Here is a 60948-nt window from a genome sequence, read left to right on the forward strand (position 1 = left end):
TGAGGAGCTGGGTCAGAGGGGAGGGCGTGGGGACACAGTGACATACCCCTGTGATGGCCTGGAGGAAGGAGCACGGAGCACTTGGAGCTCCACAGCTGTGAATTTGGTGATTCTGCAAATACCACAATGGGGAGGACAGGAGGGCCAGCAGGGAGGGAGAGATTGGTGCAGCAGAGGCACAGGATCCTTCCAAAGCCACTTTGGGAAGCAGGAACAGGGAGATGTCTGGGGCTCGTGCTGGGGTGCTGCAGGGTACGTGGGAGAGGGGATGAGCCCACTCTGAGGCTCCAGGCCAGAGCAGAGTGCTGGGCTGTGCTGGAAAATCCCTCCATGGGAAAGTAGGTCCAGCCCAGGCCAGCAAGGAGCAGAGGGAGACTTGTGCCAATGCACAACCCCTCAACAGAGAGGTCCCCACGGCCTTCTCCTGACTGTGAGACTGGACCCTGTCAGGCTTCCCACCATGGCACAGCTTGGTGACCTTCAAGCCAGCCTGTCCCCTCAGCAGGGCTGGGACCCGCCTTCAGAGCCTTCTCAAAACGCCTGGCTTTGTACCTCAGCTGCTTCAGATCAGGGTAAAAAAATCTGCAGAGTGCAACACTTGGAAATTTTCATTTGTACTGTGCTAATTGCCCTCATTATTATGGTTCCTGGAGGCACCTCAGATCCTTGTTAAGGCAGTTGCAGTCATGGAGGGGCGAGATGTGGTTTGTGCTCCCTCTGCTCTCCTGCATCCTCGCTGAGTGACAGGGCTCTGCCACTTGCCCTGTAGGAAGGTCTGGTGAGCTGCTGGCACACACAGGCAGCCTCCCAGCTGCCTTCTTGCTGCCTCAGGTTACTTTCCAGTTTATGTTGTGATGCTCTCCAGGCTGATGCTTGTTGCCAGCCCAACTGGGACCATGGGGGTGAAACCAGGGAAGCTTGGAAGGATGCTGGGGGGTGACCAGCTCTGTGCTGCATGCCCATCCCAAATCCTCATGTTCCTGCTGTGGTTCTTCTGAGATGATTACTTAGCCAAGCATCTGACTGATCCTTCACTGCACCACTGGAGCAATTAAATACCTGAGTCAAACACCTCCATTCCTCCCACCCCTGCAGAGGATTTATTTCTGCCTTCTGCCCCTTCCCACTGCTCCTGTCCTTTGCACCCCTCTCCCCCAGCCAGCCCTCAGTGAGTCTGGAGGATAACCCTGGATCCCAAGGCTGCTCTCCCCTCCTGCACACACAGCCTGTGGGGCAGTGTGATTCAGCCTGACTCAGGGTGCTGCCTCATGTCATGCTGTGTTTGATCCATCACTGCTTTTCCCATTTCCTTCCACCCAGCGAGCAGGAAAGCAGCTGAAGTGTGGCTGTTTTGGCAGCTGCCTCAACAAGCCTTTTCACACTTGGTCACCTGAAGCCAGGCCAGCATCACTCAGGATAACTTCAGTGCATGTGGGGCCAGAAAACGACATCCTTCTGAGAGAGATGCCTGCAGGACTGACAAATGCACCCCAGTGGTTGGAGGCTCTGTAGGAGTTACAGCCCCTCTGTGCTCCTACAAATGCTCTGCCTCTGATCCCTGTGGGAGCAGGGATGGGACATCCCTGTGGGGCTCTGCCTTTGCACCTGCCCAGGGCTGTCCTGCTGCAAGAGCAGCCTCTCCAGGGCTTCAAAGCATCCTCCTGTCTGGCAGCACTTCATGGGGAGGAAATTCCTTGGGTTGCCACAGGGCCAGGCCTGTGTCACCATGCCTGTGTCGCCGTGCCCGTGTCGCCGTGCCCGTGTCGCCGTGCCCGTGCCATGCTGCAGGCAGGGGCTGCCTGGTCCTTCCTGTGGATTGTCCAAGAGGGATCACATGGCCTCGGCCTCCCTGCCAGATCTGCCCTATCCCCAGGAAGGCCCAAGGGCAGGGAAGTGCAGCTCAGGAGCTGATCCTGCCCACTGCAGTGCTCTGGCTCACCCGAAGGCAGCGAGTGGCAGCTTTGGGGCTCTTGCCGGGCTGCTGGGGCTGTGAGCCCACAGCCACCAAGGGCTGTGGCCCGGTGCTTTGCCAGCACTGTGGCCTGTGGAGCTCAGTTTGGGAGCAGAGGGGACACAAGGCAGGCCCCTCCTGAGGGATCAGTGTGTGTGGGAAGAGGGGGCAGAGTGCAGGGGCACAGGACACTGCAAGTGGGGCAGCTGAAAGCAACACCTGAGGGCAGCCTGAAGCCCAAAGAGAGCAGGAGAACTTGTTGCACTTGAGGAGTGCAGGCTGAAGGTGTGTGCTGGCTTTTGCTGGGGGCTCAGAGGGACCTGGAACATGGACATGCTTCAGGCACTGACACCCCAAGACACCAGACCCCAACATGCTGTGTCCAGGGCTGCTGCAGGTCACATCTCACTTAGAAGCAGTCACAGGGGGATTTGGTGACCTTCAGAGCAGAATTTCCTTTTACTCCTCTTTTTAGCTCCTCTCTAGACCACTGAAACATTTGCCTGTTGATCCGTGGGCCGCTGCACGAGCCGCTCCCGTCACAGCCAGGGGCTCTGAGGGCACAGCAGCCCTGCTCCCTCGGAGGGGAAGGACAGCAGAGCTCCCCGAGGTGCTTCCAGACACCCCATCACTGCCGTGCCAAGAGCTGGGAGTTGCCAGTGCTGGCAGTGGAGCTGTCACTGTGCCGGCTGTGACAGGATGCGAGCAGCGCTAGTACGGCCGGCTGCTGCCCCTGCCTGGCGAGCGCAGAGGCTGGCACGGGCACCCTCTTGCCAGACTGGAGGTGGCCCATGCAGGACTCGGCTTTACACCAGCAGGGATGGCCGAGGGATGGGGTCAGGCTGTTGTGAGCTGTGGGGAACACTCTGGTGATCCTGCGGGAGCACTAAACCTGCCCAGACACAGCAGCTGGGACTGACTGGCCCCACATGGATCCTGACCCTGCAGGATGAACCTGGATCAGGAATTAGAGTGCTGGTGTCCCCAACATCAGGACATGGATGCGTTGCAGCAAGTCCAGAGGAGGCCACCAGGTTGCTCATGGGAGCAGCTCTCCTGTGCAGACAGGTTGAGAGAGTCAGAACTGCTCAGCCTGGAGAAAGCTGTGGGGAGACCTCCCAGTGCTTTCCAGTGTTTGAAAGTGACACAGTGTCCGGTCTCTGGGAGAAGCCTCTGTCACTCTGGCTCGCTTTTCCCCCCAAACTGCGCCACCAAGCAGCCACTCCCTGCCTGGTCACCGACCAGCACGGGTCACCCCTGGTGCAGCCAGGGTGCAGATCCCGACAGCAGACGGATGGTTAGTGTTGGATGGTTAGTGGTGTCGAAGGTTTGGACAAAGGAGCGAGAGGTGTCCTTTGTGTGAGTCTCCAAGAGGGTGTATTCTCTGAGTAAAGGGGACAACGACAAAAAACCACCTTTGGTACTTGTGCAACAACTTATAAAGCGAGAAGGGTCTTAGGGGAGGATACATCAACCAATCAAGGGCAGTTGGGGAGGAGTACAGGGCAGGGATACACAATCTCACAACCAATGAGGGGTATGAAGGGAGGAGAGCATCCTCCTACAACTAATGGGAACTTAGGGATCACATAAATGACACAGAGGGTTCTGGAAGGCAAGGCCGGGTTTACATTAACTGACTGGGGAGAGGGGTAGGGTTACAATGAAGGATCGGGAATAAGGGGAAGGTACCTGAACTGACAGGGAAAGGGGAGGAAACAACAATGGACTAAACTGACTGCAAGGGGGTAGGTAGGATAGAACCCAATAAAACAAACTGAATAATACACAACAACAACTGAACTAAGTGTTACAACTAAAATGCACCATCACATCTCCCCTTTTTTGTTTAGTTTTTTGAGAGGGGGGAGAGTGGGGAAGTGATAGATTTCAGACTAGTGTCTCTTCCCACTGCGGTTGTGGTTGGGAGGACCTCTGGTGGACTGTTTTCTTTAATAGAACTCTTTTAGTGATGCTTATAACAATAGAAAGAAGAACTAAAACAACCCATAAAATGTCTTTGGTAATTGAAGACATCCACCCAGTCAGGCCCCAGTTCTTAAACATATTCTGGAACCATTCCTCACTTTCTTCTTTGATTGAATGGACAATATCCTTCATCTTGCTGATGGAGGTGTGGATATTTTGGCTCCTGTCCAATAGATTGAAACAGCAGAATCCTTTAAATTCCTCACAGCCATGCCCGTGCACCAAAAGGAGGAAGTCTATGGCTGCCTGATTTTGCAGAGTGGCCTGCCTGGTCGCTTCCTCATCTTCAAGGAGCTCGCTAAGAGCAGCTGATACTAAATTCACCTGTTTCGCCACCCAGCACTCTAGGTGGCCCAATTCACTTAGGGCTTTCGCTGCTGCCACCCACAATAAAAAAGCAGAGACAGCAGCTCTTTTTGAAAGACACCAATGTACAATTTCAGAGTCACAGTGTTCATCAAAGTCTTTGATACTACATTTTTGGATGGCTGAATTGCTAGATTTGGACTGCCAATTCAAAATTTGGGTTCAGTTTGGCAAAAAGAGAGACAGCTATCCAAAGGTACACGGGCCTCCTAAAAGACAAGCCCAAGCCCTTTCCCCACAAATCCAAAAGGTACCCTTTGGCAGCTTGAGCCGCTGTTGGTTCTTGCTCGATGGAATGTTTAAATGGGTGATGGTTTTACACCATTTGACTGCCTGAAATTCTTTTTTGGGGACTTTGACAGAAATATAAGATTCAGGGTAGTAGAGAGGCTTATAAATAACGGAATGCAAAAGGGTGCAATGGACAAACCAAAGGAGTTCAAACTCAGTGGGGTCTTTTTCTAACTCAGGCAACTCAGAGGTCCATTTACACCATAAAAGTAAGGGGTTTGTAATGGGAACATAACGTTTGAAAATGAGGGGAGAGTTTTTATTAACTTCTGAAGTGATGAATTTGAGATGGACTGGGTATTGATCTAAAGAAGAGGGAATTCGTTGGCCAGCCAGCTGCAGCAAGCAGCCAGGGCATCAGCTCTCTGATTCCCTTCTGCGATGAATCCAGGCAGGTCTGTGTGCAATCTTATGTGCATTACGAGAATGGTTGCTCTCAGTGGGAAACCAGATGTACGAGTTTTGAGAGCAACCTGTAAATCACTGGGTTAGAGAACTCTTTCAGTACTGCATGTTCTGCCCTAGATACTACCCCTGCCACATCAGCTGAATCAGTGACAATGCTGATTGGTTCTGAAAATCTTTCAAAGACCCTGACGACTGCATCCAACTCAGCTACTTGAGGGGAGCCCTCAATGATCTTAACATTGGCTTCCCACTGCTGAGTTTGGGGGTCTTTCCAAGCCATTACTGACTTGTGAGAACTTCCGGATGCACTGGTGAAAACTGTCAGGGCCTTGAGAGGCTTAGGACTTTGTTTGTCTTTTGGGACCAGATTAAATTAGATGTTAAATAATTTGTGGCCTGAATGGTGGATTGACAATTTTCTGGGGTAACTATCTAGAGCAAATTGTAGATTTTCATTTTCTCTTAATAGTTGTTCCAGGGTCTCATTGGTTAACTTCCCAGTGGACAGCTTGATGGGTACATGAATGTATGCAAAATCACACCCTGCCAACAATCAATGCATGCCCTGGCCTTGCTGATTAGCTGGGCCATCAGCTCCTGTGGCCGTGTGATACTCTTGGACAGTTGGTGGCCAAGGAACACCCACTCTGTGATTAAGAGGGGGTCCCTCTGACCTTTGTCCACTGAAATATCAACCCATACAGGTGTGGCAGTTTCCCCAAGATGATGAAGTTAAATGGAAGCTCTGGCTGGCAGCGGTGGACCTGATGGTTTTACAGTGCCGGCTCGACCTTGTCCAATGCAGCCTTTGCTTCCTGGGTCAAAGGCCTCAGGGCATCTATCTCCTCCCTCCCTTTTAATAACTTGAAAAGAGAAGATAAATATCCGGTGGTGAGCCCCAGCCAGGGCATGACCCAGTTCAAGGACCCACACAATTGGTGGAGATGCCTTAAGATTTTGTGCTTATCATTGATCACCAACCTCTGAGGTGTTATTGTCCAGTTGGTGATCACAAGGCCTAGATACCTCCATGGCATCAGCCTCTGCACCTTTTCTTGCTGCAACTCAAATCCTGCCACCAACAAAGCAATAATGGCATCATCAAGAACCCTGGTAGGCACATTCTCATTGGGGGCACACACCAGGACATCATCCATATAGTGACAGATGATGCACTCCCCCACTCTGGCATGCACTGGGGACAGGATTTTGGTGACGTACCATTGGCAGATGGTGGAGGAGTTCTTCATTCCTTGTAGAAGAACATGCCAGTGATAGTGCTTCATGGGAGCTTCTTGGTTGATGGAGGGCACCCAGAATGTAAAACATGGGACATTGGCCAGGTGTAGGGGAATTTGAAAAAAGCAGTCCTTAATATCAGTTACAGCCAATTGCCAAATTTGGGGGACCATTGAAGGGGATGGCATCCCTGGTTGGAGAGACCCCATGTCCTTGATGACTTCATTTATTTTTCTCAGATTGTGGAGGAGAGACCAATTGTCCTTCCCTGGCTTCTTGATGACAAACACTGGGGAATTCCAAGGGCTGTTTGTCTCAACGATGTTACCTTCGGCCAATTGTTCCTCCACTAGCTGAGTGAGTGCACTTGATTTTTGTTTACTTAGCATCCACTGATCTACCCAGACATGTGTTTCTGTGAGCCAATTTAATTTCTGGGTGGAGTGCTCTTCTTCAGTGACTGCACCTAAAAAAGCTGGGGAGTCTTTGGGATTTCGAGCCTGACTCCCCACTGGGACATGGCATCTCTCCTCTAAAGGGTGAACTTCGAATTCAAAACAAAAGGGCGTACAGCAGCCAATTGCCCACGGGGTCCCTCAATTTGTACAATGTTCTTTGATTGTTTTGCCAATTGGATCCCCCCTACACCTTGTACTTTACTCACCACATCTTGCGGCTCCCAGTGTGACGGCCATTTGTGCAGAGGAATGACCATCACGTTCCCCCCTGTGTCCATCATCCCTTGGAGCTGGATTGAGTGCCCCCCTTTCTTAAGGCCCCCCCGCTAAATGAGGGGCTTGTCCTCTCCTACCACCTCAGTGTAATAAACTGAAAGCTCCAGGTCATTGAACAGCTGCTGTGGCAGTGGAATGGACTGAGCGATGACCTGGCCGTTCAGCAGGAAGAGGGGGGACTGCTGGTTGCTTTGCTTTGCAGTGACTCACTTGCCTTCTTGTATTGACTTGTATGTTTCTCTTTGTAGCGCCTGATTGATAAGTGAGTGGGGAGATGCTCTATTCTTCGGGATCTCAGGGGTTTAGATCTGTAATGAGAAATACCAGAAATTTTACAATGTTGTCTAATAAATATTTAAATAACAATTTATAAATGACACCACAACTCACAAATAACTTTTAACTTTGACACTTCATAAAGGGTTAAAAATTCTACCTCTTTTTACTCTACTTCTCCTGGAGCTTCTTTTTCAGGGTTAGTTTTGTGTCTGTTGCATTGATCACTGCCCGTTCGGTAGGGGACCTTTAACTCTGGTGATGTGAGTCCATCCTCTCTCTCGTGTCCTTACTGCAGTTTATGTGGTTAGGAGGACCTGGAAGGGACCCTCCCACTTTAGGGTTGTTCTTTCCACACCTTTATTAAAATCCAATCCCCTGGCTGGAACAAATGAATTTTAAAGTCAATTGGTGTGCTTTGGGGAAGGTATCTGTTCTTCTTTAATTCTTCCAGGGTGTTTGTAATAATCTGTATATACTTCTTCGTACTCTGTTCTCCTTCCTCATAAATCCCTACACAATCTGAGGTGGTTAGGAATGGTAATCCAAACATTGTTTTGTAAGGGGAAACACCTATGTCAGCTCTTGGTTTTGTTCTTATCCTCATTAATGCTAATGGGAGACACTTTAACCAGTTCATCTTAGTTTCTTCTAGTAATTTTGTGAGTGTTTCTTTTGAAGTTTGGTTCATTCTTTCTACTCTCCCAGAGCTTTGGGGTCTCCATGGGGTGTGCAGTTTCCATGTGATTTCCAATGCTTTAGCCACCTGGTGTAGAACTTTGGCTGTGAAGTGTGGCCCCCTATCTGAATCAACAGTATTCACAGTTCTATATCTCAGTATTATTTACTCAAGTAGAGTCTTACAATTACTTCTCCTGTAGCCCTTGTAGTTGGAAATGCTTCAACCCAATGGGTTAAATGATCTATTACCACTAGTAAATACTTAAACTTTTAGACTGGGGGAAGTTCAGTAAAATCTACCTCAACATTTTGGAAGGGCCTCCAAGCTAGCTCCCTTCCACCCAGCAGTGTTTTTCTCATCACTTTTCTATTTACCCTTTGACAAATTACACATTGTCTCGTGACCATTTTAGCAATTTCCAGTATTCCAATACATACATACATATGTTCACATGAAATGGTTGCAAAGTGCCGAAGTGCCGTGGCAGCAGGGGGTGGTGGTAAGGGCACTGTGACCTTCCTGAAGAAATGTCCTGAGAAGGATGGCTCAGGGGCACAGACACATCCTTCTCCCAGCCCAGCGAGTGATGTTCAGCTTGGCTTCAGCTCTCAGGCAATGCGGAGAGAAGAGACTCAAGCTCTGTATAGCATTCGACAGAGTAACAGCCTTTATTAAGAGCAGGACTCTCTGTGAAGGAAGCCAGGAACAGAAGCTCCCCAAACAGGGGAAAACCAGGGGTTTATATAGGGAAGGCAAGGGCCGGGGTTAAACTGGCAACAAATGGGATACAGGCTCAAGGGTGGAGCATGGGGAAAGGGACCAATGGGTAACAAACAATCAGCATAGAACTGCAAAGGCTTCTGGGGGTGAAATTTGCTCACCCTAACAAGTTTGTGGCCTTGGCTGGCTCTTCAGCCCCCACAGCAAAGGGCCTGTGTTCCCCAATGTGTCAAAGCGCATAAGTTTTCTAAAATTTTTCTGGTTAAAGCTTTATTTAACACTTGTCTTCCATCTGGCATTGTCCACTTCCCTTTTCCATCTTTGGTTCCTCCATGTTTTTGTAACTATTTCTCTTCCTGTTCACTAAAGGTTGGGATCTCCTCATTATCTTTGTCCCCCAAGTCCACTAACTGTAGGATCTCCTCATCCTTTTCCGAGGCAGCTTGTTTAGCTATCTGATCTGCTAAGTTGTTTCCCTGTGCTTCCATAGAGGTCCCTCTCTGATGTCCTTTCGTGTGCACTATTGCACTCTCTAAATGGTCTTTCAAAGCCTCTACTATTTCTTTTTTTAATTTCTCATGGATCAATGTTTTGCCTTTTAAATTTATGAATCCTCTTTCTTTCCAGATTTTACCAAATGTATGTACTAACCCATAGGCATATTTCGAGTTAGTGTAAATAGTTCCTTTCTTATATTCTAGCCACTGCAGTCCTTTTAATAAAGCATGAATCTCAATAAAGCATTGTGCAGACCATTTTGTCGGGAATTTCCCTTTATCTATAATCTCCATGTTCTTGCCATCTATTACTGCATACCCCAACATTCTCTTTCCCCCAGTCACCATGGAACAACCATCAACTATGGGGAAACAACATTTCCCCTTCTGGTAATGGCTGTTCTTGTAAATCCTCTCTCGCTTTGGTCTGCAAATTGATCATCTCTGTGCAACAATGTTACAGATTCTCATCGGGTTCTCCATATAAGAATTGTGCTGGATTCTGAATTTTTGTTGTGGCTAGTTCTAAGTTTTCAATATTAGTTAATATCAATTCATATTTAATTTGTAACTCTCTTTCACTAAGGACATGGTTGCAGCTACTGATTGTAAACACATTGGCCAGCCCCTAACTACTGAGTCTAATAATTTTGACACATATGCAACCAGTTTTCTATACCCACAACACTTTTGCACCAGTACTCCACACAATTCCTTCCTCCACATTTATAAACAACTTGAAATGTTTATTTAAGTCAGGTAAACTTAAAAACAGGGCCGTTACTAATTTTTCCTTTAACTCTTTCAATTTCTGTCCATCTTCTTCATTCCAATTTAAAGGTTCTTGTTCTGCTAATTTGTCATAGAGGAATTTAACTAATTTGGTCTGTCCATCTATCCATAACTTACAATACCCAACCAGCCCTAGCAATCTCTGTACATCTCTTTTTGGTTTTGGTGCCAGTAGTGAGAGGATTCCTCGGATTTGTTCTGCTTATAGTTTCTTGTACCCTTTCCCAATCAGATGGCCTAAATATTTTACTTCTGGTTCTACAAATTGGAGTTTCTTCTTTGACACCTTTAAACCCTTCTCCCCCAGGAAGTTTAATAGTTTTCCTGTTGTTTTCTGATCTTGTCCCTTCTGTTCTCCTGACACTAATAAATCATCAATATACTGTAGGATCTGGATATCTCCTACTGGTTGGAACTGTCTTAATAGTTCTTCTAGAGCTTGCCCAAATAAATTTGGGGATTCTGTGAACCCTCGGGGTAACTGGGTCCATTGGAGCTGTTGTTTTCTCCTTGTTTCTTCATCCTGACACTCAAAGGCAAACCAACTCCTACTCTCCTTAGCTAGGGGGCAAGCCTAGAAAGCATCTTCTAGGTGTACAACACTGAACCATGCATGGTTCTGTTTATTAATTTCTCTCAGGTCCTGAACCAGTTGGTAAGCACCATCTGATTTCTTTACTGGTAATATTGGGGTGTTATGGAAAGACATGCACGATTCCAGTATCCCGTCTTTCATCGACTCTTTTATCACGGGAGCCAATCCCTGCTTCCCTTCTGCCAAAATGGGATACTGTTTTACCTGGATAGGTGAAATTCCCAGTTTCATTTTCACTTCTACGGGGGGTATGTTTAGTAGGCTATGGCCTCCCTCTTCTGCCCAGACTTTGCAATCAATCTCACTATCATCGTCCAACTTGAGCATCATCATCTTCACTACCATCTGTCCTTCTTTAGGGATTACTCCTACCCCCAGGCCTAATAAATTACATTCTATATCCTTCTCTCGAATTTCCCTTAACAGCAACTTGCACTATAGCCGGCACTTCATCGGGTATTGTAAGGGTGACCCCCTGAAACTGCAGCTTCTTCCTTTGTCTCACCACGATTGTACAATCACAAGAATGAATTACACCTTCACTCAGGGAAGTCTCTTGATTTATAATCTCCTGCTCATTCTCTTTACTAGTCAGTGACACTCCTGAGGAAACTTGGAGTGTTAGGGAGATATTGGGGGGGCGGGAAATGAAGTATAGAAGGAGCAGGAGGAGGTACAGGGGAAACTTGAGGTATCTGAGGAGGATTAAGGGGGGAGGCTGGGGGGCAGTGGGAGTAGTGAGTGGCATAGGGAGAGTAATAGGAGAGGGGGCTATTGGGGGTACTGGAGGGGCAGGGAGGGGTATGGGTTGAACAGGAAGAGGTAATTGAGGGGCAGGGAGGAGTATGGGTTGGAGAGAGAGGTAATGGAGGAGTAGGAGGACGGGCTGCTGGGAGCGCAGGAGAAGGAGCGGGTGGGAGACAATCCAGTGGGTTCCATTTCTTTTCAAATTCCTCTTTTTCCTTTTTAGTCTCTTTGGATACTTTATATACTCTAATCTTCTCATCCCAAATTTTATTTTTTACCCAACAGGTTGCATATTGTATCTCTTCTTTGTTTGGAACCTCTCTTAGATGGATATGCCTATATACGGCTAGGCATAACCACTTCTCTTGATAAGGCCAAGGACAGCCAGGAAGCAGAAAGGAGAGCCCGGCTGGAGCCACAGAGGCATTGCCAGGAGCAGGTGGCAGAGCCACGGGTGTCCTGCAGCCCCCAGTGTCCACCCCAGGGCTCCCAGGACCTGTGCCTCAGCCAGCTGGGACAGGCGGTGTCCAGGAGGCCATGGAGGTTCTGTGCTCTCCAGAGCCTCATCCGAGACCCCTGGGCCTGGGGCTGGCCTGGGGAAGGAGAGCCCTTCTGGGATGGGTGTTAAATAAACTGGGATTGCCCCAAAGCGCTGTCAGAGTGTTCCTGCTGCTCTGGATTTGACTGGGAGAGGGCTCCTTTCATCCCAGGAACTGCCTCGGTGCTGACTTTGGGTTCAGGCTGGGAATGCTGGGGAATTGTGAACTACTTGATTTGATTTAAAGTGTCTCCTCTGGGGCTGAGGAAGTATCAGTTTCATCCCTCACAGTTATTTTCCCAGGTGCAGACGGTGGCACAGCCGTTTCTGGTGCTTGTGGGGCAGTAGGGCCGCGGCTCGCAGGGTTTAGGGGCTGTTCTCTGCAGGGTTTAGGGGCTGTGCTCTGCAGGGTTCAGGGGCCGTGCTCAGCAGGGTTCAGAGGCTGTGCTCGGCAGGGTTCAGGAGCTGTGCTCGGCAGGTTTTAGGGGCTGTGTTCTGCAGGTTCCGTTCCTGCTCTCGGGATCGCGGCCTTCCTGCGCTCAGCGGCCGGGGGTGAATTACGCATGCGCGGGAAGGGGCGGTACGGCCCCGGGCTCCCGGCGCATGCGCAGCACGAGGCCTGACGCAAGGGCGCTGCAATCGCCGTGCGCTTTATCCTGTCCGACCTTGAGTGCGCGGCCGCTACAGGACCCGGGCTGTCACAGCCGCGCCGGTGTGCACCGCTCCGCTTCTTTGCCCGTGTCCTGCCTCGGTCCTCGCCAGCCTGTGCACCGAGCTGAGTATCCGTGCCGGGAAGCCGCCGTGCACCCGCGCCTCCGGTACCGGAGTCCGACCGGCGCGCCGAAAGCGAGCGGTGGGATCAGGCATTATTGGAGCCACCCCCCGGCGGGGGTCCTGCGGCGCGTCTCGGCCCCCCCGCGGCCCACGTGGGTGGAGGTTTCCAGAAGAGCCGCGGCCCCGCGCGCCCCGTCCTCCACCGCCGCCATGCTGAGCGCGAGCCGCCTGCCCCTGCTGCTGCCGCGCGCCGCGCCCGCGCCGCCCGCGCGCCCCGCGCAGGTCAGCGCCGTGAGGGGCCGGGGAGAGAGCGCGGGCCGGGAGGGACCGAGGAGAGAGAGCGGGCCGGGAGGGACCGGGGAGAGAGCGCGGGCCGGGAGGGACCGAGGAGAGAGAGCGGGCCGGGAGGGACCCGGGAGAGAGAGCGGGCCGGGAGGGACCGAGGAGAGAGAGCGGGCCGGGAGGGGCCGGGGGGACAGAGCGGGCCGGGAGGGACCGGGGAGAGAGAGCGGGCCGGGAGGGGCCGGGGGGACAGAGCGGGCCGGGAGGGGCCGGGGAGAGAGCGCGGGCCGGGAGGGACCGAGGAGAGAGAGCGGGCCGGGAGGGACCGGGGAGAGAGCGCGGGCCGGGAGGGACCGAGGAGAGAGAGCGGGCCGGGAGGGACCGAGGAGAGAGAGCGGGCCGGGAGGGGCCGGGGGGACAGAGCGGGCCGGGAGGGACCGGGGAGAGAGAGCGGGCCGGGAGGGACTGGGGGGATAGAGCGGGCCGGGAGGGGCCGGGGAGAGAGAGCGGGCCGGGGGGACAGAGCGGGCTGTGAGGGGCCGGGCACTGCGGGGCACAGACCCGGGGGGCATCGCTGCGCTGGGAGAGCAGCAAAGGGCGCTGCCTCCGGGCGGTTCGGGCCCGGGCCGCGGCTCCTCAGTGCTCAGGTTTTATTAAGAGCCATCTCGTGTTTTTGCGGGGCGATGCGGACCTGGGGGCCGTAGAGGAGCCTGTTTTACGTGTTGGAGTCTGTTTTGCGTTAAGGAGGTTTGTAGTAAGGCCGCTCGGTTCCTCACCATGCCGGTGACAGCGGCGATCGGGCTGCGCGGGGCACATTGAGGCGATTTAGGGACAAGCGGGGTCCGCAAATCCCCCCGCGCTGTGCTGGCCCTGCTCTGTCACAGCCTGAGCCACCCATGCAGTGTGCCTGGGCCTTACGTCTTTAAATTACAGCAAAGTAGTCATGGCTCGGTTCCGTTCGCATTAAAATATCTTCTTAGACGTTCGTTCTTTATCAGAAAGGGGACCAGTGCTTCCCCAGATCTCCAGGATGTGCTTTACACGTGCACAGGGGCGGCCAAGCTGGGGGCGGAGCTGGATTTGAGCAGCAAAATCTCGGCTGCAGGTTCCTCAAGGGATGCAGTGGGGCTTTTGTTGCTGACTAGGCACAAAAATCTCTGAGAAATGGGGTTAATGTTTATCTGCTGCTGTTCGTGGAATGCTGAAGGTTCAGTGTTGACTTACTGAGATGTATTTTGCCTGGTAACATGCTCACAGATTATTCTGTATGAGGGAAATACCTCGGTTCTGGTCATAGAAATTAGGGTTGTGGCAGATTGATTAGTGCAGTAATTGGGGGGGCTGCTTATGTCAGCCTGAGTCTTGCTCAAGTTATTCATTCCTTTGCAGTTGAGTGTTTGAAGAGGGTACACTGTAGTAGGATGGTGTTGCTTCAGACCTTGTCTGCCTCTGAAAGCCTTGATTTGAAGATCTCTTGATGTTTTAAACTACATTCTCATTTGAATGTCTCTGTTTTACAGACATTTTGGAATGGCCTCAGCCAAAATGTTCTCAGAGCAGCATCCAGCAGGAAATATGCGTAAGTGCTCCTTGGGGTGGTTGTGTTTGGCTGTTGGTGTTTATATTTACTCTCTTTCTGATATCAGAACTGATTATTGGAGCCAGGGATTGGGTAACAGAGCCAAACCAGCAGAATAAAGCTGGAGCCTCCTCCCTTAACTTTTCTTAGGTTGTTTTTTAATATCTTATTTCTGTCCAGGGGAGCTTTGAGAATTGGTGTTCCCTGTTGCTCCTCTCACCAGCAGTGCCCACAAACATGGATTGCTGAGATTTGTTTGATCAAAACCAACCAAAAAGTAATCCAAACACTGTTGGGACAAATTGTTTTACCCTGGCATAATATGGGTGATGTCTGGATCCATTTCCCTGCAGATAAAACATTTCAAACATGCATTTGAATCACTCATTTTCCCTGTTGCAGGATAATGGGAGAAGGGAGCAGTTGCTTGTGTGACTTACTCAGATATTTGTGGCTGATGCTGATTCAGGCCATGGGCTGGGAAATCTGTTTGTGTTGGGAAAGCTGGGTCTGTCTGCTACAGCTGAATGTTCCAAGCTCACTGCTTTGTTACTGGAACTGGAGTTAGAGCCCTGGCAGCTTGGGCACTGAGAAGGTGACATTCCTGGAAATAAACAGTCCTGCTGTGCTGCAGAATGCCTTCTCCATCCCAGACTGTGCCTTTGTCTGGAAGCAAAGCTACAGTTCAGGGATTCCCTGAGCTTCAGGGGGAGTGATGCCCTCTTCCCACAGAGGAGGAGGGGGTTCACATTTGTCTTGTGTGAGAGCCACCCCCATTTTTCAGGACTAAATTCTCCTGTTGCTCCTGAGAGTCAGGAAGGTGGTTTGCTTTGGCTCTGGCCCAGAGCACCCTGCATGGACCAAGTGATTTATCACTGTGGATTCTTCTCCCCATGCTAAGCAGTGGTTACACAAATAAATTGTATTTGTTTATTTTCCACTCCAGGTGAATGTTTTCAAATAAGTTTGAACACCAGGGTTGCCCAGAGCAGCTGTGGCTGGCCCTGGATCTCTGGATGTGCCCAAGGCCAGGCTGGACAGGGCTTGGAGCAGCCTGGGACAGTGGAAGGTGTCCCTGCCATGGCAGAGGGTGGCAATGGATGGGCTTTAGGGTCCCTTCCAACCCAAACCAGTCTGGGATTCTGCGATCAAAAGTAACCCAAAACAGTTTCTGTCTTTAAGGACAAAGTTAGTTGTGACTTTTTTATACTAAACTCTTAAGGGTTGTCGAGAAGATATAAATATGTATATGAAGTAAAAATATTCTGGGGAATAATAATATTTTGTATGCTTATTTTAACAAGCAAGGGTTTACCTGTAAGTCATCTGGCTCAGAACAGAGGCACAAGCTTGAATTTCGGTGTAAGAGTTAGAGAACACCTTAGGTTAGGATGCAGCCTAGTTTTGCTTCAACACTGAGTGGAAAATCACTTTGTCCTGTCTTTGGGACTGGTCATTTGTTTGCAGTTAATTATTTTCCTTTAATGGTGATTTTTCTCTGCCCTGATGTGCCATCCAGCTCAGAAGCAATCAAAGGCGCCGTTATTGGGATTGACCTGGGCACCACCAACTCCTGCGTGGCCGTTATGGAAGGGAAGCAAGCCAAGGTGAGTAAAGAGAGTGACAGTGGGGTGTCCCCAGCGTGTCCCCAAGGTGAGTGTGTGGCTGTCACTCCTGCCTTTGTGCCCAGGTGCTGGAGAACTCGGAGGGTGCCCGCACCACGCCGTCGGTGGTGGCGTTCACGGCCGAGGGCGAGCGCCTGGTGGGGATGCCGGCCAAGCGCCAGGCGGTCACCAACCCCCACAACACCTTCTACGCCACCAAGCGCCTCATCGGCCGCCGCTTCGACGACGCCGAGGTGAAGAAGGACATGTGAGTGAGGGGACAGGGACACTGCCAACACCACGGGGGCAGCACGACCTGCTCTGCTTCCAGACCCCACCCCGCTCTGCTTCCAGACACCACCCTGCTCTGGGGAAGTTGTGCCCTCTGCTCTCGAGATTGCAGTGCTTCTGTGTGAGGGCCAGGCTGTGGTTAGCTGCATTCATTGCTGATCACATTAAAGCTTCCAGAGAAGAAGAACAAAGGCTTGCTGGTGCTTGCAGTGCAGACTTTTCTAATTCTTGAGGGTGCTTGCAATCAAAGCTCTGTGATCATACCTCAGGCCTGTGATAAATGAGGTGTCTGATTAAAGCAACAGGGAACAATGCAGTGTGTATGCTCTCTGCAGGGCTGCTGCATAGGCATGAGTCCTGTCTATGCATTTGATGACTTAATTCTCTTTCTTTGAGACCTTAAATAGGGTGTAATACATATTTTTCTGACCTGTCTCAAACGCTTATAAAGTTGGTATATGTATATTATTTGTATTGTGTAAGTGTTGGCAGCAGCAATCTGTAATTGATACTTCTGGGGCTCTGCTGGCAAGTTCAGTGCTCTTTGTTTAGAGCTACACATGTTCTGTATGTGCTGATACTGATGGTGGGGGGTTTGTGCTGCTGCAGGAACTGAGTGTGAGTTCTGTTGGTTTCAGTAAGAACGTCCCGTTTAAGATTGTCCGTGCCTCCAACGGGGATGCCTGGGTGGAGGCTCATGGGAAGCTCTATTCTCCCAGCCAGATCGGTGCCTTTGTCCTCATGAAGATGAAGGAGACTGCAGGTTGGTACAGCTTGCTCTTTGCTGTCTGTGCTTTGAACGTGGAAGTGCTGCAGCCAAAACAGCACTTTCTTGGTACCAAACCCTTGTAGAGCAGGGCTGCAGATGGGGGAAGGGAACAGGGTGGGCTCCTAGGAAGCCTCAAGGAAGATCAGTGCCTGTCTCAATCTTGGATCTATGGCAAAATATCAGTGTTTTACTTAAAAGATGCTCCTACCAGAATTGTTTGCTGATTGAGTTGACTCTGATTGAATTCACACTTTCTCAGAAGGGGGAGCTCCATTTCCTTGGAAGCTGCAGTCCCTGTGCCTCCCTGGCTGCTGCTGGGCACAGGCTGGGGCAGCCAGGCTTGAAGTGGCTTTGTTCCTACTCAGCTGCTGGGTATGTGGCAGGTAGGGAGAGAGGGAGTGTTCAAGGGACCACATTGTTGGGCCCTAATAGCTAATTAGCCAGTGGTGAGTTTAAGTCTTCACTAGGGGAAAATACCTGTTGTCCTGGAGGAATATTCCTCTCTTTCTTAATTTCTTAAGTGTTTTCTGGGGAAACTAAGTGTAGTACAGAGAGGGAACAATCAGTAGTGCCTTCTGCACCCTCACACTCACTGCACTCACTGTGTCCAGTGAGTGTCAGGACAGGACTGAAGCTTCATCAGTTATTGTATTTTCTCTGTTAGGTTCTGGGCACTTGCTAGAGCTCCACCAGTAGTAAGATACAAGCATGTGGTGTGTGAGCATCTGGAGGTGATAGATCTGACTTTGATCTGCCTTCAGCAGGGATCTGCTTCCTGGAGAGGTGTTGTCTTTTGGCCTGGCTGCTGCCTGGTTTCAGCAGTGGCTTTGCAGGCAGCAGAGAGCAGTGCAGTGTGTAAGCTCTGTGCTGGAGTGCTGCACAGCCATGAGTCTTGTCTGTGCATCCACACTGCATCGTGCACATTTGTATTTTTTAGCAGATCTCACTGTGCATTTGGTGACTTCCCTTTTTTGAGACTTTAAAATAGGGTGTGATAGATATTTTTCTGACTTGCTGTCTCAAACATTTATAAAGTTGGTATGTGTACATTGCTTGTGCTAAGTGTTGGCAACAGCAGATTCTATAAATGGGATGAAAATAGGTAACTTTTAAGTGCAGGAAAATGGAGTACAGCTTCAGTCTCACACAAAAAAAAAGACAAGCTCTCAGATAATTCGTTACAGTGGCATCCACTCACTGATGGAATTGCAGAGGTGCATTGCTGTGCTGCCAGAACTGTACAAGCTATTCTGTTTTGTGGAAGGACTGGAATTCTGCACAGCTCCCTCTGCATTTTCCCAGAAAACAGCAAGCCTGTCTTCTGTTGGTTGGGAGAAATAATTTCAAACTAGGTGCTAGTGGAGAGAGATTATTTACAAAAGCTTGTAGTGGGATGGGGGCAGTAGGTTTAAATTAGGAGAGTGAGTTTCAGTTAGACAGTAAGAGGAAGTTTCTCCTGTGAGGGTGGGCAGGCACTGGCACAGGGTGCCCAGAGCAGCTGTGGCTGCCCCTGGATCCCTGGCAGTGCCAGGCTGGACACTGGGGCTGGAGCAGCCTGGGATAGTGGAAGGTGTCCCTGCCCCTGGCAGGGTGTGCAGTGGGATGGAGTTTAAGGTCCCTTTCCCACCCATTCTGTGAGTGATGACTTGGTGTTTTCACAAGGGTAACTTGTGTTTTGTCTCCTTTTTCTTCCAGAGAATTATCTGGGACATGCAGCAAAGAACGCCGTGATCACAGTCCCTGCTTACTTCAACGATTCTCAGAGACAGGTACTCATCAGGCTGGGGTTGTTGGGGCTCAGAAATTGCCTCAGTTTCTCTCAGCAGTCAGCTGTGTCTCCTCTCCTCCTCAGGCTACCAAAGACGCCGGGCAGATCGCTGGCTTGAACGTGCTGAGGGTGATTAATGAGCCCACAGCAGCTGCACTTGCCTATGGGCTGGACAAGTCTGAAGACAAAGTGTGAGTGCATAACACCAACCCTCTGAAATAAACCTGCTGGGATTTGCCTCCTCTGTTTGCTGGGTTTTAGAGCACTGCTTGGAGTTCTGCCAAGGTGGACTCAGCTTTTAGTGAGAGCTCTGTAATGTCATCTCTGTTCTGTGCCAACCAGCCTTGTTAAAGAGAGTTCATAATTTGCAGCTACAACTTAATTATCCAACCTGAGTGTCAGTTTGGTTTCCTTACCTGCCGGTGGCAGCGGTGGGTGTGGCTGAGGACAGCTGGGTGACAGGCTGTCACTAGAGGTGCTGATGGGCAGCACAGGAGCTGTGCCGAGCTGTGCCAGCTGTCCATGGCCTGCAGCTCCCCTGCCTGCATTCAGTCCTCTGTTGCTGTCAGGGGTGGTTACAGAAGTGCAGGCTTTTGTTAGACATTCTGTGTTTCTGTGCTAGTGATAGTGCTGCAAAAGCCTCATTACATTTGAAACATTTTGGGGAAAAAAAATTCATAATAGTTCTGATGTCCCTGCTCTTGTCACTGAATGTGGCAGTGTCTTATTTTGTAGAGGCAGGAGCTGCCCTCTCTGAAAAAATGGACGAGGTCAGGCTTTGTGCAGCACATTTCCAGGGACCCCCACGTGGACTCCGAGTGCTCAGGGGGTATATGGCTGTTTTGGGATGATTCACTGCTGTCTTTAGAGAAGCTTTGAACTTGTGTGGGCACCAGTGTGCGTTCTGCATGTCATCTCTTGAGGAGAGGGAGTTCTGAGCCACTCACCTTTGTTGAGAAAGTAACATTGTCCTGCCTCTCTCCCTGCAGCATCGCAGTCTATGACCTGGGTGGTGGCACTTTTGATATCTCTGTGTTGGAAATCCAGAAGGGAGTCTTTGAGGTGAAGTCTACCAATGGTGACACTTTCTTGGGTGGAGAAGATTTTGACCAGGCTTTGCTACAGTATATTGTGAAAGAGTTCAAGAGAGAGGTAAGGTGTCTCTTGAGAGTACAGTCCTGTATTACACTGCTTTTCAACCTCACTTCTTTAGAAGAATGAGCATTCTCTTAAATTCTGAGGACTTGTCACCTCTGGCACTGCTGGAATTTAAGAGGATTAGACACTCTTTAGCCTGGCTTCCACTTCTTCCACTTCTTTTCTTGAAGTGGAATGTTCCTTTCCAGAATAGCAGAGCTTCTGCCTTCTTTCTCATTGGTGTAGCAGGACTGTCCTGTACACAGTCTGCTTACTTTTAAAAGTAAACATCTGTGGTGCAATTGAATGTGACAGGACAGATGCAAATGGGTTGCTGGGAGGAAACTGCCAGGTAATTCCAACTCCTTTGCTAATTCAGTCCTGTCTTACTATTCTGTGCTGCAGCAGCCTGTGCAAGGTTCAGTCTGTAATTCAGTGTATGATCACTTGCAGAGCAGAGAGGGCTGGCAGATTGGAAATGCTGAGTGCCCCTGGCAGCAGGGAGAGAGCAGCACAGTGCACATGGCACTGCTCTAGAAATAGCTCTTCAGTCAAGAGCCCTGAGTGGTGAACTGCAGGGATGTGACTCCTGAGCAGGTGCTGAGAGTCTGTTAACCCTGTTTTTTCACTCAGACGGGAGTTGACCTGACTAAAGACAACATGGCTCTTCAGAGGGTGAGAGAAGCATCAGAGAAAGCCAAGTGTGAGCTTTCATCATCTGTGCAGGTACGTGCCTGGATCCAGAGCATCCACTACAGCACTAGGAGATGTGGAGTTCTGCACTGGCTTTGTTTACTGAGCTCTCTGACACTGTTTTTTTTTCTGTGTAACCCAGTGGCATCACTGGCACAGGAGGTCAGTCAGCAGGGTGGGCTTTCAGACCACAGAGAGCTACTGGAAGCTGAGTTGTTGGGTGCTGGGTTTTGCCCTTTTTCTGGCACCACACCTGATCTTGCAGGGAACGTGACCTTCCCAACCTGTTCTGTACCTCAGAACTGTGATGGGCATCAGGGAATTCAGCCAGTGCTGCTGGGTTACTGGAACCACTTCCAGCTCTGTGCAAGCACTTCCAAACCCTTGGTGCTGCTCATTCCACTGCAACAGCTAATTTGTGTAGTAATTCTTATACAGAACCTTGACTTACTTGCCTATGGACGAGTTGGCTGCACAATGGGCAGCAGCCACCCTCCCTCCTTTTTTCCATCAGCTTTATATATTAATGCAGTCAAGTGTGTCTTTTATGAATTCATTACTGAATAAGGAACTGGAAAAGCAGAAAGTTGGGAGTGTAATAGTCCTGGCTAAGTGAAATTAAGGTCAATTATATAGTAATTGAAACGGGCAGTCTGCCAAGTTCTAGCTTCTGAATAAGCATCTTGAATTTTATCTGATGGTGGTCTTTTTTGCTGGCCAGTGGGGAGCTCATAGCAAGGAGCTGAGGGCAGTCACAATGGCTGCATAGTTCTGCCAGAGACATAGCAAGCTCTGTTTTATGAGCCCAAGAGCTGGCAAATGCAGTTTGTTCATACCAGGAAAGACTGAATTCTTTAACTCCTTAGCAGTGAAGTGAAAACAACTTGCTTTTGGTCCCATTTTCCCCTAATACTTTTGACCATGCTGTGTATAAAGTGAGTGCACACCTCTAGTCAGCAGCATGGTTTTAATTCTTGTATGAACTTAATCTCTAGAGCTTAAAGCACTAATGTTTTAATTGCTTTGCATTGTAGTGTCTTTTGAGGTCAGCATGACTCAGCACTTGAATCAGATTATTTCAGTATAAGATTTGCTTTATAAATCCAGCATGTGACAAACAGCCATTAAAATGAGGATTATGGTTCCTTGCTCTAATTAACTTTGTGTTAAATGGCAGCAGAGTGGCTGTTGAGCATGAGCTGTTGGCATTGAGAGAATAGCCAGGAGGGAGGGAAATACCTTCAAGGAGTTTACCTGGTGTGGAGCGTCAGTCAGTTGGCAGAATCTTTGCAGGAGCTCTGCAGATGGGCATTCTTCTGTGTTGTGCTGAAGGAACAGCATTAAGGTTGTCACTTCCAGTATTTCTGCTCTTACCTCCTGGCTGTGACAAATTGTTCTGCTCAACAATAAAAGACCTTGAAGTAACACAGTATTAAAATTGGGATTTAACAATTGTAACCATGAGGTGTTGGACAAAATAATTGTCTTATTTCTGAAATGTCAAACATAAAAGTGTGCCTGCTGCCACTTAAACTGGGCTAGAGGGTGAAGAGCCACACAGATACCTCAGTACAGCCAAACAGAACCTGTAAGCTGGTATGAAGCCCATTGCTGGTTTTTCCTGAGCCTGTTTCCGTGCCACAGACCGACATCAACCTGCCCTACCTGACCATGGACGCCTCCGGACCAAAGCACTTGAACATGAAGCTGAGCCGGGCGCAGTTCGAGGGCATCGTGGCTGACCTGATCAAGAGGACAGTGGCCCCCTGCCAGAAAGCCATGCAGGATGCTGAAGTCAGCAAGAGTGACATTGGGGAAGTCATCCTCGTCGGTGGCATGACCAGAATGCCAAAGGTATGAGCTCAGGCCCTGTTCAGGCAGGGCTGGCACAGCTGCCCTGTGCTTCTGTTTGGGATCAGGACAGAGAAGCTGGGAGTGCTCAGGGCAGGCTCAGTGCTGAGAGTCCCACAGGAGCTCTGCCCAGGATCTCCTGTTCTGTTTGCTCAGCCCAGCTGGGCCCTGGGGGCTGGAGCTGAGTTGCACTGTGCAGAGCCAAGGGGACGTGCTGGGAGGTGAAAGTCCAGCTGCAGCCTGACAGCCTGGGGTGCACTGGACACCAGCAGCATTGCTGAGGAGTGCAGGGCATTTCCTCTTGTTGTGGGCTCAGTGTGGTAAAGGTGCATTTCAGTGGCAGCCACTTGTAAGCAGTCTGCCTCCCAAAGGATTTCCAGCACTTCCAGCTATGAAGAACCTGCACAAGCAGAACCCCTCTGGTACCTGCTGGTTGTGTGTAATCACAGCTACCTGTTGGAGGCTGCTGTTGGCAGGCCCATTTACCTGGCTTTTGCAGACACTCCTTATCTAAAGCCTGGCCTTTAGTTCTGTGGAGATAAGCTCAGCAGGTAGCTTTAAAGCCTGCTGTGCTGACATGCACAGTTGTGCAGATAAGTGCTGTCTGCAGGTGATTTACTGCTCCTGTTCCAGCCATGCCCTGCTGCTGCTCCTCCATGCCAGAGCTGAGCAGGGATGTTCACTGCTCCCTCCAGGGGTACAGCCTGGCCTCTACTGCAGAGAGCACCAAAATCTCACTCCAGAGGGATCACTCAGGCTTGCACTATTTGTTGCTTTGTGATTTGCAGGTCCTCTCTAGGACAGTAGGTGTGTACATGGTCCTGCTTGGGGTTGATTTGGGGTTTGGTGGGAGGGTTTTCCCTCCCTGCATTAATGAGCCTGGTGGCTGGAGATGATACTGGTATAAGAAGGTCACCCAGGCAGGGGAGCCAGAGCACCAAGATAAACAGAAGCTCCTGTTCTGGCCAAAGCTCACGTGGAGTAACTCTGCTGTATGTTCCCAAAGTCCTTGTTGTTCCAGCTGGATAAAGGAATGGTGTGATTACCTATGTATAAAGTGATGACAAAGAAACATTATGTATCCTTCAGGGGTGGAAGACAGAACTTAAATTGATTTTTTTTTTTCCTTTCTTCCCCTCTTAATCCCCAGCCATGTGTAGCTTTGGACTGGCAGAATGCTTTCCCAAGAGCCAGTAGTTACTGCTCTGCCTCTGAAATTGGTGCCAGTGTGTTGCACACAGCCAGGCCTTCTCTTGAGTACCTTGTTGTTCTCTCCTCCCCCTGCTAGGAGGGAGTGTGGCTTCTCTGGAGCTGTCCCATGGCCAGTACTCTGGGAGATGGACTGTGGGTGGTTGCAAGCATTGTTTTGTACTGTAAAATACACCTCCAGAGGGAAAGACTTGCATTTAATTACATGTTCACACATAGTCTCCTCTGTAATGGGTGCTTGGGGCAGATGTCTCCTGGCTGCAGTGTAGAGTTGGGTGTTTGCTTCCAGCAATTTTCCAGGCACATCCCACTCACCTGGGCTGGTGTGCCCAACACCTGTACTGGGAGATGAGGCCCAGCCCCACAGCCTTCCCTTGTAGGGCAGAGGAGGGCAATTCTGAGCTGTGCTCTGGGGCAGACCCTCAGTGCATTCCTGTCTGGATTCTTCAGCAGGAAATCTGTTGGGATCCTGAGCACAGTCCTGGGGAGTGGGCTGAGCAGGGCAGAGCTGACAGCACAGCTCAGACTGTTGACAAAACACATCTCTGCTGAAACAGCCCATGAAATAAAGACTTGGAAAATACTGTTCTTTATACAATTCCCTTTTTATTCCCCCTTTACTGCACACAAACAACATGAACTGTGCTGCTGGATTTTTTACCTCCCCTGTGCTCCTCCACAGCTGTATTGTCCTTGGCAGTTGTGTCCTGCTCAGTGCTGGCTTGCACAGTTCCCAGGGAGCAGTCCTTGACTCCCAGATAAGCCTGGAAGGATCCCCTGGGGATGTGGCTGGGCTGTGTCAGGGCACTGAGGGGGCTGCCTTGCAGCTGGCGCACAGAGCCTCTGGAGAAGGGGCTGCCTTGCAGCTGGCGCACAGAGCCTCTGGAGAAGGGGCTGGCTGGGCTGCAGTGAGGGCATGCAGTGCTGTGCAGGAGGGTGGGCAGTGAGGCAGTAGGCACAGAGCTGAGGCTCAGTGTCTCTGTCTCAGGCTTCCATGGCAGCTTAAGGACACAGAGCTGAACCATGGTGGTTCCCCTGTGGATGAGCTGTGCTGTGTCTCCACTCAGGTGCAGCAGACCGTGCAGGATTTGTTTGGCCGCGCTCCGAGCAAAGCAGTCAATCCTGACGAGGCTGTGGCCATTGGAGCAGCTATCCAGGGCGGGGTGTTGGCTGGTGATGTGACAGATGTGCTGCTGCTGGATGTAACTCCCCTGTCCCTGGGCATTGAGACCCTGGGAGGTGTCTTCACAAAGCTCATCAACAGGAATACCACCATCCCCACCAAGAAGAGCCAGGTAAGAGCTGACTCAGGATGGGTGGCACTTTGGTGCTGTCACACAGCTTGGGAAGGGCCACCCAGAGCGTGCCAGTAGATGGATTTGCCTCCTTATCTGACAAGAGAACCTGAGAAATCAGGTTTTATGTCAGCCACTGAGTATCTCTGGGGGCAGTTGAGTTAATGATGACAAGATATGCCAGGGTGTTTGTGGCCTGCTGAGGGTTGTTACAGTGTGTGTGTCGTGATGTCAGTTGTCAACACATCATTCTGAAGGATTGTGTGGAGCCCTTGTGGGACTGAGCACCACGCCCATGGGAGAGCCCTTCTTGGCTGAGTGCCTGGGAAGGGGTTATCTTTGCATTGTAATGTCCTGGTGCCTTGGGTGTGATCCCTTCCTTCCCTTGGCTCTGTCTGGGCCTGCTGCTGTGTGCTCTCTGATAGCACCTGAGCTGCCTGGGGTGTGGGCTGGAGCCTGCTGCTTCAGGGGAGATTTTCTGCAGTGTGGTGGCTGCCCTGGAACCTGCTCCTGCCATGGCTGGCCAGTTTTTGTGTCCCCAGGAGCATACAGGACAAGACAACATTGGCTTGGCTCTTGCTAGCCTTGGTGCCATGGAGTTTTGTCAGAGGAACATGGGAACAAGTGTTTCATGGTTTTCCCTTCCAAGCAGCTTCCTTTTATTCCTTGTTCAGTCAGCTTGTAACTGCAGATGTCTGTGTTCTAATTAGCTGTATAGTAACTTCCAGTTCCTTTTCTATAGGTGTTTTCTACAGCTGCTGATGGGCAAACACAAGTGGAGATCAAAGTGTGCCAGGGAGAGAGAGAGATGGCCAGTGACAACAAGCTGCTTGGCCAGTTCACGTTGGTACGTTGGCTTCTCTACTCCTGACCTTAGACCTGACCTTCTGGGTGATGTTCAGAGCCTTCTCCATTTCAGCTGCCCCCTGAAGGCAGTGTTGAGGGGGAGTCGTCTTACAGAAGACATTTGACCCCTTTCTAGTACAAAGCAGCCTCTAGAGGCACAGCCTGGCCCTGGGACGGCCTTTCTGTGGCTGAGGACCAGCTGGCATTGAAGATGGAGCTCAGAGTTTCTGAGCACTCCCATGGAGCACTGGGGCTGCTGCAGCTTTAGGGCCTGGTCACCAGGAAGGGCTCTCTGGATGTAAAAGCCTGTGCAGTACCAGTACCAGGAGATAATCTGAATGCTGGCCTCTCTTCTGGTGTAGCAAAGATGGGACCTGGAGCAGCTCCAGGATTCCTGCAGTCCCCAGGGAAGCCCATTTCAGGCTGGTGAGGCCCTGGGAGCAGAGTCAGTGTGAGCTGAGGTACTCCAGGGTGTGTTTGTGGGATTGCAGTGTGTGTGCCATGATGTTAAACTCTCAACACATCATTCTGAAGAATTGTGTGGAGACTTTGTGAACTGAGCCCACGCCCTGCTCCCTGGGGAATAGATGTGTTCTGGGAGTAGAGGGGGGCTGCCCAACCAACTCCCTCAGCAAAATAGGTTTGGTCAATGCTGGCAAAGTTTGGCACTGTTAGACTGTCCAAGTTTGTGTGAACTTCCTAGGAAGAACCCTGCAGAAAGGAAGGACTTTGCCCTTCTGTGCTTTTGAAGGAAGCTGTGCTGCCTCTCGCTGTCTTAAAATGGTTCCCCAGAGGTGGCCAGTGAAGTCTGTGTCCAGAACTGAGGAAATAGAGCATCCTGCCACATCTAGGGAGGACAGGCTTGTGTAGCAATAAAGCAGAGCCTGTCCCACCTTGGAACCAGCCCTGGGGGTTCTCTCTTGGGGTTTCTGTGCACTTTTCCAGGGCAGAAACCGGATCCCAGTGCACAGCATGGTGCCAACAGGTACTGAGCTCTGAGGGTTGGTTAGTGGCTCATTCAGTGTCAGATCCCCAGGGTGATGTGCCCAGCCCTTGTCCCCTGAGCTGTGTGCCTGTGGGAGCTGATGCCACCCCTTGTCCTTGTCCTTGTCCCTGCCCAGGTGGGGATCCCTCCGGCGCCGCGGGGAGTGCCCCAGATCGAGGTCACCTTCGACATCGACGCCAACGGCATCGTGCACGTGTCAGCCAAGGACAAGGGCACCGGGCGGGAGCAGCAGAGTGAGTGTCTGGGCATGGCAGGGACTGAGCAGGGGGTGCTGGGGGTGACACTGCCTCCAGGGGGAATGGAGTGTGCTGTCCCACAGTCCAGGCTGGGGATGGGGCATGGGACTCCATGCTTGGGTCACCCCCACTCTTCAGGGTGTTGCCAGTGCAGCGCAGATGCAGCTGAAGTCATCTGAACCTGTTCTCTGCCCTGGAAAGGAGGGTGGGCAAAGGGATGAGTGAGAGCTGAGCTGTGGGTTTGTTGTAGGGCAGTGAAGCTCTGTAGGCACACAGCCTCTGCCCTCTCCAGTACCAGCTGCCAGGGGATGCTGTCCTTGCACATTAGGCAGAGATGAGGCACCTGCCTGTGCCAATGTCTAGGCAGCCCTCACTGGCAGGGTTTCACCACATTCCAAGTGGTTTTGCCCTGTGTGACAGTCCTGCCTTGGTGTTGCCATCTGGAATAATTGCAGCACATGTGAGCAGAGTGCAGCTGTTTCCTGGGTTTGCTGCATGGATCAGCTGTGTCCCAGTGCCAGGTGTGGGCACACAGGGTGGCTCTCTGAGGGCTCCCTGGTGTTGGTGGGCCGTGCTCTGTCACAGAGGTGTTTGGGGCAGTCACGTGTGCCCTGTGTACCCTGAGGGGACAGAAGTTGGGGTTTGGGAATGCAGCTCTGTGTGTGAGTTGTCCTTGGGCTGTGTGGGGGTGCTGTGTCTTTGGGAACACACAGGGCTTGCTGTCTGTGAGCCTGGCTGCATGAAGGTGCCAGCTTTTAAGGCAGAGTCAGATCAGGAGGATCTCTGACTCCAGGGTGTGTCATGTACAGCTGAGCAGAGCAGCCCTGTGCCAAGACCTGTTTGTTATATTCCAATATAAAGGTCTGCTGAGTGGGATATTTTTGGGATGTTTTGAAGCAGCAGCTTTTACCTGCAACCACCTTGTCCGTTTCTTGTGTTGAAGCTGGAAGTGACTCCAGCTGGCAGGAGGCTCAGGGAATTCAAGTTGCCAGTGTATTCTGCTCTGTGGTACAGTGAAATGCTTTGCCCCATGTACTGGGGTAATTAATGTCACAGTTGACAGTTTCAAAAGCTCTGTGGTGGGTTCAGGAGATTAATTTTAAGCATTTACAGATTCCCCCGATGATACAAAATAAAACTCTCTTCTCCCTTATAACTGGAAGCCTCTGTACTGCCCTTCAGCTGTTTCTTGGAGAGAACCCTTGAGCAGTGAAATGCTCCAGTTAGCAGAAGCATTAGCTATGCACAACTGGAGGGTTTAATCACACTGCTTGGCTTTTTGGCAGCAGGTTGACACCAGAACCACCCTACACTTGTTACTTGGATTTCCTTGGAGATCTTGCACATGTGGCAGCCTTCTACTGCTGAGTAAAAGGCTCCTAGTGACAGGCAACCAGAATGACTTAGCTGCCTACCTGTTGGTAGATGTGGTTCTAATTACAAAGCTGAATTACTCATCCCACATCTGTATCCAAAGGACACCTCTGTGTGTGTGTCTTTGTTCAAGGTTCTGTACCATAGACAAAGAATTCCTTAGAAAAGCTCCTTTAAATAGTGATTGTAGCATCCACTTCTATGGACATTGAGATATTCTGGATATTGGTCCTCTTTCAATGAAATTTGACTCATTCCCACAGTAAAACTTGAATCTGGGCTGTGCTTTTTGACACTAATAGAGGGAAAAGACCAAGGAAGGGATGTGTAAGAGCCTGCCCATAGAATCATGATCCATTCCTTATTAAGGGCAATGCTAGGAGCTGGGTGGGAAATGTTGTCTTACCCTGCCACCAAGCCTGGGCTGTTTCGCAGCAGGGAGAGGAGTCTTTAGTGAAACCATTCCTTCTCTTTGGATTTTTTTTTTTTTGGTTGGGTTTTTGTTGGAGGGTTTATTTGTTTGAGGGGTTTTAGTTTTGTTTATTTTTTTTAGTTCTGTGGTTCTAATCTGGGATGCACCTTTGGTTTGAGGGCTTTGCACCCTCACTTTGCAGTAGGATTAAGTGAGGACTGGCCAGAGTGGCTTGCAGAGCAGCAGGCAGGGTGTGTGTGGCAGAGCTGGGGCGTTGCAGACCCAGGAGATGAGGCTTTCACCTTGCCAGCAGCACCAGTGACTCTTTAAAGAGTCACAGTGTGTCCTGCCCATGGGGCCTCTCTGGGTGCAGAGTCTCTGAGCCAGGCTGCTGCTGTTAGGCTGGGGAATAATCCTCTCCTCAAAGGGGAGAGCAGATCCTTCATTCCTGTTCTTCTGTGCTGCAGTTGTTATCCAGTCCTCTGGCGGCCTCAGCAAGGATGAGATTGAGAACATGGTGAAGAACGCAGAGAAGTACGCGGAGGAGGACAGGCGGAGAAAGGTAACGGGGAGCAGAGGAGCTGCTGCCTTCAGCACTCTGCTCTGAGCTCTGCCCACCCCTGGAGGGCTCTGCTCTCTGAGCTCTTGCCAAGCCTCTGCTCCTTGCCCTACGCTCATTTTATACCCCAGGGTTGCGTGAAGGTGTTTGCAGAGGCATTTGAGTCTTGGGGTTGGATACTTTGCCCTGTGTGACTGCACTTTACTGCTCCCTGAGGAATTCCTGGGATGTGGAGGCAGCAGTGAGCAAAGCCACCTGCCTGCTGCTCATGGCAAACAGCTTTGCAGCTCTGGTGAGGGTTTCTGTCATCACTGCTCTGCACTGTCCCCCTTGGCTGTGCATTTGGCACCTGGAATGCTGCGTCCATGTGAGCAGTGCTGGTGAGGCCAGGAGGAGGTGATGGAAATCCTCACTGGCCTCGTTGAGTAAAGACTGGTGCTTGCCATGGACTGAACCTGTAATACACACAAGATTAATGGTTGGAACTAATTGGTTTAATGAGGGTAGTAATAATGAATTATGCAACTAAATATAGACCATTGATTTTTAAGCAGACATAGCACAGGCTGACTCTAGGATGTGGCACCAGCATGTGTTTAGTGATTGCTGAAACTGGCACATGGAGTTGATCCACTTTGTGTCCTTCAGCCTGTCTCAGGTGTCCAGGCAGTGCTGTAAATCTTGCCCCCAGTGGGGAAGGGATCAGAAGAGAGCTGAAGGGGAGAAGGCATGGAATAAATCCCCAGGAAGCATCACTGCCTGGCCTCAGAACCTCCAAAGCCACAGAGCAGTGGCTGATGGGCATTTGTAGGTTAGCTGGGGAACCTTCAAAGACCTTGCTCCGAAAGTCCCACTGTTTGAACAACCTCATCACCGCTGTGGAGCATAGGGGAGGCTGCACTGAAAATTGTTCTGCTGCCTTACCTTGTCTCTTAAATTGCTAGATATGTTCCTCTCTGTTGTAATCCTGAAGTGGGACTCACCCCTGTCCAGTGAGCTCACAGAACGAGGTGATCACTTGTATAACTATAGTTTTCAAAAATTGCCTTCTTACACTTTTCTGCTCCTAGTTTTGCTACCATAATGGAATGCATAAATGGGAGTTTTTGTAATAAGGGACCATGAGTAAAAGCACCCAACATTTGAGTTGTCTCTAGTGCCCTTGTTGCTGAAGAAGCTTCAGGATGTTCTCCAAAAGCTCTGCTGCTTTCCCATGGGGCAGAGTGTGCTGTGCTGTCCCTGAGGTGTCTTGTCCTTTCCCATGTGCCAGCAGCGGTGGTGCATTGGTCACTTATAGTTCATGGGAGTGACTGTGAGTGAAAGGGTTGGCTGGCTGGCACAGGCTCCTCTTGGGGCCCTGTGAGGCCACAGTGCACCTAGGAATGGTTTGCTTGCATTTCTTCTTGTCCTGGTGCCATTGAGAAGGACCCTGGGTGGGAGCTATTGTGGGGCTTGGCAGTCTGGGCATGAAATGTCACCATGTGTGTCACTGGGGTGTGGGCAGCAGCCCTGACGAGCTCTCTTCCCCCAGGAACGCGTGGAGGCCGTGAACATGGCCGAGGGCATCATCCACGACACCGAGTCCAAGATGGAAGAGTTCAAGGATCAGCTGCCAGCAGATGAGGTGGGTGGTTCCTGATCCTGGAGTGTTACAGCGCGTGAAATTCCTCACAGAATCATTGCTCACATTCTCACTCAACTCCCAGCTGGCTCTGGCCGTGGTTCTGTGCTGGGTGAAGGTGGCACAGCCCTGCACCTCTGCCTGTGGCACTCCTTGGGAGGGCTGAGTGTGGCTGAGGGGGGGATGGACAGACATCCTTAGGGGAACAGGGTTTGGGTGCTGGCAAATAACCTATTGCAGAGTGCTGGGTGGTGTCACTGAGGCTCTGTGGGTTCATCAGCCTGGGAAGCTGCTCAGAGGTTTCTGTCAGAGCTGTGGCCTTGTGTGCAGTGATAAGGGCTGTGCTGTGGCTGGCTCCTCACAGGGGGTTTGCTCCAAGGCTGGGGATTGAGGACAGTGCCTGCCCTTGTTAGCACAGGGACAGAGGCACAGCTGCTGTGCTCTCCTGCAGTGTGTGCACAGCATCCAGGAACCTGGGGGCAGTAAAAAGCAGCCCCCCACTCCAGTTTTTCTCTCTCAGAAATAAAATGGGTATTTGGTATCCAAGAGTGCTTTTCACAGCATTCTGAGGCGGTGCATTGTGAATTTCAAAAGTCAAGTTTAGAAGAGTGCACCCAATTACCAATTTAACAGCTCTGGGAAGCAGAATTAAAGGGCTCCTGGGGGCTCTGAGGTGTCTGAAGGAGCACAGTTACAGTTTGTTGGTAGCAGCCTCTGGTCAGTGAAAGGCTGTTTCTCTGCCAGCAGATGGGAACAGGACGAGGGGCAGTGGTTTTAAACTGCCAGAGGGCAGGAATGGATGGGATATTGGGAAGGAATCCTTCCCTGGCAGGGTGCTGAGGCCCTGGCACAGGGTGCCCAGAGCAGCTGTGGCTGCCCCTGGATCCCTGGCAGTGCTCAAGGGCAGGTTGGGTGGGGCTTGGAACAACTTGGTTGAGTGACCATGGCAGGGGTTGGAATGAGATGTTCTTTAAGGTCCCTTCCCACCCAAACTATTCTGTGATTCCATGATAATAGCTGCCTCTTTGTTTGGAATTATGTGAGAGTTTCCTCTCACTGGAGCACGGAGCCTAAATCCCTATTCCCTGCAGGGACTGTGCCCTGTGCCTTCCCTGGGGAGGTGGGGGCAGCCTGTGCTGGCTGGTGCTGATGGTGGCTGGCACTCTGTGTCCCTGTCCCCTGGTGTGCTGCAGAGCTGTGCCCGTGAGCCCCCTCCAGCAGCCTGCCAGGGAAGGAGGCAGTGCCAGCCTGTGTAGGGACTGGCAGATGGCTCTGGGCCAGCCTGAGCCCACTCTGCTGCTTTGCTCTGAGCTCCTGCTCCACGAGCAGCACAGGGACTGAGCAGGGCAGGAGCAGCTCCCCAGCAGGGCTTCAATATCCATGGAAGCCAGCTTGCTGTCCCCTGCCCTGGCATGGCTGTGCCAGGTGAGCTGTGCCAGGCACAGAACACAGCCTTGGCCAGTGGCCAGGCCTTGCAGAGCTCTGTTCTTGGCACCTCTGCCCAGACAGCAAACAGGGCCCCTTTAATGCCAACTGGGACACTGTTGGTGAAGTGGACAGGTGCCCACTGGGAGCTGGGCACAGTCCTAGGCCCTGCACACTCACTTGGAGGCTCCACTCCGTGGCTTCTGGCACAGAAAGGGGGCCAGCTGGTGGTGGCATGACAGGGTGGAGATTAACGATGAACCAAGTGCAGCATTTCACCTTCGTGTCTTCTTTGCAGTGCAACAAGTTAAAGGAAGAAATTGCTAAAATGAGAGAACTTCTGGCTCGTAAAGATAGTGAAACAGGAGAGAACATCAGGCAGGCAGCAACCAGCCTGCAGCAGGCTTCCCTGAAACTCTTTGAAATGGCATACAAGAAGGTAGGTGCATGGGCAGCTCTCAGTCAGGGCCTTCAGATGGGAAGGGGGGAGTCAGGACACTGAACCCTTGGGTGGGAGGTGGTGCTGAGCCTCTGCAGCTCCCTCTGAGTGACACTGGCTGAAGGGAGAGCGCTGGAATGGCGGGGAGAGCTGAAAGCTTGAAATCCTGACCGTGCTTCAGGCTGGGTGGGAAGCTCCTAGTAAGGAGCATTCAGAAGAGTAAGGAGAGGGCTTTCCCCTCAGTGCAGTGAAGGAGTAAAGTAACTCCTGAGCTTTAAAACACGATTGCTGTTCAGTCTGCCTAAAGCCACAGTGAAGGCCATTGGGATTTCTTCTCCACCCCATTCCCAGTGGAAGGCCCTCCCAGCCCCTGGCACCTTGCCAGGCTGTGCTTGCCTGTGCAGGGAGGAGTCCCAGCATGGCAGGGGCACAGTGCCCAGGTGACCTTGGTGCTGAGCTGTCCTTTCTGGGGACAGCTGCTTCCCTGATGTCAAACCAAACCTTCAGTGCTGCAGTGTCAGCCTGTTACATCCTCTGGGAAAGGGAATCATGGGGAGATTGTTTCTTGCTCTCAGAGCTCAGGCAGAGATGAAGATTTCCCTTCTCAGTGGACATTGCTGGTTGCACTCAAGGGAGGGTTCTGCAGGCCGGAGCTGACCTGAGCAGCCAGCCAGGGGAAGCAGTTTGTTCTATAATAAACCTGTTTGTTCACAGATGGCCTCGGAGCGAGAGGGGTCTGGAAGTGCAGGAGATCAGAAAGAGGAGAAGCAATAAGGAGGAGTCTCTGTCTTGCCTTGACAAGAGAATGATGAAGAGGTCGATTTTCTTGATGCTTGGGAGAGAAGGGACCTTCCTGAGCAGCAAGGGGCAGAATTCAGACTTACTGTGTTTTTGCAGTATTCTATATATAAAATTCTTCAATGTATAAATTTAGTGATGTGTCTGCTAGATAAATTGTCACTTGATGAAAGTTAATTCATGCCAGACATAGTTACGAGTTTGGCCCTGGCGTGTTCCCTGAGCACCTGGGGACTGGCTGATCATTTAATACTTGACACAATGGTGTAGTAAATCCGAGATCCAAGCTTGGAAACCATGTCATGAAATTGGAGGGTGGAGATGGAAGCTGTCCGGGCATGGGGAGGAGAGTTCAGCCTGCATGGCTCCTCCTCGTGGGTCTGAGGAGCTGGGAGCAGCAGGGGCAAGGCTGGGGACATTGCTGGAGACCATTTAGCCCTGAGCTAGGCTGGTACCCTTGTTCTGAAGGAAAGGGGCTACTTCAAACTCAGCTGTAACATTATTTCTTACAAAAGAGGCAGCGTGGAAGTTCAATACTTTGCTTGTCTAAGCCTTCTGCTCCATCCTGTGTCTGTTCTCTGCTTATGGTAAAACAATTTCCTTGATAATAAAACTGTTACTGGATCCATTCTGGATTTTTTTAAAATAAAAGCAGAAAAGTGTCCAACGTGGAGTTCCTGGTCTCCTGGCCTTTGATGGAGAGCACAAGCACTTTACTGCCTGTGACAGCTGCAGAGGGAACAGCCAGGCAGCTGTAACTTTCTGAACTTGTGCTTCATTCACAGGCACAAAGGGAGGTTTCTGGTGTCAGGTTGGGGCTGGGCTCTGCTGAGCGTGGCAGTGCTGCTCTCACGAGTTGCCCCAGGTCCTGTGACTGCAGTAGCGTTGGGACTTCACCATCAGGCACCTTGTGCTCGGGCTTAGCCTTACAGAGCAGGCTCCAGCCTGGAGCAGCGCTTGCCCACTGTGCTTCCAGCGGCCCAGCCTTGCAGGGAGATGCAGAAATGTGGCTGTGTCTCCTTTTTCCCCATCTGTTACTCTGTGTCTCTTGAGCTGGAGCAGAACCCGCGTTTCCGGCTGCTCTGTCCTGCCTGCTCAAGTGTTAGGGGGAGGAAAGGATGGGTTTTGTTCTGGCACTCAGGACAGTTTCCACCAGAGGGGACAGAGGTGGCCCAGCATGTGCTCAGGAATCATCGGTGTGAGTTCATTAAAGGGAAGTTGTGTCTGACCCGCATGCCTGCTTCCTACAGTGCGGCAGGCCCTGCATGGATGGGCGCACAGCCCTGGCCGTTCCCTCTCCGGGCTGGAATCCTCCTGGGCAGAGCCGGGCACTGTGCGCTGGATGAGGGGACCGCGGGACGGGCTGGGCACTGCCGGGGGGCCGTAGCCCGGAGGCCTCTCCCTTGCGGACATTGATGGACGTGGCCGTCCGTGGCTTGGATGGGGGGGGGGGGTCAGTGCGAGCTCTCGGGTGACACAAAACCCCGGTGGCTGTGCTTGGCCGTGAGCTGATGGTGCAGAGCGGCTGTGGGGTGTCCGTGCCGGGGCTGTTCCCGCGCGAGCCCCGCCCGTCCCCTCACGGGCCCTTTAAGCGCGCGCGGGCCTTTCTGCGCAGCTCTCGCGAGACGCGCGCGCGCGCGCTCCCGCCCCGCCAGGCGGGCTCCGGACTACGCGCCCCACAATGCCCCGCGCGCGCGCTCGGGGTGGGGCGGCGGCCAATGGCGCGGCGCCCCGCTGCCGGCTCCCCCCGGAAGTGACGTCAAGGGCCCCCATGTGAGGCGATTGCAACACATGGTGCGCGGCGCGGGGGAGCGCGAGCACCGCGTGCGACGTCAGCGCCGCGCGCCGGGGGGAGCGGGCACCGAGCGGCGGGGCCCGACCGGCACCGGCACCGCCCGGGACACACCCGGCCCCAGCGCCCCGCTCCGCGCCGCCCGCCCGCCCCGCGCCGCCGCGCCCGCCGCAGCGCCTGCCGCCGCGGGAGGAGGAGGAGGAGGAGGAGGAGGGAGAAGATGGCGGACGATCCCAGCGCTGCCGACCGCAACGTGGAGATCTGGAAGATCAAGAAGCTCATCAAGAGCCTGGAGGCGGCTCGCGGGTGAGCGCCGGGCCCGCGGGGCCGCCGCCCCGGAGCGCCGGGTGTCCCGGCTGGAGCGGGGCCGCGGCCGGGGCGCTGGCCGGGCCCGCCCGGCGCGGGGGGACGGGAGGCGCAGCCCCGGCCCCGGGGCCCTTTTGTGCGGCCGCGTGGGACCGGCGGCCGCTCGGGCCCAGGGGGCGGCGGGAGGGCGGCCCGGGGTCGGGAGGGCAGGGCCGAGTGCAAGCGTGGCCGCGCTTCCCGCACGGGAAAAGGGAAAAGGGCCGCGGCTGCCCCGGGCTCCGCCGGCCCCGCGCGGCCCCGCAGCCGCTCCCGCAGCCGGCCCCGGGCGGGGCGGTGCCCCCGGCCCCGCGGGGGTGGCACAGGTGCGGGTCCCCGGTGCCCGGCCCGTCCGGCCGGCCCGTGCCAGCTGGCACCGGCGGGAGGCGGATTCCAGCCGGGGGAGCCGCTCCTCTGTCCCCGTGCCGCCTTGGGCCGCTCCCAAGGGACCGGCTGGGCCGGGGAGGGCGGCGGGGCAGGGGCTGGGGCAGCGCGTACTCGGTGCTTTCCTTACCGAGAGTTGTTCGATCTTTCTCGCCCCTTCCCCTCCCAGCGAAGGTGCTCAGCTCCATTTCCCTGGAAGTAAGCTCTTCCAAAGTTTGGACAGTGGGAAATTTAAAGTCTTTAATTCCCCTTTAATCCTTGCACTTTAACTTTTTTTGTCCCCCCAGAAAATCTGTTCCTGCAGCCTGCCCCATGCCAGAAGTGCCTGTTTGGGAGGGCAGCTTGGCAGTGGCTGCTTCCATCGTTTGGGAACCCTCTTGGGCCTGAGGAATTGCAAGACTTCGAGGTTCTGGGGCTGTAAAATAGCAAAGAAAGTGTGTCTGGGCAGACAGCCTGGTAAAATAAAAATGAGGAGTGAGGGGTCACTCCTTAGCCACCCTTGTGGCTCCAATTTCCCCAGGCTCACCTGAACAGGTGTTGCTGTAGCTGGGGCAGCACTGGCATCGTTGTGGGGCCAGCTGGCAGAGGCTGAGCTGCTGTCCTGCTGTGTCCTTCGTGCTGGTGCTTGCTTTGTGCAATCATTCAGCTGAAAACTAACCCAGGCAGGAGGGGATCCCGAGTCTCAGGTCTCCTGAATGTGCTTTACTCTGGTTCATGAGCAGCTGTGCAGGGATGGTGGGGGGAGAAGGGAGTGGGGAGCCTGGGCTGCCCTGCCCTGAGGCACACTGGACTTTGGCTGCCCCAGCTGATCACTGGGCTGGGCCTGTGCGTGCTGTGGGCAGCATGGGCTGTGCTCACAGGGGTCCTGGGGAGCTGAAAGGGCTTGGGAAGCTCCGGGCATCCACTGGAGGTTTGTGCAAGAGGACTTAGGGAGCCTGGGTGGGTTTTGGAAATGTAGAGTTGGAGTTTTGTCTCTCCCTGGTTCGAGCTGTGCCCATTTCAGTGTTGTTTGGGATGGGTGAGTGCTGCAGAGAAGGTCCCAGCAGTGTTGGGGTGCTCCTGGCAGGTGTCTCCTGTGGTGTCAGCTTCCTGGGGCCACAGCCCAGGTGTGTGCCCTGTCTTCCCTCCTCCAGCGATCCCTGGACAGCTCTGCTGTGCAGTAGAGGTGCCACAGGCACAGTCAGATCTGTGCAGGAGGTTTAGCTGTGCCCCCTGGATCCAGCACATCTCCTGGAGGTGGTGATGCCGCTGTCCCTTAATTTAATCTGTGCCAGCTGCTGAAGCAGCTCCTGAGGAAGACGGTGCTGGTGCCAGCAGTCTAATCCGAGCGAGGTGATGCTGGTTTGGTGTCTTCCAGGGAGGCCTAGCCCAAATGCCCCTGGTGTGGGTGCAGTGAGGAGGAGAGGTGCTGCAGCCTCAGCCCCCAGCAGGCTCGGGCTCCCTGGCACAGGAGCTGTGGGGCAGTGGAACAGGCTTTTCCTGCCTCTGCAGGAGTCACTTCCCCTTCCTGTGTAGTGGGAAGACCTGTTCTGGGCTGGGTTAGGGGCAAAGCCTTCCAGCAGGGTGATGTGGAGGGCCAGGCCTCGCTGGGAAGGCGTCCCCACCTTGCCTTACTCATGTGCTCCATTAGTGACCCAGCAGCAGTGTCCCAGTTTCTGTGCTGGCTGCTCCTGCCGGGATCAAAGGACGGGAAGTGGAGGAAGCTGGAGTCAGACATTCATCTGGCATGTGGTGTGGGGGCACCTCTGCTCTGACCCAGCCCATGGGGTGAGCTCTCAGTGCAGTCTCAGGGGGTTAACAAAAGTGAGCAGGAGGGCGAGGAAGTGCCTGTATGGGATGGGTGAGGAGAGGGGCAGTGCTTGGTCAGAGCACCCAGGGGAAAGGTTAAAACCTCAGCTTTCCCAGAAGCTGATCAGCTGGAGGCCAGCAGGGCTAGGGCTGCCTCAAACCTGGAGCTAACATCCTAGTGGGAATGCCCTGGGTTGTTTTCCCAGCCCTGCTAAGGAAATCTGCCTTTCTCACTGATCTCTATAGAAAAAATCTATCAGTTCCAAACAATGAAAAATAATTTTTAACTCCCCAACCCCACCTCAAAGCCCTGTCTCTGCTGACAGGGACTAGAATGAGCTGTTATCTGTGTCTTGCTTCCTAAACCAGAAGTTATCTCCTTCCAGCTCTCCAAAGCTGAGTTGCAAACTGTGTGGTCCTGTGCAGAGTGGCTGAGTTGGTGTTTGTGATTTGGTGAGGTGGAGGGGGTAGCTGGGCTCTCACAGGGTGTGAGGGGGGCAGAGGGATCAGCCCTGCAGGCAATGAACCTCTGTGGCCAGAAGGAGATGGGAGTGAAAGGCTCCCGATGGGGCAGTTGTGGCCTGGGCAGAAGTTTAACCTTGTCATGCATCTCTGAGAGCTTGGAGTGCTCAGACTTCGATCCAGCATCTCTGCTTCTCCCCTACTGAGGGACTCATTTTGCTTTCAGTACACAGTTCAGTTTTGTAGAATAGATTTGGAGAAACACTGGGCCCCCAGAAGCTGCAGCTGTGTCTTTCTCTGTGGGGCTGCTGCAGCCCAAGCAGAAGCAGCATTAGCCACTGTGTTTTCCTTTCTTCTCCTCTCTCTCGGGGTTTTTCTGCTGTTGCTTCATGCAGTTTTTCAGTGTCAGTGCTAAATTGACAATCCCTCTTTGTTCCTTTGGTCTCTGCAGTTCTGAATAGTTAGCTGGCCTATGGGCAGGGTTTTCTGCTAATCTAAGCTGTAAATGCTTGGCAAAATCAAGTATCAGCAACAACAAGCAGTCTCTTTGCTGGGAGAGGACCTGAGGTGTCACATTGGAATCATGTTTGGAAACTTCTCCATGTCTTAGAAGTGCTTTCCTCTGCAGACATCTCTGCTTGCAATGGTACTGACACCTGCCTGGCCAGATGGGCTTCCCAGGTGAGAGTGCAGGGTGTGGAGCTCCCTTACAATGGGAAAACTTTGAGGAATGTGCTCTCTGGAGACCTCTCTCCTGTCCTGAGCTTGCTCTGTTGGGAACAGAAGCCCTGGTTGGTTATTTTACTGAAACAGGCAAAGAGGAGGTGAAGATTGAGGGGTCACTGAAGGCACTGAGTGCAAACACAACTGGGGCTGGTGTGGGGAAGAACATTTTCCAAATGATGTGCTCTGGAAGGTGGGTCAGACAGGCAAATGCAGAAACAAAGTCTGAACAAGTAACTTATTGTGGTTGTAACTGGAAGAAATGTTTCAAAGCTGGAGGAGGGAGAAATGGCAAGAGAAGGGGACATCTTGGTGTCTCCAGAGTCTTGGGAGGAAAGCAAAGTGTTGCAGTTCCTGCCTGGGTTTGGATTCTGCCACGTTGAGATTTCCATCTGCTATATGGGAGAAACAGAAAGGGAGAGAAACAAAGTCACCATGAGGGACAGAGGCCTCTCTCTCCTGCAAAGAGAGACAAAGTTCTGCTTGAGTTCCTGGAACATGGAGCACAGTTCTGCTTGAGGGTGAACAAGCTCACCTGTTGCTTGGACAGAAAAGATTTGCCCACATCATTTGCAGATGGGTTCTCTTGCAGTCTGTCTGGAGTCTTGCTGGTCCTGATGGAAAAGTCCAACCTTGGAATTGGGTTCAGGCTGCTGCTGTTTCCCAGCCTTGTGGAGCAGGAGCAGGAGGCTGCACTTCCCAACACCTTGTTGTGGGATATGCTGGGATGGTGCTGCTCTGGGACTGGGCAGCTTGGCAGGGCCAAGATGTGCTTGGATGAGCTGATGCTTCTGGGGGGTAAGGCAGTTTTAACCTGTTCCACTGTGAGGATGGGGGCCCTTTCCATGAGAGGCCTGAGAGCCCAGCTGGCTGTGAGTGAGCACCACTGTGGGCAGAGCTGCACTGCTGGGGCAGTCAGGGATCACTGGGTCAGTGACAGCTCTCTCCTGTACAGCTTTGCCTTGCTCCCAGTTTCTTTTGAACAAAGTCCTGGGAAGCCATGGTGCTGGGGTTCTCCTGCTGCCTGAGTGAGCTGTATTTCCCACCTGGATTAGGCACAGCTCCTGCAGCACTCTCCTGGGAGTGGGTTGTTCTGCTGGTGGTGCTGCAGGTGGAGTTGTGCTGGGATAACTGTGGGGCAGTGTTGTAGCTGAGTTAACTCCAGCGTGGGTTCTCCTGCTCCATACAGCAGATTTAGGGTGACCCCACCACCATGGCCAGGCAGGACCAAGCAGCTCTCTTGGCTCAGGGGTGTCACACAGCAGGAGGAGCATTTGGTGAGGTCTGTCAGCACTGGCTGGTGTCTGTGCCCTGCCAGAGATGTGTCAGTGCAGGGGCTCCCTCCCCTGCTCCCAGCCTGGCAGCAGATCTCTTTTCCTGCCTTCTTTATCAGGATCTGTTTGTCCTTGTGGCTGTGCCTCGGACCTGAGCTCTGGGTCAGTTTAACTTGATACACGAGCTGTTTCTGCAGCTTTCCCCTCAGGATGGGGGCTGTGATGGAGGCCTTGCCCCAGGCCTGGGTGAGCTGGTGCATCTGGGAAGGGCAGAGCCATGCCAGGGTGGTCCTTGGCTTTCCAGCTCGTGCTGTGGTATTTGGTTGCAGCTCTGTTACGTTGTGCCAGTGCCAGTCATGGGAGAGGCTCGAGGATCTCTCCTGTGAGCTGGTGTCTCCAGTGGCCCTCCCTTGCAGGAAGGTCCTGCTCCAGCTGGGATTGAGCTGGGCTGTCACACTGTGTGAGGCACGGGTGGGACCAGGGCTGGGGGAGCAGGAGGGTGTGCAGGAATTGAGCTTTACTGACAGTGAGGTTTCTGCTTTGACTTGGTGATGTGACCTTAGTGTGGCGTGTTCAGGGTTGTGGTTTGAGTTCTTACCCAAGGCAGATTGCTTCCTCCAAGCTGTGCTTTCTCATGCTGCCTGTGGCAGGGGGAGTTCCTGAAGGAGGTCATGTTTCTGTGAGAGGCACAGGCTATCATGCCAATAGTGCCTTTTGCTGTGTGAGGAGAGGGAGGAGGTGTTTGCAGAGGCTGGAATAGAAACAGTGCAGGGCAGAAGGGAGAGCTGAGGGCACTGTGGCAGGAAAGCACGTGGGATGAGCAGCATGTGCTTCCACACCATTTCTCTGCTCTGCTGGACCTCTTCAGCTGCCAGTGTCCACAGGGCTGGGGTACAAGCTGAATGTGGATTTCATACAGGCAGGGCTGATCAGAGCTCTCAGGACTAAGCAGTGTCCTGTGTTTCAGTGGTGCTCAGGGTGGGAGGTCTGAGAAAGCTGTGCCAGGTGGGAAGAGGAGCCAGGGACAATGTCCAAAGGGTTGTTGACATCCTGCTGGTTGCCTCAGTCTAATGGTTGTAAAACATCTCCTGGGCTCTCACCTGCCTGCTGTACCTGTTCCTTTGGAAGTGCAGTGACAATTAGCAAGTGCTGTTTGGAGAGAGCTCACTGGCAGGTGGCTGAGGAGGACCTGAGCTGGAAAAGTGGCTCCAGATCAGAGCTCCAGCGAGTGTCTGACAGCCTGTGGCTGTTCAGCAGCCTGGTACCTCTTTTACAACTGTGTGAATCATTAGTGAGCAGCGTGATTCATGCACAGATCATCATTCACATCGAGCTAATGAATGAGCCCCTGAGGAATGACGTGGTAGGAGATGGGAACAAGCACCTCAAAAGAGGACAGACTTTTTTGGCTTTGTGGCAACTGGATTTCTTTTCCCTCCTGTTAGCCACCTATTCCCATGTAGCTCTGGGGCATTAGCATCTTAATAAGCAAATCTGGATTTGTTTCAGTCCTTCAGTGTACATCTTGTACCCAAATGGCCCATTAGCATAATGCAACAAGTCTTTTAAACTTGGAGCATTAATAATTGGAGAAGGAGGAGGGAGAGCAGGGGAGCTGTGGCAAAACTGAGCCTCCCAGTGAGTCACAAATGTCTGAAGTGCAGAAATGTCTGTTCCACTTCCCAGTAATTGGGCATCCGGGCTTTCTGCATGAGGTCAGATGCAGCCAATGAGGCCTATTCAAAACATGCCTGTGCAATTAGGTTTTGTGGTGTGTTGCCTTTGATCCAAGGATTTTGGAGAGGCATTGATTGACCTTCTCCAAAGGGTGTGCAGGATGCACTTGTGCTGATTCAGTGCTTGGGATGAAATTGGGATCTGCTCCTGGAGCTGCAGGGATGTGGGATGGGGGTGCTGGTGGTGGCCTGAGCAGCAGGATCAGAGCCAGCCCCAGTTTGGGTCTGGGGACAGAGCCGGCCCCAGTTTGGGGACGGAGCTGCTGACCTGTCCCTCTGGGCAGGTGCTGTGTGGTGGCCCAGGGGCCAAGGCTCTCTGTCACCTGCTCCCTGTGCAGCCTCAGCACAGGAGAGCTGCCAGGCTGTGCTGTGAGCAGGAGTCCGTGACCTGATTCCTGTCTCACCTCCTTTGTGTCCTGGCACTGAGGGAGGCTGGGCTCAGAGGCAGCTCCTGGCTCAGGGGCAGCCCTGCCTCACCTGACCCTTGCTCTGCTCCTCTGCTGTGCAGCCATTTGCTGCCTCCCTGTGGGAAGCTTTCCCTGGCTGCTGGAGCCAGGGGTGCACGGAGGCTCACTTGTGTTTCCCAGGGTGGATTCTGGCTGGGTGCTTTTCTCCCTGGCTGGCACTCACAGCTTGGTTGGCATCTGGAGGCCTTTGCTCTCTGAAAAGGTGGTGGGTGAGGGTAGGAGGGCAGGATGCCTTTCCAGGCCAGTCTGAGTGTCTGCTTCAAGCTGGTTCTGGTTACATGAGGTGCTTTTTCTGTCCAGTCTGCCAGCATTAGAGGAGAATGATGTATAGGATTCCTGTTGTGGGCTGTGGAGCAGGACTGCAGCAGGAGAGGCTGGCATTGTGTGAGCCATGGTGGAATAGCTGCATGGTCTCATGCTGTGCAGTTAAGTGGTTTTCCTTTGTCCAGGGGAGAGGTGGCATTCAGAGGCTGATGGAGGAATTCAGTGTCTGGGGTGTTTCTTCAGTTCAGTGGAGGAGGGGGGCTCAGTTTCTCCAATAAATGCTTGTGCTGAAAAGGATTCCTGAAGAATTAATTACTTGGTCTCCTGACTCTGCAAATCCTCCCCTCATACCCACCCTGCCCCCATCTTGTCCTTTTCCTGTGCTTCTGAGGTGTCAGTGGATCCAGAGAGGTGAACTCTGCCTTCCTTTTGCTTGGGAATGGTCCCTTCCATACCTTCAAACCCTGCTCTGGGTGACATGGAAGCCTTTGAGGAGTGACTTGTATTCATGTTGCCTTTTAGGAGGTGATCCAGAGCTCTGGGGTGAAATGCAGGATGCCTCTGGGGGATTGTGAGGTTCCTGCTGAAATTGTGCTGTACAAAGTTCTGCCTGGCTTTTGGCTCAGCTCCACATTAAACCTGAGAGGGGCTGTGCTGGGTCCCACTGAGCTGCCCAGTGCTGTGTGCTCTGCCTGGGTGTCTGTGCAGTGCTCAGGGCCCATGGGCTGAGCAGGGGGGGGGAGTTCATTGCTTCTGGTGGAGGCATCACAAGCCCTGGTGCCTCCAAGCAGCAGCCAGCCTGGGGGTGTTGGCTGGGTTTATTGCAAAGCATTCAGCTGATATCTTACAGGCTGTGCAGTCCTGGGCTTCCAGGTGATGTGGCCTCTGAGGGATCTGGAGATTCCCTGCTCTTTCCTAGCAGATTTCCCAGGAAAAGTTGTGCAGCTCTTTCATCTGCTGTTGTCTCTCCAGATTTGGCATCTCAAGTGGACTTGAGGCACTTTGTGTTTGATGAGGGCTTTGTCTTATTAAAAGACATGAAATCTTTAATGGGTGCAGCTGTGACCTGTTTGTTTCACAGCCATCATTCATGAGTTGCGGGAGTGTGTGTAGAACTTCCCTCTGGCAAGGTCAGTGCTCTGGCACTCAGGGCAGGATGAGTGGGGAGTGTCTGATGGCCTGGCTGTTGTAAGGGAACCCAAACCAGCAATTTTGTACTTGCCTGTACCAAAGGACACTTCCTTTTTATAGCGCTCCATTCAACATCTGTGCTCAGGTACAGCCTGAAAAACCCTCAAATATTCTTTCCTCACATCCCAGACTTTGTGTGCCCTGGATGTAGTCCTTCACTGAAGTGCCTGCAGCACTGTGGGTCTGGGATGTTCCTGATGGAGTTGTGCCTTGGATTGCAGTGACATTGCTGCATCTGCCCTGCAGCTGGCTGCACGTGGAACTGCTTTAGCCACCACACAACCTGGGTAGCCTTGGCTGTCCAGGCTCCTTGGGCTCCTTGGGATGGGTTGTGCCTGCCCAGTGATGCCCAGTCCTGGATGAGAGCAGCACAGGGTACCTGGGGAAGGTACCATGGCTTGGGGCACTGTGTGGCAACAGTTGGTTCACAGAAAGCTTCCTGGCTGTGGAATGTGGTTGGGATCAGATTATCTGGGAGCTGCTGGCTCACACACAGGCCTGGTGCTGCCCTTGGTTCCTGGGGACAGCAGGATGCTCATGGAGCTGTGCCCTGTAAAAATAAGCCCATTTTGAGTCCTAGGGAATGACTGCCCTGCCTTGCCTCTGTATCCCACATTCCACAGTGTGCTGTTAGTGTGAAATGTTTCACTGTGGAGCAGCTACAGCTCAGCTGCTGTTTGTCAGGCCTTCTCTGATAGCACAGGGCAGGCCAGTCACTGCTATTTATATAGCAGGCTGTGAAATTAGTGCTCTCCCGTGCCAGCTCACAGCCCAAATTGCAGGAGCCAGGTTGATTGAGTGCTCCTCCTCAGAGTGCTGTGGTTGTGTGCCTGCTGGAGGGGAGCTGTGCTGGCTGCTGCTGCTTTGGGCTGTGGCAGAGCAGGACCCATTTCACAGCACAGAGCTGTGTAAGGTGGTAGGAGCCTTGTGGAAAACCACCACGTTACTGTCTGGTGGCAGCTGAAACCGGAGGTCTGAGGATCTGCTCAGCTGTTCCTTCTGGTGGCAGGAGGGCAGGAACATGGTGAGATGGCCACCCAGAGCAGGAGGCTCCTCTGGCAGCTGTCGTGGAAAGCAGCCCATGCCAGGAGGGTGCAGTGCCTGCTCAGTGCCCTTGGCTCTGCTCTGGTGCGTCCTGGTGCTGGAACACAGAGCACATCCAGAGGGCCCCACTCCTGGTTCTGAGCAGGGACCCAGCTGGTGCCACATCCCCTGGGCCATTGCTGCTCCTGGGAGGGCCCCAGCCTGCTCCTGGCCTGACACACAGCAGGGAGGGCTCCTGGTGGGGACAGGAGCTGCAAGAAAGGAGTGGCACAGCTCCCCTGCAGCTCTGGGCACTGGGTCGGTGGTGGTTCAGTGCTGCCCACACTGCCACTCACTGTGATCACCTGTCAGCAGTTGCTCTGAGGTCTGTCTGTGTCTGGGAGAGCTGTTTGGTGGCACAGTTGTCTGAAATTCCAACTGTAGCAACATCGGAGCTTTAATAATAGAAAGGCCGTCCTATCCACAAACCTTGATTTTTCTGAGGAACTTGCTGTGTCCCAAGAGTGAAATGTGCTTGTTTTTCCTTCCCCTCTTCCCTCAAACAGCCCTCCAGCACAGTGGGAGAAAGCTAGAGCTCACCTGCTGCGGTGTGGGAAGGTTGGAGCTTTGATCCTTGTCCTCTCTCCTGGAGGTACCTAATGCTGCTCATGGCAGGTGCTGCTAAATCTGAGCTAACTGCCCATTCCTGGCAGGGCTGGCACCGTGAGCAGTGCCCACAGTGCAGACAGTGCAGGCCTCCTGCCTCTCCAGGGCTGGCAGAGCTGCCTCCTGGCTTCTTTGGAGTGTGTGGGCTGCTGCCCCTCATGCTTCCAGTTGTTTCCTCTGCCCCTGTCCCCTGAGCAGTGGCACCTGTGGTGCTGGCCTGTGGGCTGGGATGTGCTTCTCTCCATCACAGACATCTCAAGCATCCCACCCTTGGATGGCCCTGGCAGCTCTCTGGCCAGAGCAGGGACAGCAATGCCTGGAGCTCTGCGAGCCCCTGGCTCAGTTTGGTCCAGAAGCATCAGCTCCCAGCTGCTGTGGTGGAACTGGTGTGTGCTGAGCAGGGGGAAGCTCAGCAGTGCTGTGATACCAGGATACAGCCTGGCATGGGGCCCATGCTTCCCCCAGGAGTGCTGAGGGCGATGCAGGGCACGCCCAGCTCCTGGCCCTGAGCTGCCAGTGTGAGCAGTGCCCCTGATCCCACCACATCACCTGGCTGTGTCCCATGGCAGGTGTGTGGTGCAGCTGTGCCCCCTTTTGGGAGGCCTTGGGATGGTGCTGGGGAAATTCCTTCCCTCATCCCCAGGTAAGTGTTCTCTGGAGCCCTCAGCTCTGGAGGGGACAGGGTGGGATTTGCACAAATACCTTTTATCTTGTTGAGGCTGCAAAGACCCAGAGGAGACGTGGAAATTACCTTACTCTGCAGAATAACCTATTTTTTCTGAGTGTTTTTGAACAGCAGCTTTCTTAGAAACTCCTTGCTGCATTTTATCTCCTTGGGGTGAGTTTAGCAGATGCAGCACAGGGTTTTTTAGGCCCTGCCATACTGCATTAGGGTCACAGGCAGGTACAAGCTTGCTTTGAGAGAGGAAAGCTGCTCTTGCATGGTCAGATAACGAGGTGTTGGCAGCATGTGAGGGAGTTCTGCAGCCTCCCTGTGTGCTGCTGCCCATCTGCTTCAGCTGCTGCCTTGCTGGTCTCAGTCTTTGGTTGTTTGCTTGTTTAGTGATCCCTTGGAGCGCTGGATGTGTGGGGACATGGTGACAAGCTGGCTGGTTCCTTGTGCTCTGGGCTTCCAGCAGCCTGGGAGGTTGCTCCTGTGGCAAGCTGCATGCCAGCTGTTCTGCTGGATTCTGCAGGAATTGGTCTGAGCCTGAAATAGCTCTGACTGTGTGAATAGTGGTGAAGCATGCCAAACCTGAGAAGTGCACTTGATGTTGGTAGTGGAAGGTGCTTTTGGATACAAATCCAGACTGGAATTTGCTGAAGGATTGGCCCAGGCACAGTACTGTGCTGTGTTGAACTAGTTGGAGATTTAAATGGGGGGAGTGCATCCTCTGAGACCCTTTACATTTGTTTGTTTGCAGTAATGAATCCCAAGGCTTGTGAAGGCCACTCTGTTACTTTGGGTGGGCTGTCCCTGAGGAGCAGTGCTGTGACCCTGCCTGGTGCATGAGGAGCTGTGTGCAGGATCAGTGGGTGCCCTGTGCTGGCACTGGTGTTTCTGGGGCACTGGAACACAGCACAAGGCCAGGGGCTGGCATTGAGGGGGGTGGCTTGTTGAAAACTGAGGAGAGCCTTTCAAATTACTTTTTACTGAGGAATTGCTCTTGGGCGTGCACACCCAGCCTTCCTCCTTATTGTGCACAAAGCTGGGGAAGCATCTGGAGAGTCAGGCCTGTGAGGAGCAGCTGAGGGGTCTGGAGGGGCTCAGCTTGGAGAAAAGGAGGCTGGGGGGGCCTCCTGCTCTGCAGATTCCTGAAAGGGGTTTGTAGGTGGGGGATTGGGCTCTTCCAGGCAGCTTGTGACAGGACTTGCTCCCTGCTCCTTCCCCTCTGCCCTCAATTCAGGACAAACTGTATGCAATCTCTTCCTAGCAGGAGAGCCATGGAGTGCCCAGGGGTGTGACAGTCCCACTCCCACCTGCCACCCTGGGATGCCCTTAGGGATGCAGTTTGGTGTGATGGGCAGAGCTTTCTGATCTCTGGGAAGCTGTAAGACTTTGTTCTTTGAAAGGGGAAGATAACTCAGGAGTGCTGCTTGCACAGAAGTGGGGAAGAGTTGCTTTCATTCTGATCAGCCTCTTGCTCAAAGGAGCCTGCTGGGAGTGACAGCCATTATCTGTCCCCTAGGGCTGGTGCCATTCACTGGGTGGGGAATGCTTTAATTGACTGGGCTGTGGAGTATTCTTGGCTGCGGTGACCTGAGAGCTGCCAGCATGGCTCAGAGCTCCTCCTGGGAATAACACAGGCCAGTGTGGCTTTGTCACTTCGACTGGTGTGGATGGGGAGCTCAGATATTAAAACCAATTAGTTGTCTTTAAGGTCAAGGACTTATTTGACCTACCAGCCTCCATTTCAACTTGGCCTGGATTGAGGATCTTTGGGAGAGGGCTGCACAACTTGTGTAAGGAAGTTAACGAAGTGATGCTTTTTAAAGCACTTCCCTGCTGCCTCTGTAGCCCAAACACTTCAGCAGGACACTGGTATGTGCCAGCCTGAAACAGCAGCGAGCAGGGGCTGGGGTAGGCTCCTTCCATAAGAAATGGAAAAGAGCAAAACCCTTGGGTTTGATGTCTGAAAAGCACTTTGTTGGTGCTCTGACTCAGAATCCTGAGAAAAGGCTTTTTCACAGAGCTTAGCTGCTTTGCCCTTGAGAGTGCTGGAGGGTACGATGAGGGATTTGATTTTTGTGCCATTACTCTAATGGGAAGCATGAGGTCTGGGTTAAATCTGAGACAGTGCAGAGGCAGCACTTCAGACATCTGGGATACTTCAATGGCAAATGGGAGGTACCTGCTGGAAGGCAGATGGGAACTTCCCCAGTTTTCCTTTTGGCATTGGGTGGATTTGAACCACAAGGCAGCTTTGGGGATTAAGATTTCTGCAAGACCCACCCCAAAGCCCTAGGAAAAATGAATATCAAACTTATTTTCCTTTAAGCCTGTCCTGTGATTTGTGGGGTGTTATCTCCTGACTCCGTGCCTGGGGTTGGTGCTGGTGAAGCAGCAGTGTGTGCTTAGCACAGCTCAGTTAAAGCAGCTGCCAGAGCTGATGAGCTGCTCTGGGGACAAAAGTGATAGTGGGAAAGCAGAGAAGACCCACTGTGACAAAGGAATCCTTCCCCTTCCATTTTCTGTATTAATCTGAGGAAAACAACGTGTTAAGACAGCACTTGGGCTGCTTGGTGCTCCAGCTGTCTGAGAACAAATTAAATGGGCTCTGAGATGTCCTTGAAGTATGTGGCTGCATTGTTTTAAATAATCTCTGCTGGGAGCTGCTTCCATTTCTTCTGCTCACAGCCCCTGGTCTGTGCAGCCCTTGCTCTGTACATGTGTTCTTTCTTCCCATGTCGTGCCCTAGAGTGAACAAGCAGCTTTTGGAGGACTTGCTTGGTGGAGGCTGAGCACTGAAGCAGAACCTGTTTTGGTTTTGTTTTCTTTCCTCTCCCACTGTTGTCCAGCAGAAGGGGAATTACACCGGCGACAGTGAAGAAGCGCCTTGGGGGAGGGAGGAGAGAGCTGTGCACGTGGGATTTGGTGTGAGGGTGCTTGTTGCTCTGCTGCCTGCTCACATCCCTGTTTTCCCTCCCCAGCAATGGTACCAGCATGATCTCGTTGATCATTCCCCCCAAAGACCAGATCTCACGAGTGGCAAAGATGTTAGCGGACGAGTTTGGCACCGCCTCCAACATCAAGTCCCGGGTGAATCGCCTTTCAGTGCTGGGAGCCATCACATCTGTACAGCAAAGACTGAAACTCTATAACAAAGGTAACTCCTAGCTTGTGTGGATGCTGGCACACTTCCCTTGCTTGGAAGCAGCCTTAAGTTCCTGCACTATGCAGTTTGCTGCTAATCAAATCTGTTGGCCTGTGCTGCTGTTTTGCACTGATATTTCAGGTATGTTGCCTTGATGGCTGCTTCAGGGGTGGACTTTGGGACTAGAGTAGTAAGATGGTCCTTGTCTTAAAGGAGTGGGGTCATGATTCTGTTTTTAGTGCTAACTCTGCTAAATTTGGCCAGGCTTAAGAGCTGGATATTCTGCAACAGTTCATTTGTGTTAAAGTAGTAATTTTCTGTCAAGCAGGAACTTCTGTGTGCCTTAAGCATGGCATTGAGCAGCTGCCATCATTGTGGGGGGAACAGACCCAGGCCATGTCAGATGAGCCCTGGCAGAGTTCATTGTTACTGCTTTTGCACTGGCCTGTGGCCTTCCCTGGGATGGGCACTCTGCAGGTCCCTGTGTGGGGAGCAGCAGAGCTTCAGGGGCTGCTCAGCCTTCTCTGGGGGTGTGAGCTTGCAAACTCATGGGTCTGAGAGGCAGCTGCATGTCTGCTACAGGTGCACTAAATGAGTTTGTTTCCCATTGTAGAGACCTGGGAGAGAATAAGGTGGGGAAAAGGGAAAATGAAAAGTTTGGGGTCTTGATTTCATTCTGCTACAAGTCTCAAGGGCTGGCAGTCAGTTTTTGATGAGTACAGCTTGTCACATTCCTTAGTGATCTAAACCTGCATTGTGTTGTTTGTAGTACCTCCAAATGGTCTGGTTGTTTACTGTGGAACAATTGTGACAGAAGAAGGAAAAGAGAAGAAAGTCAACATTGACTTTGAACCTTTCAAACCAATCAATACGTCGTTGTATTTGTGTGACAACAAATTCCACACGGAGGTAAGGACTCCCCATTGCAGGGGCCAAGCTCTGGGCACAGCCTTGCTGTGCTTGAGCCACAGGAGCAGCAGGAACATGGCCTGGGGAGGGTTCTGGGTGGCTTGGGACTGCCAGAGATGAGGAATGCCTGCTGGAAGGAGCTGAGGCACTGCCCAGCTCCTCCAGCCCTGACTCTGTGACCCACAGACAGGAGCTCCTCTCTGTAACTGGAGGAAGGCTGGGTTTTCCTTAACCACAGAGGCCCATAGATACTATTGCAAGTCAGGCTTTAAAATACTGCCAAGATATTATCAGTGTTGCCAGTCTTGCTATCAGATGTGTTAACTGAGAGCCTTGATGGAGAACTGGCATGTGCCTAATCTGTCTGGGGGGAAGTGGGATTATTTTTATCCAACATCTAATTAAGTGAAATGAATGGTTTGAGGCATATTGAAAGAAATGTGGATTACAGCAGTCAGTGTATTGCCTCTGAGGCTGTTCTGGCTCTGGCAGGTGCAGAGGTCTCAGTGTTTGCAGTGCCCCTCACGTCCTTGATGTTTCCTGTGATTAATGTATGGCCTGAGACTTAATTGCCTGTTGTCAGACCCATCTGACAGGGCTTGGCAGGCCCTCCAGTGATGTAATTCTGCTTGTCTGTTTGGGTCTGTGGAGATTTGATCCACAAGTGGCTTCCAGAGGGCAGGAGTACAGCAGGGAAAGGTGTGCTTGTTGCGCAGGTGGGGTCCATCCCTACTATTCTGTCTCCCCACAAAGGATTGAATCCCAACATGCCTGTGACCTCCCAGGAATAAAAACCTGTGCACAGACACAGGTCTGGAGTTCTGCTGGGTCCCTGTGCCCACAGATGAGTGAAAGCAAGGGGGAAATAAGAGAATTCAGCAGAGAGCCAGGATGCCAGGCCCAGAGAGGTGTTTGTCCCTGCTGTTGTGGGCAGTGGGAGGCTGCTGGGTTTCCTCCTGCCCTGTCCCTGGCAGGAGATGGATTCATTTGGTCTCCTGTGCAGCTGCTGCCTCAGGGCACTGATTCCATACAGAAGTGCCCAGCAGGCTGTTCCCAGGAGCAGCTGCAAACCCACCGCTGCTGGTGTGAGGCAGTGACCTGAGGGGAATCTGTGGGAATTGCTGCTCCTGGTGATGGATCAGTGCCAGCCCCTCCCTGCACGGGCTCTGTGCTCTCCCCTGCTATGGGGTGTGGGGTTATTTCCCTGGGATTGCCTGCCCTGCTGGGTTTGGGGTTATTTCCCTGGGGATTGCCTGCCCTGCTGGGCTGTGGGCTCTGAGCTCTGCCCTTGCCCCTCTCTGGCTGCAGAGCCTGGAGCCCCTGAGCTGAGAGCAGGGGCAGCTGCTGGGGCACCCACAGCTCCCCTGGAAGGTGGGAGGAAGGGCTGCTCTTCACCTTTGGGCTGCAGAGAGGGAGATCAGTGCAGCCTGAAGGAGCAGAACAAAGGCAGTGGTCCCTTGGTGCTAGACAGGTCAAACAGTGCAATTGCTGCCAGAGCTGATCAGGGAATCACTGATCATTGGTTCTGTATGAAAATAAGAGGAAATCAAGGAATCAGAGCTGTAGTCATGTGCTGCCTGGCAAGAGCATCTGATAAGATATCTTCTAGATATTTTATTGCCTGTGTGGAACTGAAGTAACTCCCCAGGGGCTGTGAGCCCTGGTGTGTCTGAGGGGCAGGATTTACAGTGACTTACTCTGATAGCTTGGCTGGAGCATTCATTCCAGTCCCACGTTTTGCTTGGCTCAGTCCCAGTTCAATAGATTGCAGTGTAATATGCCACTTCCTCCTCTCATTCATCCCACTGCTGAGGAATTAATACAGAATATTTGCTTTGGCCAGGAGATTCCATTAAACCTTAGCCTCTATTTCTTCTAAGCTTGAGAGCTGCATCCTGGGTAGTGTGGATTTTGGAGGATGACTGATGGGTTTTATCCTGTCAGTTCAGCCCAGTAATCAGGCTGACAGCCCTGCAGGCAGCTCCAGGTCCCGTGCACTAACCCAGCACCATCACTTGCAGTGTTAAACTGGTGACTTCAAGCAATCTGGAGTTTTGACAAGTTCCCCATCCTACTGATGTGGTTTTGCCAGCCAGAAAGAGGATTCTGGCTATTGCTTTTTTGGGCATGTGTAAGTGAGCAGGAGTGTGTGTGTGTGCTGGATGTTTCTGCCCACTCAGCCCCTGAGGCAGCAGCAGCTGAGAGACTGCCTTGAGAAAGGAGTGCAGAGTTTGGATGCTTGGGCAAAATGAACTCAAAAACCTTGATACTGCTCTGTGCTTTGGTTGGGCAACTTAAATGACCTTATGGGAAATAGCTGCTTTTTTAAAGGAGGAAAATTGAAGAATAGCTTCATTTTGCAGCAAATGTTCTGGCTGTCTTCTCCACAGCCAGTTATGCACAGGACTATTATTGCTACTGTTCCTTGTGCTCTGTAAGGCTGAATTTGCTACAGCCACTGTAGATTTATTTCATCATTCTGCCTGTGGGACTCGAAGTCAGCAGGTGCAGCAGCCCAGTAGTGGTGCTAGGGAGGCTGTGTCAGTGCTTTGGACTGCAAAACTGAACCGACAGTGAGCTGAGCAAGGTCTGCTTTCCTGGTTGGAACGCCAGGAGAATTACTGAGGAGAATTACTGCTCCAGTTGTGCCAGCCAGAGAGGTGAAGCAGCCTCAGAGAGGTGGGATCCATTGCACTTCACACTCTCCAGAGTTTTGCTGTCACACCTGCCCGTGACCTCACGTGGGGAACTGGCAAAGCTGGGAAATTGGGATCAAAATTAAACGTGAGTTTCCTCTGTGCTCCTGACAGTGTTGTATGGGATGAGATTATGTATGGAAGGAATTCCTTTCTGGGAGAGTGGGCAGGCCCTGGCACAGGTGCCCAGAGCAGCTGTGGCTGCCCCTGGATCCCTGGCAGTGCCCAAGGCCAGGCTGGACAGGGCTTGGAGCAGCCTGGGACAGCGGGAGGTGCTTAAGGTCTCTTCCAACCCAAACAATCCTGGGATTCTGTAGTGATCTGGAATAGTTACAGCTCCTGAATGTGCTGCTTTTCCTCCACTTTATTGATGCCAATGCAGCCATGAGAGCTGTGAGCTGGGGCTGCTGGGCTGTGCTGTGCTGCCCCCTCACACTGTGTCCCTTGCAGGCCCTCACGGCGCTGCTCTCCGACGACAGCAAGTTTGGCTTCATTGTAATAGACGGGAGCGGGGCCCTGTTCGGGACGCTGCAGGGCAACACGCGGGAAGTGCTGCACAAATTCACTGTGGATCTTCCAAAGAAGCACGGTAACTCACTGGGCTGCCTCTGTCCTGGGCTGGGATGGCAGGGTGGAGCTTGGCCTGTGGGGGTTTAGCTCTGCTCAAGTCTGTGCTCCCTTGGAATCTGACAGCAAAGCCTCCAGTCTGAGCCTTCTGTCAGAATTAATGAATCACAGCAATATTCAGTTGATCTCAGAAGTGGCACTTTTTATTTCTTGCTGCATTTGACCCTTTCTTTGGCTTTGGGACTGTTGTAACTCAGTGTTAGTAGCCCAAGCAGCAATCCCACTGCCGTTTACCCCCACTAACGTGGGGCCGTTAAGGTTTGATGTGCTGGGGCTGTGTGCACCCCGCAGGGAGGAGCAGCGAGCTGCTCTCTGCATGGGGCTCATGGAGCAAGGAAAATTCAAGTTCCACTCTGTGCTGCTGTGTTCTAGCCAGCCACTGATGAGTTCAGCAAATTGTCTGCTGGTTACTCCCAGCCCACTGTCCTTTGTAGAGTGGGATGGGACAAAATGAAACAAAAGCACTGCCTCCAGTGAGGCTGTGCAGCAGAGACTGCTGGGCTGTGCTGCGTCAGCAGCGTTTGAGGCAGTGTACAAAGGAGATGGCTTCTCTTGAAGGTACAGGGAGAGAAGATGTGCTCAGATGTTCAATTTCTACAGAGTTGCAAGTCTTTATAGAAAGAAAAGAAACATTTTCCTCTGTGGAGAAAAATCTCCTGGTGGGAATGAGCCCTCTTTATTCTCTGAGTGTTCGTGGCAGCCCTTGCCTCGGCTCGTGGCACACTGAGTTCAGGAGGCTGCAGCTGCCCTTGGCTGTGGTTATTCCGGGCCAGCTGTGTCCTGAGGACGCTGCTGGCGTGCAGTGTGTCCCCATGGGTGCCCTGTCCCTCCCTGCAGGCAGAGGAGGTCAGTCTGCCCTGCGCTTCGCCCGCCTGCGCATGGAGAAGCGGCACAACTACGTGCGCAAGGTGGCCGAGACGGCCGTGCAGCTCTTCATCTCCGGGGACAAGGTCAACGTGGCCGGGCTCGTCCTCGCCGGCTCGGCCGACTTCAAAACTGAGCTCAGCCAGTCTGACATGTTTGATCAGGTGAGCAAACCCTCCTGGCTGAGTGTCACTGCTGGGGCCGTGATTGTACAGGGGAATGGAACTCTGGCTCTGAAGAGATTTGATCAAAACTAAAAATGTGATGTACCCAAAGGAGTCTCCCATTTCTGATACCTCCTGCAAGGAGCTGAGAGCTCCTGTTCTTGGAATAGGGCTAATAAGAAATCTGTCCCCCCTGGTTTGGAACTGGCATCCACATTCTTTGTGTTCCAATAAAGCAGAAACGTTATTGCAAGTAAACTCCAGTAAACCTAATCCTGGTCCCTGTTGCCTGAAAACTGTGCTTCAGTACTGTGCATTCAGAGGTGCCTCAGGTGAAGTGCAGTGGTGAGAGCAGTGGCTCCCGTGGCAGGGTGAGGAGTCTGAGCCCTGCTCTGGGCTGGATTCACCATGTCCTGTCTCCTCCTTCCTCTCCTTCAGCGGTTGCAATCCAAAGTGCTCAAACTAGTTGATATTTCATATGGAGGAGAAAATGGCTTCAATCAAGCAATTGAGTTGTCAACTGAGGTCCTCTCCAATGTGAAATTCATCCAAGAGAAAAAGCTAATAGGTAAGTGATGCACTGCAGCCTCCTCCTGAGCCAGGTGTGGCAGTGCCCTTGTGCTGCCCCAGCCCTGCCATGCTGCCTGAGAGTGGCACTTGCAGTGTTCTTCTTGCCACCTGCACACCTCAAGTGCTGGTATGGGGCAGGGGTTTGGTTGGTTCCTTTTCCACACCACACTTCTTGGACCTTCTCTGTCCTTCCATCAGAGACCCCCTTAGTCCCAGGCCTTGTGGTGGCAGCTGCTTCTCCCAGTTTCTGGCACTCAGGTGCAGCTTGTTTGGAGCTGTGTGCTGTGCTGGGTGCTCATGGCAGGCTCTGTGTGCCCTGCAGGACGATACTTCGATGAGATCAGCCAGGACACGGGCAAGTACTGCTTTGGTGTGGAAGATACACTAAAAGCTTTGGAAATGGGAGCAGTAGAGATCCTGATAGTCTATGAAAACCTGGATATCATGAGATACGTCCTGCACTGCCAAGGCACGGAGGGTACGTGGTGCTCTGGGACAGGGCAGCTCTCAGGGTGGGACACCTGAGGGGCCTGGCTGGGATGGGTTTGCTGGAGGAGCTCCCTGAGGATGTCTGACCACAGGGATGTTGTGTAGGGCTCTTTGCAGCTTTCCCAGCCTCTGGGGGGAGAGCTGGAGCAAGCAGGGCTCCAGTGCACAGAGGGAATTGCAGTGCCAGGGGGGCACTTGGTCCCAGGGCCAGCCTGGAACCTCCTTCCAGCTTTGTGAGACTGAGGGGACCTTGTGTGCAGAAACACAATTGCTGGGCCTGCAGCAGGGCCTGTGCCCCTCTGTGCTGGCTCTGCAGCTGCTCTGTGCTGCTGTGCCCTGTGGGTTGCTCACAGAGCTTTGGAGAGGAAGGAAGGCAGTGGTGGTGCCCAGACCCTCTGTGTTGTAGTTGCTGGCTGTGCTCAGTCTCCTGCTGTCTTTAAACTGCATCTTGTGGCCTTACCCAAACTAATACTATCATTTTTTCCTCCCTTCTCAGAGGAGAAGATCCTGTATTTGACACCAGAGCAAGAGAAGGATAAATCCCACTTCACAGACAAGGAGGTATTTCAGCTTTGGGGTTCTGGCTTTGTTCTCAGTGTGTTGGTGCAGAGCTCTGGACATCTGGGCTAAGTTTGTCCCAGGCACCTGAGCACAGTGACCTTGTGGCACTCAGTGGCACCTCAGGGCAGGATCCTGTGGCTCTTCCTGTGTAACCCCTTGGATCCCACACCTGCTTTTCTCCACTCTTCCCTGCTGCCAGTGCCAAGGCTGTGTAAATGGGCAGTGCCAATCTTTGGGCACCACCAAACCATCACTTCCAAGGGTTTGGTAGCCACCATGCAGGCCAGGCCCCAGAGCCATTGCTTCCTGCTTTCTGGCACTGCTTTGGTTGTGCAGAGCCACTGTGAGGTCAGGAATGGTGACCTGGATCAGGAGCCAAGGGAGTGTCAGCTTTGGGATGCCTTTGACACCTGGAGCTGTCATTTGCTGCCTGTGTAGGTCAAACAGCCCTCATGGACCAGGGCTCTGTGCTACTTTGCAGAATAAACTGGGAAAACAGTGTTCCTTGCCAAAGGGTGGGGTCTGTCCCACTTGGCTGTGCCTGGGAGCCATTCCCAGCTGTTTTCTCTCCTGGAGGGAGGGCTGCCAGCCCCTGCTGGGCATGGAGGGTTTGCAGTGTTACCTGCAGTGAGGGGCTTCTGTTTCACAATAATCACTGCACCTCCTGCTCAGGAAATGGTGCCTTTTGGCTCTGCTTGCATGGATCAGTGTTCCTGCTGGATGAGGGGGCACAGCAAGTCTGAATGAGCAGTGAAGCTGAGGTGTACCATGGAGTGACACTGGAGCAGAAGTATCAAGGCAGTTTTTCTCCTGTTTCTGCACTAAATGTTGTATTAGAGGCCCAAAACCCTGCCAGTGATTAATTCAGTAGCACCAGGAGCTGCTGGTTGTGCCTGCCCTTGCCTGGTGCAGTTGTGCCAGGAATGCCTTCCCCCAGGAATGTCCCTGTGGAGGGAGCCCTGGGAGGGCTGCTGTCCCTGCTGCAGCTGACAGAGCCATGGAGCCAACCTTGGGAGGGGATTTTCTCAGTACTGAACACACAGGAACTGTAACAGGGCTGTACTATTTGTTTTTCCCTTCCAATGTCTCCACAGACTGGGCAGGAACATGAACTCATAGAAAGTATGCCCCTCCTGGAGTGGTTTGCAAACAACTACAAGAAATTTGGAGCAACATTGGAAATTGTTACAGACAAATCACAAGAAGGATCCCAATTTGTGAAAGGATTTGGAGGAATTGGAGGTAAACTGCAAGAGGAAAATGTGTTTGTGTTGTTTAGTGGTTGGTTTGATAATCTGGTGCCAACATGAGTGGGATTAATCTTATTCCTGGCAGTCATGAAAGCAGTTTGAGGAACAGTTGTGTTCAGCAGGGTGGATTCATTCCCTGTCCAGCAGGATGGTGATCCATGCTGGGCCCTGTCACTTTCCAGCTGTGTTCCTCAGTGCCTGTGTGCTGTGCAGGGCTCAGGGATGGGCTGTGCCCCTGTGCAGCTGCTGGAGCTCAGGAGGGGCCTGGTGGCAGCCCCTGCCCTGCCCTGGGGCTCTGACAACCCCCAGCCCTGTTCCTGAAGCACTTGGGGCTGTTGCTCATCTCTCAGAGCCTCCCTGATCTTCTGCTTCTTTTCAAAAGAAAAGTGTTTTAGTCCATCCTGGGGAGCAGTGAGGCCTCTGGGAGCCCGTCCTGCTCTGCAGCTCCCTGGCATCAGCCAGGCCTGGCAGAGTGCAGGTGCCTCCTGGTGCCAGTGTGACCAATCCTGGGCAGGGGGAGCCCCAGCACTGCACATCCTGGCTGGGCTCAGCTCTGGTGGTGGGAACCAGGGAGAAGGGCATTATTTCTGGGGTACAGAGCACCAGTTGGGAGGAAAAAACCTTGGATTGTTTGGCTCCATAAGGAGCAAGGTTTCTAAGTTTCAGGGTTTGTAATTCCAGGAGTCTCTCATTTCCTGCCAGATCCAGCCTCATTGCATGGTGGGATCCTCTTTGCTCCCATGCCCTGTAGGCTGGAAAGGAAATGTCCTTGCAAATCTCCTTCACCTCAGTGAGTGATTCCAGGGATACAGGATTTCCAGAGCCCTGGGTTGGTGTTTGGGGTAGGAAAACAGACATAAATCCTGCTTTTCCTGCATTGCAAAAGTAGCTGCAGTGCCAGCTGCCCTGTGGGTTTCACTGCCAGGCTGGGTGTGGGCAGTGACCCTCGGGCAGGGATGTGCCCCCGGTGTTGGTGGAGATGCAGCCCCAGAGCAGGCTCAGCTTTTGCAGGAGGAATCAGGCCGGGCTGGGCAGCGTCCCTGGGGCACGGGATGAATTCCTGTGGCATTTCCCTCCCAGCTGCCTGTGCTGGCAGGGCTGAGTGAGGAGCTGTGCCTGGGGGAGCTAAAGGCTGTTTCTTTGCAGGTATCTTGCGGTACCGGGTGGACTTCCAGGGCATGGAATACCAAGGAGGAGACGATGAATTTTTTGACCTTGATGACTACTAGGTAGTCGAGCTGGGTCCGGCAACACGTGCCTCGCCCCTCCAGCATCCAACCCAAGGAGCAAACTCATGGTGGAAAACACAACTGATCCCTGCCTTAGAATTGGAACATTTCCAGAACTTGATCCACGAGCATTTGGATTTAAGAAAGCTAAACCCTACACTTTGATTTGTCATAGTGTCAGTACAGCAGCAAACTACTAAGTTCCTATATGCCACTTTGGACTAATTTAAAAAGAATCCCAGTTTTTACTTTTACTCAATGGTGAAATTGGTTGCTCTTGTATTTTATGGAAATGATTTTTTTAACCTTCATGATACATTAACTGCTGTAAACCTCTTCCTTCCAAAATTAATAGAAGTAAGATCCTACTGGTTTGTTTCTTTATACTTTGATTGGAGAAATCAATTGCTGCATTTGGCAGCGCCGTGACCCATTTACATGGCATTCTCAGCTTAGCCTGCAGAAGAAATGGAACGAGGTTGGAGCCATAATTCTCTTCAAAAGCTTGAGGAGGCACTGACCTGAGTGCTGGTTCATTTCATGTGGCTTGCAAATTCTGATGGTGTGGGGAGGCTCACCAGCCGAACGTGCTTTAATCTATTTGCAGAAACACTGCTCTTACAAACTAGGAAATGCACTTCATGGATTGCAATGAAAATGCTGCTGGAGTCTTGGGCTTAATTTGGATTTGAGCAGTGCAGCCTTCAGGAATTTATTTTTTTTTCAGTCTTGACACAAATAAACATGAGATTTCAGTGAAGTAAGGTACACTTGGCTTTTTGTTCCTCAGTAAGTTTTTCTTTTTGCTTTAGGACTGCGTAAGGTTTCCTTGATTATGTGAATTTGAGCCCACAGGTCTTAAATGGAAGTGGGTGTTTGACAGGAATACTGAGTCAGTGGAGTGAAGGCTGAGTTAGTGCTGGGAGTGTGGAATATTTGACTCTGATCCATGGAGCACTGGCACAGCCCTGGGAACACCCAGCTCCCAGCAGTGTCTGTCCTGTGGGGATGTGCCCTTCAGGAGGCAAAGGATCTCCTCTGGATGGTCCAGCCTGCCCAGGCTTGGTGTCCTGCCTGTTCCACAGAGCATGCATAGGTCAGGGAGCTCATCCCTGGGGTGTGTCCAGCCTGCTGGGGACACTCTGGGGGTCAGGGGCTGTGCAGGACAGGGGAGCAGTGGCACATGGCAGGTCCTGTCCCATGGAGCAGTGGCACAGCTCAGGCCCTGTCCCAGGAGAGCAGTGACACAAGGGCAGGTCCTGTCCCAGGAGAGCAGTGGCAGAGCTCAGTTCCTGTCCCAGGGGAGCAGTGGCTCTGTGCCCAATGACACAGCTCAGTTCCTGTCCCAGGGGAGCAGTGGCTCTGTGCTCAGTGGTACAGCACAGGTCCTGTCCCATGGAGCAGTGGCTCTGTGCTCAGTGACACAGCTCAGGTCCTATCCCTGGTGAGCAGTGGCTCTGTGCCCAGTGGCAGAGCTCAGTTCCTGTCCTGTCCCAGGGAGCAGTGGCACAGCTCAGGTCCTGTCCCATGGAGCAGTGGCACAGCTCAGGTCCTGTCCCAGGGAGCAGTGGCTCTGTGCTCAGTGACACAGCTCAGGTCCTGTCCCATGGAGCAGTGGCAGAGCTCAGTTCCTGTCCCAGGGGAGCAGTGGCTCTGTGCTCAGTGACACAGCTCAGGTCCTGCTCCCTCCCTCGGGGCTCTCCCAGCGTTGCTCCCGGTGCTTCCCTCAGGAGCAGCTCCTGTTCCAGCTGCAAACCTTTGCCTCTTGTCCTGGTTCACTTGAACAGAGGGAGCTTCTCTTCAAATTTCTGCCCCACTGTTGTTTGAGGTCCAAAATTCCTGTCCTTGTGAGCAATACCATTTGTCCCC

At 52.6% G+C, this 60948-nt stretch overlaps 2 protein-coding genes and 2 non-coding genes across 8 annotated transcripts; all 4 read left to right on the forward strand.

The window, feature by feature from the left end:
• The first annotated feature begins 12794 nt into the window (after positions 1 to 12794).
• On the forward strand, positions 12795 to 34460 carry HSPA9 (heat shock protein family A (Hsp70) member 9). Its single transcript, XM_054288150.1, has 17 exons — positions 12795 to 12881; positions 14402 to 14460; positions 15980 to 16067; positions 16151 to 16332; positions 16994 to 17118; positions 18820 to 18893; positions 18977 to 19083; positions 19882 to 20044; positions 20663 to 20755; positions 22367 to 22576; positions 24850 to 25077; positions 25820 to 25924; positions 27045 to 27162; positions 29419 to 29513; positions 31042 to 31134; positions 32855 to 32995; positions 33710 to 34460. Exons 1-17 carry the CDS (start codon positions 12810 to 12812, stop codon positions 33767 to 33769), a joined length of 2013 nt encoding a protein of 670 aa, XP_054144125.1. The 5' UTR covers positions 12795 to 12809; the 3' UTR covers positions 33770 to 34460.
• Positions 25298 to 25366, forward strand: LOC128944843 (small nucleolar RNA SNORD63). Its single transcript, XR_008483829.1, has one exon. It is a non-coding gene; the product is annotated as a small nucleolar RNA SNORD63 (small nucleolar RNA).
• On the forward strand, positions 26420 to 26488 carry LOC128944842 (small nucleolar RNA SNORD63). Its single transcript, XR_008483828.1, has one exon. It is a non-coding gene; the product is annotated as a small nucleolar RNA SNORD63 (small nucleolar RNA).
• Positions 34461 to 35751: 1291 nt separating the features above from the next.
• On the forward strand, positions 35752 to 60734 carry ETF1 (eukaryotic translation termination factor 1). Of its 5 annotated transcripts, XM_054288143.1 has the most exons (13): positions 35752 to 35891; positions 49557 to 49732; positions 50490 to 50629; positions 53776 to 53914; positions 54790 to 54980; positions 55419 to 55548; positions 55873 to 56028; positions 56536 to 56600; positions 57695 to 57842; positions 58997 to 60306; positions 60465 to 60511; positions 60560 to 60628; positions 60676 to 60721. In XM_054288143.1, the coding sequence occupies exons 1-10, from the start codon at positions 35806 to 35808 to the stop codon at positions 59077 to 59079; spliced, it is 1314 nt and encodes a 437-aa protein (XP_054144118.1). In that variant the 5' UTR covers positions 35752 to 35805; the 3' UTR covers positions 59080 to 60306; positions 60465 to 60511; positions 60560 to 60628; positions 60676 to 60721. The 5 variants fall into 5 exon arrangements, with proteins under 5 accessions (XP_054144118.1, XP_054144117.1, XP_054144114.1 ...); XM_054288142.1 differs by having other exon boundaries at positions 60465 to 60523; positions 60577 to 60734; XM_054288139.1 differs by having other exon boundaries at positions 60560 to 60734.
• Positions 60735 to 60948: the final 214 nt, after the last annotated feature.

Source organism: Melozone crissalis, unplaced genomic scaffold (genome assembly GCF_028551555.1).
Source record: "Melozone crissalis strain CALT ecotype California unplaced genomic scaffold, PUWL_Pcris_2 ptg000061l_1, whole genome shotgun sequence".
Classification (NCBI taxonomy): domain Eukaryota; kingdom Metazoa; phylum Chordata; class Aves; order Passeriformes; family Passerellidae; genus Melozone; species Melozone crissalis.

Coding starts and splice junctions, on each gene's coding strand:
- HSPA9 (XM_054288150.1), top strand. CDS start 12,810: ATGCTGAGCGCGAGCCGCCTGCCCCTGCTGCTGCCGCGCGCCGCGCCC. Junction 14,461..15,979: donor GCATCCAGCAGGAAATATGC/GTAAGTGCTCCT, acceptor TGTGCCATCCAG/CTCAGAAGCAATCAAAGGCG. Junction 31,135..32,854: donor ATCAGCTGCCAGCAGATGAG/GTGGGTGGTTCC, acceptor TCTTCTTTGCAG/TGCAACAAGTTAAAGGAAGA.
- ETF1 (XM_054288142.1), top strand. CDS start 35,806: ATGGCGGACGATCCCAGCGCTGCCGACCGCAACGTGGAGATCTGGAAG. Junction 49,733..50,489: donor ACTGAAACTCTATAACAAAG/GTAACTCCTAGC, acceptor TGTTGTTTGTAG/TACCTCCAAATGGTCTGGTT. Junction 57,843..58,996: donor AGGATTTGGAGGAATTGGAG/GTAAACTGCAAG, acceptor GTTTCTTTGCAG/GTATCTTGCGGTACCGGGTG.